We start from the raw sequence: 72,089 nt of genomic DNA, 5'->3' as shown, positions 1-72,089 counted from the left end.
TGATTGCTTTCCTTGACATGCCAAAGATTTTGATCCTCTGCCTGCAAATCTCCTCTTCTAAAATAATTGTTCTGGAAAATGAGGGCAAGCCAATATACATTTTTACCAACATGGGAAAACATATGTTGTTTAGTCTGTTTCCTGCTTTCTTATGGGGGCAGGCTGTGTATGATTGATTAATGCTATTGAGTTTCACATGTTGATGGGTGGATTTCTGACATTTTACTTCCTTATCCCGACTGCAGCAGGTGAGTTGCAGGTGATTGAAGACTTGTTCAAATATTTGTTATATAACTTGAAGCTAAAATTAATGTTGTATTACCTTTTTAATAAATACAAAATGAAATGTAATACAAAATATTTAAAAAAATATTTCATCACTTGTTTTCCAATTTATTTTCTATTTGGTGATAATTTGGTTTCCTGCCTCCATTGAGTTCTATGAGAGTACATTGAAATACAATTAATTGACAACATTTGGTGTATGACTTACTCCAAGGCTTGACTGAAGTAGATTTTAAGCTGTTTTGTCAGTACTATTGCTCTAGATGTAGGTTCAACTTCTGTGACTGGTGATTGCTTTACTCTCTTGTGGGTGTGCTTTAGCGTTGCTTGTCTCTCAGTACACTCCTCTTAAAAGAATTTCTTAACCCCACCCACTTAGTAATAAATAATAATAATCATTTGTAAAGTGCGAACAATCACCCATAAGGGTCTCTAGGCGCTTTGGGCCGTCGGGAAGATTAAGCAAGCTATTGCCCAGAGTCACATGGTGCTGGGCTAATCTGCCTCCGGCGCTGGGGATCGAACCGTGATCCCCAGATTCCAGAGTCAGTCGCCCTGGCCGCGACGTCACAACTCTTCTTAGTAGTAGATAGTCCCCATTTTCCAATCTCTCCACATTGTCGATCCCAAACTAACTACAAAAACTTATATATTTCTGTGTGCAGTTGTCTCTGCACTCATGACATAGATCTCAACAAATAAGAGATAGTGACGAGAGTGGATGGATGTAAGAGAATAGTATTTGAGACTATGTCAATTAGTACTATGGTACGACTACTTCCCATACATAAAGGTTATTGTATGAAGAGGCCCTTTCATGTATTTAGAGATGACAGAGGCAAAGGTTTGTTTTTGTCATTTTCAATTATTTCAGGAAAAAATGACTGTAATTTCCATTCACAGCCTTTATCCAGGGTTACAGAGCATTTCTAACATATTGGTTCATCATGTTGATTTGATTTCTAGTGGAAAGTACATACCTTTGGCAATGATTTGAAAATCAATAAATGTAATATCCAGATTATCTTCACTGGACAATTTGACTTCAGCTAGCACATACAACTCTATATCGTTTTGTAATAGTGGTAGTTGTGTTATAACAAAGGGCCTTCTCCAATGATATATGCAAAGTGACAACTTTACACAGTGTGTACATGCACAAAATAGTTTTGCCTCATTTACAGTTTGCTAGACCATCATTTGTGACTCCATTAATTAGGCATTTCCTTAGTTTCATTGTTCCATGCTAACATATCCTTGCACCCTCTCAGTGCTCTCCCAGACCATTCAACCCAATCAACAGTCAAATAAATGCAATCCAGTCATTCACTTCTTCAATGAGAGGATCACCTTTTATTTAGGCCACCTCCAACGAACTATCTTTAAACCTCTCTGAAGAGATTCACTTATGCTCCTCAACATCATCAACATCACCTCTCATTGTCAAATTATCTGTTACCTCTTGGAACAAGCCTCAATGGAGGAGCAGCATGCTCTCTTGTCTTTGCACCTTTCAAGAGGACAATAGTATGTACTTGATTTTTGTGTAAATTGAGAAGTTCTTCTCAGCATCATTCAGCCAGCTCCAGCAGCTCTTTGATCATGGCCACTCAATTAGGTGTTCAGCTTACAGTCCAATTGCTGGACAGCTGGCAAGGTGCAGTGGTATGAAGGATGTCAAAATGGGATTCTTCTTGCTTACCCTGATATTTCTTGAAAACTACATTCATCTAGAAGAGTAGGTGTGACAAGCCAATATCTATTCCTATTCACAACGGCTTCCCCTGGGGGTTGAGATCAAGCTTCTAAGGAAGCCCCTCATGATGAGGTCAGCTACATGCTGGACATGCAAACCCAGGTGAAGCACTACTGGTGGGAGATTCAGAAAGCCAGGGAGGAGGTTATGAAGCAGTGGCATGGCCAGAAGCCCACTCTGGATGAGTTTCAGCCTAGCCAAAACGTGCAGGTGATGAAGCCTGCGGAGCCCAGGTCCCTTCAAGGCTGATGGTCTAGGCCCTTTGAGTTATGTTATGTGAAAACGAGCCTGCGCACACGTCTTAAAAATGTAGCAGGGTGAGTACTCACTCAATCAGAATCTGACAATACAGTACAAGTATACACTTTTTGAGAAACAATAAAAAGTTCAAAATTTGAATGTGGTCTTTCATTTTTGGAAGATTGCCCAGCTGGGCAGTGAGCAAAGTGTTCTTTTCGGTATGTACCAGTGGAACCAGTGGTTCCCTGCTCTCCATGCCACTGGAGTCAAGCTATCCTAGCTGAGAAGGGGTGAAACCCCTAAATCGGTCCTAGGATGCTTGTTTCCAGTAAAGGGAGGACCTTGCTTGGCAGTTCGGGCTGGACTGTTCCCATGGGGCACAGGGTCAAGACTGATTTGGATATGGCTGGGTTCAAACTCGAATGGCATGGTGAGCAAAAAAAACATGGATTTAGGCACAGATCCCTGTACTGGGGTGAATGTGTGACATTGTTCTGCATTCTGTCTATCAATTGTTCTTTTTGTATTTGCCATACTACTGGTTACAGATGATGGAGGGGAGGATGAGAGTGAACCTCTCACAGATTTCCTTCATTCCATGGATCAGGATGGGTCAGTGGAGTGTGTCAACCTTGTTGAGGCCAAGGACCACCTGAGGGGGCCAGGACTCCACCCTCCAGTCTGCTTTGTGGCTTGCTGCTGCCATCGTCATTCTGCCCACGCCAGGAGGTGCTTTAAAGCCTGCGCAGGGCTCCTGCAGCGTCGAACGCACCCGGGCTAAGCCCGGGCCAAGAGCAGGCCCGTCCTTGCCCGTCATTGCCAGGAAGAGGCAGGGCAGGGCCACCCCTCTTGGTCTCCAGTAACCTTGCTGGTCCAATAATGGAACCTTGCCTGCCAAGACACAAACTGTGACTCCTGAACACTGTCCCTCAACCTCCCTTCCCCCTTCCCTTACTTTGACATTGCACCCGGTGTGCTTGCTCTGTTTTTATATTATCAAGTACTTAGTGCGTTTCGCAAGATTTGCAACTGCTTCTAAAGTTTACTGTATTGAGTTCTAACTTTTTTCTTACCATTTTATTGTTGGCAGAATGGCAAAAAGGAAATCCACTGCTAGTGAGGGGGTCGGGAAGTCTGATGGTCCCCGTTTGAAAGCCAGAAGAACAAAAGTTGCCAGTAGATCAGCAGCTAACAACTGTGTTTTAGATCGCATTATTGATCTATTGGTTGAGTGCCAATGTATATTAGCTCCTGAACCTATCCTAGTCGTCCCAGGTAACTTACACTCTATAGTTGAGACTTCTCCTCCCCACAGTTCAAATCCCAAAACAGCCAAACAAATTCCCTCACTTTTAACAAACGCACTACAAGGAGTGCAAAGAATAATCCCCTCACTCACAGCAGTGCTATGCAACCCGTAGTGGTCTCCAATGATGTAGAACCAGGGATCTCCCACTCCCCCTCGATAGTGCTTGACAATAGCCCAATAGCTGTGGACACTGGTGACACTGATAACATTAACATTAGTAACAACATCCCCCTGGCGCATAGATTCTCTAACTGACAATATTTTGGGGTGGGTGGTAGAAGTAGAGATGCTATCACCTCCACCAAGTCCAGTTATTATCCAGAAGGAGCAAGAACTAACCAACCAAAGGAAAGTGGACTAGTTAGGAGAGTTTACATCAGTAGGGACGGATACGATTGCTATTATTAGTGACCTCAGGGCTGAAGTTATTTCACTTAAAATGTTAATTCTAGACCTTGCAGACCAGGTTAATCATCTCCTGGGCAGGGAGCCATCTAAAACGCTTATCCTAGATCATTCTATGGGTTCTGAAATACATCCTATCTCTCACCAGGGTGGTGTTGCCTCACACAAGCCCATGCACAATATCATTCCTCTGATGTCCATACCTACATGCCTCCCTATAAAATCCTCTCTTCTGAAGACCCAGGTACTAGGGGGTAGTAATGTGGGGAGAAATGAAACATTTGCAGACGGCAACAAATGTTACCCTAGTGATACATGTGAGTTGACCCATTGCCCGGCTAAGAGCATGTTCATGATAAATGTGCCCAAAATCCCATCACACACCAAATATGAAGATCACAACTCCTTAATCAATAAATGGATTCACTGGATCAGGAAGGTTAGGGGGTGTAGATCGGTTATCAGAGAAGACATACTATGGGCAAAAAGGCTAAGCCAGCGCTCCTCTCAAATGGATTCCATTAAGCTGCACTTAAGAGATGAGAACTTGGTGCATAATTTAGTAGCTCTGGAAGCAAGGACATGCACACCTTCAACTATTAGTATACAGATGAAATATATTCCCACCGACACCTCTCTGCCCCAAGCCCGCAAAAAGCATGGCATTCTCTCGGGTTCAGATACAGCTTTAGCTAATGTCGATTGACTGGTATCCCTAGATTCACTCCATCATAGAGATTCGATTGTTTTTCTGGTCCACAATGAAAGGTCACATGCTGATCCCACCCTGACAGCACTCCAGCCCAAGCTTGTCTACAGAATGTTAATTGCAAGCACCTGCGTAAGTTCTAGTCAGAAGGAGAGCTTCACAAGTCTGCAGACGAGAACCATAATTTATGGATGTCACACTCTCAGCTCTGGCTTAAGAGGTTCGAACCTGGAACTTCGTATATATTGTCTTGGAACGTGTCTGGGATAAGATCAAAGGTAGCTCTCCCTCATTGGGTACAATACATCAGGCATTTTGATATCTGTATTTTGAAAGAAACTTGGGTTACTGCACCTGTTTTTATCCCTGGATAAATCACCTTATGTTGCCCAGCAGTCACCAACAGACCAGGCGGCCCGGCGGGGGGGCTGCTGATATGGATTAGAATTGACTTACGATGTTCCACGTAAGAGATTAGGACCAACAGTCCTGTAATTCTCACAACTCACCTCAGGGGTAGAAATGGCATGTCTGTATGGCCGTCTTTAATGTCTACGCACGTGGCATTAAGATGGGTGGGAGTTCTGCACCACTTCAAGCGCTGGAATATTGTCTCGAGAAAATAGAGTCCACTTCACCACTAATTGTAGCAAGAGACTTCAATGTCACCTTCAAACTACTCAATTCCACAGATCTAACCAGCATTGACCAGATGGACGAGTTGCGTTCTGTCCCCCCGCTTGACCTAGCGCTAATCAAAAAATGGGTGTGACCAGCTTTGCATCTCCAAACCAAAACCTTTGAGTACGGGCTAAGGGCAGATAACGGATGCACCAAATCTGACAAATCGGGGGCTAACACTTTCAACAGAACTGCAAATATGAGCCACATTGATTACATACTGATAGATCTAAGTCTCAGGCCCGGTGTGTTGGATCTGGTAGTCGGGATGACTACAGGTAGTGATCACAACCCGCTTGAGCTTACTATTTCATCACCCTGGATCAAATATAACAGCCACCCTGGCAGAAAACTCTCAACTAAGGTGATCTGTCCCACAAATGATAATAGGCGCCTGAAATGGGCACGTGTAGCTATGGACACTACTAAGTGTGATGATATGAAGCACTTACTCTAAGAAAATCTTGGGAAACTGTATAACCTGTTTGAGTGACGGGAGGAGCTTGCAAAGATCACAGATATCCATACAGCTCTCTTTGAACTGCTAGCCTCCTTTTTCATAATGCCAAGCCGGCCGCAACATAAACAGCTAACTGCCAGCATACAATCCTTCTGAATTAATCAAGATTGTAAGAATTCCCGGGCAGCCTTGTTGGCCGCGATCAGATCTAACAATGTGGAAGATATAAGAGGGGTTAGGAAGACCTACAAAACAGCCCAGAAAAAAGCATAAAGGGAATGGTTAGAAAACCGATGGATGCAGATCCGTGATGCCTGCCAAAAGAAAGACTCAGAACAATTCTGGTTGTTGGTCACGAGGGGAGATGCCGACAGACCTAGGCCACCCACCAACAAAATCTCAGGCGCTGCCTGGGCAGACCATTTCTCTGCTGTATACACTGGATCTGCAGAGCCAGATAAAGAAGGGCATACATATGAATACACCGGCACCCGGTCAAGAGAGCTGTTTTCCATAGCTGAAATCAATCTAAGTATAAAACCACAGCTGGGAACAAAGGTCTGGTTCCCAATGGCATACCTGGAGACGTCTTTCTCAACGATATTGACAACTGGACTATCTACATCTGGGAAATTGCAAATGGAATCGCCGCCGGGGCTCCAATACCCCTGTCATGGAAGGGAGCAGAAGTAATCCCGGTCTTCAAACAGGGCGACTGCTCACTGCCCTCCAACTATAGGCTGATTAGTCTAATTAATGGTGTTCAGTAGGTCTTCTCCCGTGCTCTTCTGACTAAGATCACAGAATGGATGGGGGAAAACAACATCCTATCCCCATTCCAACCCGGCTTTAGGAGGAAAGTTAGCACCATCGATCAAGTTTTTAGATTTACCTTGTTGGCCTGGAAAACAGTGACTATCGAACAAACCAGTCTCTATATTGCATTTTTTGATCTAAGGTCGGCCTTCGACCTCATTCCCAAGTCTAAATTATGGCAGGTATTGCAGGATTCGGGGTTTCCACTAGTGCTTCTTGAGTTGGTTGTCTGGTTGCACGAGGACACCTATGCAAGGGTTCACTGGGGGGACCAAGGGCAGTTGACTGATCCCATCAAAGTAGATAGGGGGGTCCGCCAAGGATGTGTCTTGGCCACCACCCCGTTTACACTTTTCATTAATGGGGTGGTGAAATATCTGGTGGATGTCCCCGAAGATGCCCCTTCATTGGGGGGTGCTAAAGTGACAACCCTACTGTTTGCGGAGGACACATTAGTAGTCTCCAAGACCTCTAGTTGTCTTCAACTTCTTCTTAATCGCTTTGTGGTCTTCTGTAATAAGAGAGGCCTGGAGGTTAATACCTCCAAAACCAAGCTTTCGATGATGAACCCCCACAAATCCTTTAAAAGCAAACTGACGTTGGGGGGATTCCTCTGGAGAGAGTGTCCACCTTCGACTATCTGGGTGTGACCCTCTTGGGGTCATTGACATGGAAGTACCACATTACTAAGAGGAATCTACAGCAGAAGAATACCTCTGGGTCACTGATTAGGGAGCATAGGGCCTCCCAATCCAGACCGATAGCAACCCCACTTCAGATTTACGATCAGAAGGTGGTAGGCTCTATCCTGTATGGAGCGGAAATCTGGGGATTCGACAATTTAGAGGTCCTTTTATATACAGAAAACAAGTTCCTAAGAGCTCATTGCTCTCTTCCCCAGAGTACCCCACTCATCCCTCTAAGATTAGACACTGGTAGAATAACTATATTGGACAAAGCAAGACTTTGGCCACGTCTTCTCTGGTTGCGACTTAAACTAACACTAGAGCTCAATCATTATGCTGTAGCCCTTGGAGACGTCTACAAACGTGATCGCATTAAAAAAATAGGGTGGTTCACCAAGGCCCAGTGTATACGAACAGTATTTGGAGATGATTTCGTCCCGGCATGATAGGAAGCTCTACATGCAATTTAGATTTGGCTGCCTTCCTGTGAATTCTTTCACAGCAGCATGGCAGGGATCTTCTGAGGTAGCACAGTATTGCCCAGGCTGCCACATGACAGTGGAGACGATCAAACACATCCTCTTCGCATGTCCTTTGTACTTATCCCCGAGTTCCAAATGGCAAGCCCCTGCATGTAGGCTGATGGGAACTCGGTGCTATCAAGAAGCATTTCATATTTTAAAAACAGATTCCAGGCCCCTGATGGTTTGTGCAGTGGCAAAACTCCTAGGGAAAATGCGGATCATCAGGTGCCATGCACTAAAGAAGCCATAAAGGATCCTCCCTGGAATTGCAATGGTCCTTTTAACTTGTTTCACATCACTTTTTATACTTCTTTATCTCTTGTTTTAATCATTTTTAGCTTCTTTAGGAAGATGGTACATTCTGATGGTCAATGTGCTGTTATGTTCTGAATGATTATTGACATGCTTGTACTATTGCATTCTTGCACTGCTGGATTTGTACTTTCATGTAACCATATTAGTGTTTTTATTTCAACATTACCTAGATGCTTTTACCCCTGTGCCTCTACTTTAACAAGTCAGATACTGTTTTAACAGTCAAAACAAGATTATGTTTCTATAATGATTGCCAATCTTGTTCATACATTGTATTGTTGATACATTGGTACTAATGAATTTCTATAGCATTGCACTTGCACTTTTAAGGTAGTAATGACCGAATAAAGTAATTTTGATGATGAAAAACAAACAAAGCATAAATATGAAGGAAGAGAAAACTGTGATAAATCAAGAAAGCAGAGATGAGAAAGTACCTGCATGAGCAAGACAAAAGGGCCATAGAGTGTCTGGGGGGGGGGGGTGAATTAAAGAGATATGAGCTGGATTTAAGACTCCTCTGCATTAGTATTTGGTGTAAGGACATTTATTTGGACCAGTGGCTAGCTTCCGGGCAGAACCTCTGGCACTGGCACTCATTCTTTTACAAATTAAGGACTAGTTGGTGGGTTCAAATTGGTGTGAATGAGACAAGATCTCTAGCACTCCAGTGGTTTGGGGCACATTTCACAAACTTTGAATGAGAACGTAAGTCTCTTCCTATAGCAAGGAAAGACTATCCTAGGGCAGGAAGGACCTAGAAGATTGCCAGCAACCAAAAAACCAGCACATATGTGAGTACTCACAGAAACATTGCTAACCCTGTTCCACCCCAGAATAATGTCAGATGCTTATTTTTGCGGAAAGGAACACCCTTCAAAGTTGGTAGGAGAGAAGGATAAGAGGCAAAATACTTTGCCAACAGAGAACAAAAGAATAGCAAAGCTGGCAAGTGAATTCGTATTTGCAACGTTTTTCACATGCAAAAATATACACAAAGACATTTTCTTTGCAAAAAAGAAATTCGCAAAACAATGTAAGGTGTACTCTTCGAAACTGTGCTGAAATGTCATCTCAAGAGAAAGTAACAAAAGCACAACTAATAATGAAAACTCTACCAGAGCAGTAAGGCTATTATGTTTTGTGTGTTTGTATCATTGTTTTCCCATCTCACTGGTGTACTGCTGTCTTGTTATTATACCCTAGCTTCTTTCTTTTGAACCTCAGTCACCATCCAGGTCCATGTATTCCTGACAAACATTCTGTAATTCAGCTTCTCTAAGACATTTCGGGACAGATTTCTCAACACTTTGCACCAGTTCAACCCCACCAAAAGTGATGCAAAATGGCTTAAAGTATAGATGTTTTGTTTACATTATAGCGTTGGAAATCTTCCTAAAAGTAACACAAAGTAACGCTTTGCACAACTTTACATTACTTTGCATGAAGAGGGCCACCCATCTGTGGTACATGAGTGCTATGAAACTACCACCCATGTTTTTTTTATGCAAAACCCCCTTCTGCTAAGGGTGGTAGGCTGCACTTTGCAACAGAAATGGCACCTTCTTGAGGCAGATAAGAAAACTATTCTTATTTTGCCAAACTTCACACTTTTACATGTGTGCTCCCATGAATGTACTACACACAAACAAAGTGGGAGCAAATGAAAGTTAGTCCGAGGCCCTCATTAGAAGTTAAATGGAATAGGGTGGTGTATTTGCCACAAATTGTACATGCTATTACTCAAGGGTGAAATTTTTACCAAGTGTGATAACTAACTCGTATTCTGATATTTAAAAATCATATTATGGTGGTGGGTCTCAAGAATACTAAAACATCAAGAGTTTTGGTTAATGACCAGAACCTAAGCAGGATGGACATTTTCCCTACCTGTGGAGTTTACTAGATTCTGGTATGAGTTGGCAACCTTTGTTAAAGATTTTTGTGTTTTCGGAGGGCCATTTCTAGTGTAAATGATTTTCCATGTTGATTAGGACATAAGCCATCTCAGACATTGTTAGATGTATTCAAAGCAAAGTGCATCCCTACAGCCTTAGAGCTATGGTCCTATGGGGATATGCTCCAATGCAGCCCATGGAAAATACGTTTATGAAGGGCCCTCTAATTGTCGGGCTGGATACTCCCTCAGAGATAGTAGACAAAGAGTTAGGCATGGGCTAGATATTGCAGATTTTATTCACCCTGTTTTATTTTGGTGTATAGTTCAGCTCAAAGAGGAGCTAAAACTAAATAGGCTTATTATCCAGGACTGTTCCAGCTTGGATAACATGCTTCAGATACCATGGTTGCTCTATATTATGACTAAATGTAAAGCTTTAGGGAGACCAGAGCTATTGCCTGATTCTGGTGGTATTGTAAAAGAAGATCTTGCTTGATTGAAGCAGGATTTTTCACTCAGGGTGGCAGCAGAGCATGAGGCCTGTGTATTAACTAAGCAGATGATGAACTAGCACATCATGGTAAAGTCAGTGAATGGACTTTACCCATATCTCCTTTTAGAGATGTCTAATCACCATTGATGTTTATTGACTTATTTTAGATTGACCATATTTCATCAGTTGATGTTTTAAGAGGAGTATGGTATAACATGTTTAATTCCCAGGTTTGTGTATGTGATAAGGTTTTAGTCTACCCTACATATTATTCTTATCTAGAATTCATTTTCTCTGTCACAGATTTATAAGGCCCCTCTTGTCCTCCATGAAGTTAAGACAGGTTAGACCTGTGTTTTTATATTTGCAGCTTGTAACTGCGTCCACGATTTATTTTTATGTGCCATGGTTCTTTGCAGGTGTTTTTAGATCAATGTATTAGCTTACTTGTTAGTATGAACTCCCTGTAACAGGGTACGATGCCACTATTTATCTCCCGATTATTTTAAACTAATTTTATGATGGTTCTTATACATTGCTTTATGGACTTTTGTATATGGTGATATATTTTTATGGCTGTTTAAGAATAAATGTGTTTGATGTATACACTGTTATAATTATTCTTAAAAATCTATCAAGGTTATATATCATACCGGCTTTAAGATAAGGGCCTAGCCATGGTGTTTTGTACTGGAAGGGTGTGGTGCAAGGTGTGTAAGTGGCGCAACGCAGCTTGACTGTGCACCAGGGCTTTGGATGAGAGCAGCAGGGTAATTTATTTGTAGATATGGTGCTTTTCTGTTCTCTCCCATTCACGCAGCACAGCAACTTTGGTTGCTGTGTTGCGTTTCTTGAAATATTATTACATTTCCGGTTTTTGTTAAATTGTCATACCTTTGTTGCTAAATAAACAATGTAATTGGTTAGATTTCTGTGACTTGCACAGGTTTCCATGCGTACTAGTTTTTTAGGTCAAGCATTCGAGACCACTTGTATATATTTTAGTATATACTTATTATATACTTATATGTGTATGTACTATGTGGGCTCTGGAGATCAGCCTTAGGACTTGTCTGCTTCCACTTATGGACTTTTTTTCTGTTCAACTGTCTCTATTTAACTGTCTTGGTGGAAAATGACCAGCAGAAGTCAGTAAAATACCAAAATCACTTTAGCATTTTCTAGATTCCAGTCCATAGAAACTGTCTTCCACGAGCACCCGTAGACAATAATATTTTTTTTAAATCTTGCATTTTCATTTACATGACCACTGAAGGCCCTGATTTTATATTAAAAACAGAGCTTTGGACTATATCATTATACCACTATACCATGTTACGCAGTTTGGTGCTTACTTTCCCTCCATGTTAAAGAACAGTAGATGTTTCTGCACCCAGGCACATGTGCTGATTAGCAAAATACATATAAGGTCCCAAAGGCGAGACCGATTGCATTGCAAATGCTTGTTTAACTTATAAACGATCGGAAATCAGCACTAATGTGATGTTGAAAACCAGCTCATGCAGGTTTCCAACTTTTAATAAAAATCTGCCATGGATGACCAGTACAAAATCATATCTTAATCCAGACCGAGAATGGTGTATGTATTATTAGTTTCGACTCTGCACACAATGCCATGAAAAAAGTAAACATTCAAAGACAATCAATATTAAACGAAACTGTTATGAAGATGGGAAAGCGTTAAGAGCATCCATGTTTTTAAAGAAAACAATAATTGCATCTTCTATTCATTTTTTTTTTTTTTTTTTTTTTTATTGAGCATGATCTGTTTCATTCAAACAATTTCTTTTCGAAAAATAAAAGAATAAATTCTTAATACAACAAAAGTACATCAGAAAAAAGAACAAAATCATTACAGCACAATACAAATGCACAGTTGATATAAAATATAGAAGATACAGAGTAGAACTTTACACTGTTTTACATCATCAAATCATGTCGGCCCTTCTCTTATCAGGGGGGTGATCTTACATTGGAGTACCAGTTGGAAATTGGGGCCCAAATCTGGGTACCCGGGCTCTAGCTTTCCTACCTCTTGTGCTATATATAGCTATCTCCTGCTTATATGTGGCAAGAAATCGGCTAAGCCACATCTGAAAGGTAGGTACATTGGGATCTTTCCAACAAGCCACCAAAATGATACGAAAGACGGCAGTACCCAGGAAGACAATCCTCTGTTCCTCCAAACTGTACCCTAAGGATTCGTCATAACCTAGAAGAAATAGGGTAGCGGAGGATCTAAAATTCCGCCCGAATATTTGAGTCCAAAATCCTCTGATCAATGTTTGTAAATTATCTAGTTTCGGACATTCGGCAAACATGTGAATTAAATTTGCCTGTCCCTGTCTACATCTGGGGCAGCAATCATCTACTCGCATTCCCCAGGTAAAGAGTTTAGCCGGGGTAAAATAAAGGTTGTAAATAGTTTTGAAATATTGTGCTTTGAGGTTAGGTGCTAAAAATAATGTTGTGTAAAGAGTTAGGGAGTAGTCAATATCTACATCTGGGTTTCCAAGTTTTTGTGCCCAGGATCTCTCAACACGATCTAAATCGTCTTTAGAGGATTGAGAAAATATATCATATAAAGTACCTATCCTAGTAGCTCGTTTCTCAATAATAGAGAAAAAATATAAACTATCAAAATTAATGTTGAGTTTAGAATTACGGATATTGGTGAAGACTTGGAAATATTTTAAATAATCCGTGGATGGAATATCAAATCTCTGTTGTAATCCCTCAAAAGATGGAATAAAATTCTGTCCAAAAAAATGACCAAGTGTATATATGCCTAGATTCTCCCATCTCCTAGAGACATTATCTATCAGAGATGATGAAAAGATCTTACTATGCCAAAGAGAGGTGTATCTTGTTATTTTAGATATACCTAGTTGTTTTGAGGCAAGTTTCCAGATTTTCCATGCGTCTCCAATCACCTTAAACTTAGTCTTTTTGTAATAGGACGCTTCAAGTTGTTTCAAAAATAGCCCTTGACATTTATCACCTAATCCAAGTTCAAAAATAGAAGGAATATAGGAGTCTATGTTGGGTAGATTGGCCGGTTTAGCTTTAAAGAGAGGGCCCATTTGTTGGAGTAATGTCGCCCAGAGATAAAATGTCAGGTTCGGGATACCAAGGCCACCTCTATGTAAGGGGAGAGTTAATAATGGTAATGCTCTCCTTATTTTACCATAATTCCATATAAATTTAGATATCGTGGAATCAAAGATTTTAATAATACTACCGTCGGCCATCAATGGAATAGCCCGGAACAGATAAAGTATTCTAGGAAATATGCTCATTTTAATATAATTCGCTCTCCCTATTATTGAAAGATGTAGGTTATCTACCCTCTTAAGATCTGTTTTTACTACCTTGATCAAAGGATCATAATTAAGCCGGTTGATCTCTTTTACCTCAGGAGAAATAATTACACCGAGATAGGTTGCGTTTTTGACTTTATAGGGACTTTCATATAAAGTATTATTTGTACATAACACCATGGTTTTGTCTCTATTAAGTGAGTAACCAGAATAAAATCCAAAAACCTGGGTTATTTGTTCTATTTCTGCTACTGCTTCGTCCGGTTTCGTTGTAAGCACGGCAATGTCGTCGGCGTATGCCAATATTTTAGTAGAATATGAACCCACCTTAACTGGTTGTATTTGGGGGGAGTTAAGAAGATTTAAAATTAAAGGGTTAATTACTAGGGCAAATAATATCGGGGAACAAGGACAGCCCTGTCTAGTGCCTCTTTTTACCTCTATAAACTCTGACTCAAAGCCATCAATGGATAGTTTAGCCCTAGGGCTGATATACAGGGCTTTTAGGGCTTTGATGAAGCCTGGGCCGAAATTATTGTATTCCATAATTTCCCATAAGAACCGCCAAGACACTCGATCAAATGCCTTTTCGGCATCGAGTAAGACCATTGACATCTCTCCCCCCGTGGCGCCCATGATGTCAAATAAGGCAATGGCTCTACGGGTATGGTCAGTTGTTCCTCTCCCGGGGATAAAGCCGTGTTGCCATGGGGATACCAGATGTTCGATGATCCCCCTCATTCGGTTTGCAAGTATCTTGGAGTATAGCTTTGAGTCAGAGTTTATAAGTGAGATAGGTCGATATGAAGATGGAAGCTGGGGGGGTTTCCCCTTTTTTGGAAATATTGCTACGTTAGTGTGTTTCCAAGACTCTGGTATAGCTGAGTGATGTTGTATTCCTAGAAACAGGTCTAGTAAATAGGGTAGTATCTGTTTGCCCAACACCTTATATAACTCTAAGGGGATCTTGTCAGGACCAGCCGCCTTCCCATTAGCTAGATCCGACAAAGCAATTTCTAATTCTACCATTGTAATTTCTTTCTCTAATTCTTCTCTACCTCCTCGATCGAGTATTCTAGATAGCTCTGGTTCCGGCAACCACTCACTAAGAAAGGTTTTCATGTCTCTTGTAGATAGATGCTCGTTATCGTTTTGGTATAGTTTTTGGTAGTATTTTCGAAAGACATCTACAATATCTTGAGGGGAGGTGTAATGTTGGCCCTCATATTCTATATTCTTTATTTTATTATATGTCGACTTTGTGCGAGGCAAGATGGCGGCGGCCTGTTAGACCGCTCTGAGGCAGCTCCCAAGCCAGCGCTCTAAAAATAGACTAAAAACAAACTATGGATGAAAGAAAGAGGTCCGGCTGTAATTAGAGAATAATGATGAAAGTAAAAGGATTTACCTCATTCCTCGCTGCTTTTTAAAGTCCCAGGTTGCGATCCTGGTGTGATGTCCGGGAGCAGAGTGGAAGATCAACCTTTGGTGTCTGCTTCAGACCCGAGTCCATTACAGCTGCGTTTCTCGTTCTGTACCTCTCTGATTGGATTGCTTGCGTTGCGATTAATCGCCCGTGTCCAGGCCAGCGGAGTAGCTACTCGCGTGAAGCAAGACGGACCCCCAGAGATAGACCAACCGGCTCTGCCTTTCCGGAGTGTCTCCTGTGTACCTTCTGGCATGGCGCCGAAAAACGCCGCTACGATAGCCGCAGGTGCAGCCAAGACCAGAGCAGCGAAGCAGGCTCTTCGTGACAAAGAGTTTGCGGTGAAGCGAGGCGGCACACGTTTGGAGGGCAGCGGCAGTGTTGCAGATCTCGGCGTGGGAGTTGGAAAATCAGCGGGGGCCCCAAGACAGCAGCTGAATACGCCCGTAGCCGTAGCTGATCCATCCGTGATCGAGCTGCTCCGGAGGACTCCCGCTCCAGTGTCTGCTCCGGCCCAGACCCAGGTTTTCCCATCACAGAAACCAACAGCTTCTCTAACCGCGGATAACTTGAGAGCTATTTCTGGGTCTATAGCGGCACCTAGTGGACAAACTCAGAATGGTATAATTAAGGACAGGGAAATAGCAGGGAATACTAGCGTGAATGCTTCTATAATTATAGGAGTGGACGGCCCTATGCTTTACAAGGAGCCTACAGTTGCATTGGCAGGAATAATAGACCTTAAGGCTGGGACAGACCCTAATGCTGGAACACAAGATATGGAGAATCTTTCCTTGTGTGATACTCCTGTTTTTTCTACTGTCTCATTAGCCTCTTCAACATCATTGATACAGACCACCTCAGCAGGCTTACTCGCGTCAGCACCAGTAACAGTACTGGAAACCATTCCAATGGTCGGTACAACCCCAATTACTGTGGCTATGGCTGTGCAGGAAGGGCAAGTATTGCAACACCAACCTATATACAATATGCCAGAGAATGATCTGGAGACAGCAGATCTTGGCGCCACTTCAAAAAATTTGGGAGATTTGCTGGAGGCTCCTGATGGCAAGGAGAAAGCTGATGGAGATGAGATAACTCCCGATCCAACCGACACTGACAGGGATCCTTCAGACGTCTACTCAATATCAGAAGGGATAGAATACGCGAGATGGTCAGACGACTCTGAACTTGACATTGAAACTAACACTGGCTCAGAGACGGAGAGTGACCACGAGGTGAGAACGGCAGAATCCAGGGAAAATAAAAGAGCTACCATACGGAAGAAAAGGGCCCAGGGATTGACTTGGGATTACTCCCCCCCTACTGCACTGGGGTCTCAAGAACATGCCACCGGCTCTCAATCGACGCAGCGGTGCTCTCCAAATCAACAGGATGCTACGCTCTCCACGGTGATGGATACAGTCCTCCTCGATATCGCCTCCCATCGAGAAGAGACATCAAGGGATGGACGTAAAGCACAACTAGCTCTGCATAAGGTCCAGGGTGTAGTGCGTAAACTGTCAAGATCAGTTAATACCTGTAACACCCGAATGACAGAAATGAAAGACCGTATAGTCACTAATGAGGCAGAGGCTGCAGCCACACAGAAACAAGTTGAATTACATGAAGCAGAATTGAGTGATGTTAGATGGAAGCTCGAGGACATGGAGAATCGCTTACGACGTAACAACCTACGCGTTCTCGGAATACCTGAAAATATTGAAGGTACTGATATTCGAGCCTTCATCATCCAACTTTTTAAAGATACACTTCCTGAGCTTTCTTCATGGAACTGGGAGCTTGAGGTGCAATGGGTGCATAGAACTCCAATCACCATGAAATCCACTTGGAAGCAAGAAAATTATCCACGAGCAGTTCTTGTATTTTTTGGAAATTTTCTTCTTCGACAAGCTATTTCGGATTAGAGCCAGGCCAGAAGCTCGACGGACTAGGGACTCCATTTCCTATTTTGTGAGACCGGATTTTTGCCACACTACGGTGGAAAGGAGGTGGCGCCTGCGACAACTTATCAAACCCTTTATGGAGAAGAAAGCTCTAGTCTATCTTAATAACCCAGCCAAACTGAAAGTTTTATACAACGGCCAGACCAAATTTTTTACTTCGGAAATAAAAGCCAAAGAATTTTTAGATAGTATCACTTAATGGTCTACTAGCGATGTCGAGAAATACTGATAATACAGAATAAAGAATTTGGAAATTGGACTTGATGAAAAGGGAGAGGAGAATAGAGAGCGTATTGGACATTATTTAGATTTTATAAAGACACAAAGATATAAAGATACATTAGATCTACTTGTCTTTATATGCTTCTATATGCCTCTCTATATCTTACTTATTATTTGTTGGCTTTCTTCCCCCCTTTTTTTTTTTTTTTTTCTCTCCTCTTTTTATGTTTTCAATGTTATTTTTTCAGTCTAAACTTGGCTTGGGAGCATCTCTCCATCACTAAAGACTCTTATAGAGTCTAATTGCCTCACATTACGGGTGGGGGAGGGTGGAGGGTGGGGTGCAGGGGTTTGTAGGGAGGGGGAGGGGGAGGGGATATTGGGGGGGAAAAATACAGAAATGAGCTTGACCTGTAGCATAGGAACCTTCAAAGGCTTTTTTGTTATTCTAATTTTCTTAAGTGATTGGAGTTTTATATTAACTATTTTGACTGATCAGAACGGGGGTAGGAATAACAAGGTAAATATCGAATTCAGAGTCGGCTGGTGGTGGTGGTGCAAATTATTTAGCATTGATGGTACTGGTCCAATGGGGAATAGTTTTGAATGGGGAGAGTAAAATTGCGATGTTGGAATGTAGCGGGTCTCAATGATGGGAGAAAGAGGGCCCAATTGTTTCAACTGTTACGTCAGGACCCTGTTGACATCCTTTGTATTCAGGAGACCCACATAGCTGGATGCGATAAAAATTTATTAAAAATTCCTGGATATAATTTGATGGCAGCAACATCTCAAACATCTAAAACACGGGGGTCGCTATTTTGGCAAAACCCGGTTTGGGGAGTCCTAGACGCCGACTTGTTGACAAACATGGTAGGTGGGCTGCGGTTCAATTGGAATTGGATATAACCATCTGTTCACTCTATGGCTCTAATTTGGATGACCCACAACTCTTTATCGAACTTGAATTAGAACTGGCTTCTTGGGCCGGTCCACTTATCCTGTGTGGGGATTTTAACATAAATATAGAAAAATTAGTAAACAACAGACTCCCACAGAACTATAGTGGCCGGAAACCCAAAGTCTATAGGGCAGTATCCTGTCTGATGGATAGTCATGACTTAAGGGATACTTGGGACATTTTGAGGCAGAATGATAACGGCTTCACCTATTATTCCTATCCCCATAATAAGTATGCTCAATTAGATTACATTATGACATTAATACATAGGACAGCCCTAATTGACATAATTAAAGATCCCAAAACCATCTCTGACCACAACGCACTTACATTAATTTTTGAACTGGATCGCTTTAATAGACCCAATATCCAATGGTCATTTGACCGGTAGCTTTTTTCGAACCCAGATTATATTAACTATATTACATCATCTGCTCAATCTTTTTTTGATTGTAATCAATATAGTGCACCCAGATTCAGTGTATGGGACTGTTTTAAGGCAGTAATCAGAGGAGAGACTATAGCGTTTGTAGCTAAATGTAAGAAAACTCAGGATAGTATTAATAAGCAACTTAAGGCGGAACTTATTAACCTGGAAATAGTACATGCCAAACAAATCCAGCAAGGAATATCAACCTCTGATACACTGCAAAAATTATTGATTTTAAAAACAGAAATTAATAGCTTGTTAACGCAAAAAGCAGCGGAAATATATCAAGCCAATAGAAACAGAATTTATGAAGCAGGGGAAAAAGTAGGGAGGCAATTAGCTCTTAAAACTAGACAAAAAGATGCATCTTCTTTTCAATTGCTGTACACTAAATAGCGTATAATGCTTGCTCTGAGAAAGCCTTGTAATTAATTAAATGTGGCGAAAACCTCATTAATGGGTAATGATATGCAAATAGACATTTATATCAAACTTACTTTTTATTTTACTTAACTGTGCTCTTATCTTCTGCAGCTTCAAGGAGACTGGCATATAGCCCTCTATATTGTAAGAATTCAAGGAAGATACTTCTTGAAGATAAACAAACACACAATGGAACTTACTTTAAACCTGAAATTGAAATAAGTAATGTATTTTCTAATGTCTGGTACAGCCTGACTGCCCGTTTAGGTCTTTTCCCCATCTTGTCATTTCATGCTAGATTCTTTTAGTATAACTCAACCTGTGTGAATTGGTTAGCCACTTAAGATTATAAGCGTTTGGATTCCAGGATGAGGTAAAGGATTTTCTGCTCTGTCTGAGACATATCCGGCATTGGAAGGGCACTGTAAGGGGTAAACGTCCTTGCTTATTTGCACACATACTTTTGGGACATAATGATGGTCAGGCTGGAAACTAAGGGGCAGATCTATATTGGAGATGCGCCACTTTTACGCCGCCGTTGTGTCACTTTTGTTATGCAGCGGCGGTTTAAACCCTGCGCCACGTTGCGCCATATTTACATCGTGACGCATCTATGGAGATGCGTCACGATGTAAAGCCCTGCGCCACGTAAAACCTGCGTCAGGTTTCACGTGGGTGTGTCGACAGAGGGGGGGGGCGTTCCGTCGCAGGAAGGCCCCTGAAAAGTGACTCAGTCAAATCTATAAGATTTGACTGAGTCACTTTCCCAACGCTGATGCGCCAAAACCCTGCGCCTGCTTGAAGCAGGCGTAAGGCTTGACGCACCATGTTAGGGATAGGGTAGGTTGGAACAGTGCTGGAGTTGCGTCGCGCTTGCGACGCAACTGAAGCACTGCGCCAACCTTACGCCATCGGATGCGTCACGCATCTGTTTATTCCTGCGCCATGATGCGCCGCATTGTAAATGCGGCGCATCATGTGTGGCGCAAGGGTAAACTTGCGTGACGCCTCATTCCTGGCGCATCCTTGCTGATTTGCAGGGATGCGCCAGGAGACATAAATCTGCCCCTAAAAGCAGCCCTGGCAAAGATGTTCACACCGCCCCTGCTACCTTCGGGTTATCTTATTTCTCTCTCCTTTTCTCCAAACTCTCTTTTTCCTCTCTCTCGTTTGTAGTACCCTTTGTTTTCAAAGTCTCCAGCCACAGGGGAAATGTCCGGTGGCAAAAACCAGCAGTCCAGACATACACAGGGGGCCAACAACCAACACAAGTGCAGTTAATTCCACGCACATTAGTCTAGGGAGCACCGTCTCCCCGTACCTTATGGTGAAACTTCTTTGACACACTGAGATGATTCTTTCCTTCAGGGGGACCACGGGTCCCAGAATTCCAAGGGTCACTCACTTGACAAGCGCAGCACGTCCACGAACATTCATGATGCTTTCAATAATTTTTTTCTATTTCTAAATCACAGGCAGGAGAAACATCACTCTCACCTGGGTGTCCCTTGGCACAGTGCACCACACTACCACGGTAAGCTTTTGCCGCGACCTTAGCACCAGGTGCAGGCTCGGGAGGAGAATTATTTGGGCCTAATCGGGCTCTCTGATACTAGGTGGCATGAGATCTGTACTGCAGAGCTCCGCGCACTACAGATCCCCACACTCACCCACAGGACCACTACGCAGCTGGGGTTAGAGCATCTGTGGGCTCCCCGCCCATATAGATTGGTTTCACCAACACCTTTTGAGCTTCAGAGCACAAGCTCTGACACCATACGCTGCGGTCATTTGACCCCGAAGTATGGTTGGCTCAGATCTCTTCAGTAAGTTTCTTTATGAGACCTCATGCTGAGACCATGCGTGATGGTCTCTTCGCACCAGATCACGGCTGGCCCAGAGTGCCCCACTTAGTTGTAGCCCGCATGATAGCCCTACGGGAGGTACCCAGCCTAGACGTGCAGCAGTTACCCTATGACAGTCATGTTCCAGTCCTGTATCCAGCCCTGTAGGTTCAGCAACATATTAGGAGACCGAATGGGCCGTGTGCCAGTTCACTGCAGGTCTCTGAACCGCGCATGGTTCTCTTTTCAGAACCACATGAGACACGTTGGATTGGACGTTTGTCCTTGGGTTCTGATGTGGACCAGTTTGCGTGGTCGCACAACTGCCATGTGGCATGGTATGGGACTAGAGATGTGTAGGACTCATCAGCCCCCGAGCGTGGGGGCAGATATACAGACATGCAGAATACCATATAAAAAGGATTGCACAGTAGTATGTGGGAAACATGGTCCTACCGGTCTCTTGCAGATCACAACATGAATCATGCTTTTCTAAAGAGAAAGAACAGATTTGGTCTTTTTCCCCAATTTCTATGTGTTGTTATGATTTAATAATGCATTATATTGTATGCATGATAGTAGACACTATGCTCTATGTTCTTTACAGTTGGGCACACCAAGACGTTTCAAGAGCAGGGAGAGTTGCTTTGGTATATCGCATTTTAGGTAAGCGGAACCTATATCAAGGGAAAAGAGCACATTTTGTGTAATAACTTTGCATTGTTTTGATATTTTTTAATGTTGTTTATTTGACTATATAGTATACAAACCCGTTAGAAGAGAATTGGGTCGTTGAAACCCTGACCTCCCTGTTCCTGTGGTGGTCAGTAGATTTATATTCTTTTTTTCATGTATGCAGAGTGACTATCCATCTAGGGTCCTGATGAATGCATCTGGAACTCTTTAGGTGACCAACCAATGACAGGAACATGTTGACATTTCTCTAGGGATAGATTGGTTTAATCCCTAGTCCTCTTATTTTTTAACTGTGTTCCTGCAGCCACCCAATGAAGATTTAGTGCATCCAGAGATACTTTTAATCACTCACTAACCTTTTTGCACTCTGCCCCTCAGTCACCACTATCCATACGCTCATCTTTGAGAAAACACCTCAGCTCCTCCCCTCAGGGAGTTGTAGCCCACACCTCGGTGTGAGGAGGGAACCCATATGATGAAGTATGTCACCAAACGGTGAGTGAGGGTTCTTGTTCTGAAAGAAATTTCTCCTCTTGTTTTTCTTATTCTGACATTACATAACTCCTACTTTCTTTCCTCTCTCTCCCATTCAGCCAGACGTACTCTGTGTGATAATAAGTGTTCTATTGAGGGATTAGTACCCCCTGGCTTTCCTTCGATCCCCACTGATCCTAAGTGTGTTTATGAATGGAAAGGCAGTATCATGAACTTCTCTAGGGATGTATGAGGGAATAATGCATGCTTTACCATGCATGCCTTTACAATGCAGTCTTCTGTAATATGTGGCGATTGCCGGGTTGAAAATTGAAATTTAAAAAAATCTGTTTTAAAAAAAAATACAATGCAGTCTTTACCATTCATACCTTTACAATCCGTCATCCTCTAGCACGCATCATCCCCTCATCCCCTAGCATGCACGCCTTTACCCCATATGTCATTACCATGGACATTCATAGAGGTACATTATAAATACCATTACCAACCATACACCTACCACACATACCACTACCACTCTTAACGTTTACGACACATTTGTATTCTCTATGAGTAAATGTTGTTAGTATATTTAAAATAAATAGTGATGAATGAAAATTAATATAAATAGTAAAAAGTGTGACCTATCTGAATTCACCCTAACAGATTACCACGCAGTATGCCGAAAAACTGTGCAATACAATGCAGTGCCACACAAAAATATTTCCAACATATTTGTGCCACACAACCTTTGCCAAAGTAACGCAACACTGTGCAAATCAGAGCAATACAACACAATGCAAACCAAGGCAATGCAATAGAATTGTTCTTCACATTTTCTTATATAAAAAATGTAAAACACATCTCAACATAGCACAAACAGCTTTTGTAACAGATTAACCCATTCGACATATACACATTTGTCTTTTTTTTATTTCAACGAATGAAATCGCCCAGGTCTGCAACCAAGAAGGCTGTCACATACTGTGAAGAAGGTCAGTAATGCATTTTTTAAAACAAACAAAAGAAATATACATTTAGTCATATTTAATTCATCGAAAAATACACTTTTCAACACACATTTTATTGTAAATTATTGATTAACCTCTAAAAACATAACAAAACATCTGTCCAAAATGTTGTTGTCAGTCCTACATGGCCTTCTGACGTGGCAACACACACCACTGAGACCAGGGGAGAGAACCACAGGCAGTTCCAAACACCGCCATCTGTTATACAAGTAGTATATAACCTTAACCATTAACAATAGTAGCAATAATACAGAAACAAATATGTATTCAAAATTTTTTGTATTTTACATACATTGTGAAAGTTTTCTACAACCATCAATTTCAGTTAATGTTCTAGTTTTACACCAACAGAAGGTAAAAATTCACCTTTATGAAAACAGTTATTTGATAAAAGTAAAACGTCTCACCTACTCAGATTAGGCACTGGGAAGAAACCGGTCCCAGGATGCTTGTATCTGGTTCAAGGAAGACCTGGCTTGGCAGTTCCGGCTGGACTGTTCCATGAGGCACAGGGTCGAACTGATTTGCAAATGGCTGGGTCTGAACTGAGGTGACGAAGTGAGCTAAAGAATGATGATGGATTCAACCCATATCTGTTACTGGGGGTGAGTGTCTGAAATGTTTCAGCACTCTGTCCATCATCTCCTTGTGTTTGCCAAGTGACGGGGGCAACATTACTATTCTAATACCCCCAGGGACTTACCTCAGGGAAGGTGAAGGATTCCAAGCAGGGGGCAATAGGTGCTGGACAGTGACTAACTAAGCCGTGTACTTACCTCAGGGAAGATGCAGGACAGTGATTGGGGGGCAAAATTACTATTCTAATTCCACCGGGTATTTACATCAGAGAAGGTGCTGGACTGTGACTGGGGGCAACATTACTATTCACCCCAAGTAATTACCTCAGGGAAGGTGCTGGACAGTGACCGGAATGAAAATAACTATCCTAACTCCACCGGGTATTTACATCAAACAAGGAGCTGGACTGTGACAGGGGGCAAAATACCAATTCTAACTCTGCAAGGTACTTACCTCAAGGAAGGTGTTGGACAGTGACAGGGGTCAAAATTACTATTCTATCTATGTCAAGTATTTCCCTCAGGGAAGGTGCTGGACAGTGACTGGAGTCAAAATTACTATTCTAACCCCACCGGGTACGTATCTCAAGGAAGGTGATATAGAGTGACTGGGGTCAAAATTACTAGTCTAACTCTGCCGGGTACTTACCTCAGGGAAGGTGCTAGACAACAACTGGGGGGGCAAAATTAGTATTCTAACTCTGCCTGGTACTTACCTCAGGGAACGGGCTGGACAGTGATTGGGGAAAAAATTGTTATTCTAATCTCCGCCCGTTACTTATCTCAGTGAAAGTGCTCGACTGTGCTGGTGGAGGAGGGGATTGCTATTCTAACTCCACCGGATACTTACCTCATGGATGGTGCTGGACAGTGGCGGGTGTACAAATTACCATTCTAACTCTGCCAAGTACTTACCTCAGAGAAGATGCTAGACAGTGACTGTGGGCAAAATTACTATTCTAACTCTGCCTAATACTTACCTCAGGGAAGATGCTTAACAGTGAAGGGGCGAAAGTACTATTTTAACTCTGCTGGGTTCTTACCTTAGGGAAGGTGCTAGACTGTGACTCTAGGCAAAATTACTATTCTAACTCTGCCTAATACTTACCTCAGGGAGGTGCTTAACAGTGAAGGGGGCAATTGTACTATTTTAACTCTGCTGGGTACTTACTTCAGGGAAGGTGCTGGACAGTGACTGGGGGGGGCAAAATGACTATTTTAACACTGCCAAGTACATACTTCAGGGAAAGAGCTGGACATTGAGTGGGGGGAAATATTACTATTCTAATTCCATTGGGTACTTACCTCAGGGAAGATGCTAGACAGTGACAGGGGGTAAACTTACCATTCTAACTTCACTGGGTACTTACATGAGAGCAGGAGCTGAACTGTAACTGGAAGCCAAAATTACTATTCCAACTCTGCCAGGTACTGACCTCAGAGAAGGTGGTGGACAGTGACTGGGGGAGAATAGCTATTCTAACTCCGGGTGCTTACCTCATAGATGGTGCTGGACAGTGACTGGGCACAAAATGAGCATGTTATCTCTGCTGAGTGCTTACCTCTTTTTCTTTCGCACAGGCCTGAAATGAAAAACACATTAAAGGAAAAAAAGACAGGAACATTTCAAAATCAAAGCCCATCCTTAGAAAAAATGCAACGGGGCACAGGTATGTTATCCTTTAAAAAAACACCTACTGCGAAGAAAGCAGTAACAAAACGACAATTATTTCACCAGTTTTTTCTTCTGGATTAAAATAGAAAACCAAGAAAGATGCACTCCCACACACTGGAAAACCAAAACAATTTACAACAGAGTTTACAAGAACACATTGGAACAGAGAAAAACACACCAGGTAATTTAAAAAAAATATATATATATAAACTGCAAAGCTAACAATTTACTTCCCACAGAATAAAAGCAATAGCAGTTAACTTTCTCTCTTCTTCTATAGGAAAACAAACATGTTTTCATCCTTTAACAAACTGTTTTAAATAACCATGCACCTATTTATTCCATAGCGAGCAGATTGTTCACAACTACAATAAATCACAGTTTTAGACCATTGCAGTCACAAGAAATGTTTTTCTTTTTTTCTACAGATCACTGAAACATGGAATACCCTAAGCTAGCTCATTATGGTCAATTGCTGCAAAGAAACATACTGATGAAGTGTGGTGGCTCCTTTATAGAAAAGAGAGCGTTTAACTAAGCACAGGAGTCATTTGGCATGTGTACTGTATTGTTCATCCCAATGCAAAGACAGAGCAGTTACACCGGGTGACATAGAACATAACCACTCTGCCTCTGCAAAGGAGATCGAAGTGAGGGAGAACATCCAGCAATTAAAACTGATAACATCCACCTCCAATGAACCTTGTGACTCAGTTTTGAAGAAGGTAGCCCAAAACATCCCCATGCACTTTGCTAGCAGTATTCTCACAATACCCGATTTAAGAAGAATGGTTCAGAGGCAAAAACAGGTGAGTAACCCTCAAAGAGTAACACCACAATTCTACTCTGACATTTACAACTTCCGCCCTGAACTAACAGTTACTAACAAACCTTTCCTCATGTATGACAATGAAAAAGTTCTCAAATAAATACAAATCTTTAGCAAAATCCATAGCTTAGTGACCTTTGAGAATACTGACTATTGGATGATAGATGGGATTTTTAAGTCAATACCCCATCCATTCTTCCAAATTTATACAATTCATGCTACCAGAAGCAATACAACTGTTCCATTAGTATACAGCTTACTCCCTGACAAGTAATTCTCAAAGTACATTGAATTGTTATCAGTAATACAAAACCAAAACTGTGAATAAATCAATTAGGAACATTATAATTCAGTTTAAATTACAGAGGCTTAATACTGTTATAGAATTTCACCCTGCCACCCAAATTTAAGGATGTTTTTTCACTTTTCTCAGTCATATTAGTGAGAAATTAAAAAAACATCTATAGCTGAGGATTACATGTCAAGCAGTAAACTACAGTATGAGTTGAAAAAACTAACAGCTTTGTGTTTTGTACCTGCTGAATGTGTGGATGAGTTCTACACACATTATTTACATAATCTTAACATTTTACACAAAATGAGGAAAAATTGGCTCCACTCCTAAATTACTTTGAGGACACTTGCATTGGCCATCTAAGAAGGTCGAGCCACACGAGGAAGCCAAGGTTTCCAATTGACTTGTGAAACTGTTACACAACCTGTTTAGCCACAGACGGATGGTACAATTCATTTCACAAATCTATTGGAAGAGCTCACCTTAACCATTATCATTTCTTGGAAAGTTTAAAGAAAGAACAAAGGCACTAATTTGGATGTCGGTGGGACCGCCACCAACAGGCCATCGGTGGTGGTCCCACCGACATCCAGGATAGCGGTCCGACCGCAATATGACAATGCTATTAGTTGGACTGCAGTAGTAGGTGGGACAGACCGATGTCTCAAGGAGACCGTCTCTGGCATCAGTCAGACTGTAATCCCTACAATGCAGGCGGTGCCTGCGCAGGCAGTGCCAAAGGGATTAAGATGTCCATATCCCACAGCCTCTTTATGGTGGTCCAACCACCATTGAAAGGCTATTGGAAAGGGACGTTTGGGGCTTCTAGCAGGGCCCTCAGCCCCCCCTGCTATGCAGCCAGGGGGGCACAGATGGTGCTCCCCCAAACATCCATGCACCTGTGTGCCTGGCACACGGCGCATGGACATTTAAAAACATGCCTTTAAAAACATATTTAAAACATGCCTTTACTACTACGGCTTATGCTGCAGCCCTTTTACGGGCAGCAGCACAAGCCACAATAGTGAAAGGCATGTTTATGACCACCTGCACTGCGGTCACATCATAATATGGCAGGTGGAGCCACTGACTACTTGTCAGCTGGTCTCAATCCCACTACGACAGCTGTAGAATGCACGTCTGACTGCCATTGTAATGCGGTCAAAGATTCCAAGAAATGAAAATGGCACATTCGTTGTCAGGTAGTCGGAACCCTTGTGTACCCAATAAAAGAAAAGAAATGTTTGAGATACTATTGTCAAAAATCCATCAATTTCCATTGATGGGAGATTCAGACTACCTAGACAATATTGCATACATCTTGCACTTCTAACATAAGCTAACAACCTGTAGAAATATTCGCCTGTTTTATCAACTTTTACAAATTCAATTGCCATTTGTGATTTTTTTCAACCAAATTAAACAATAGCTTGTGTTTCTACCTTAACTTGTCTTTCTTCGACTCATACCACCTGGCACCAAGAGGTTTGAGTGATCCAACAATCCAAATGAGTAAAACCAACACTTGATTTTTTTTTTAAATCACCCACATTACATTCATTGGCAATCCACAAACATGTAAAAAAATAAATCTCAAAAAGAAATTCTTGAATGAAAGCCAGTCATTAACAAGTCACAGAATAACATCCAATGTCCAAAACAAAATTTCCCCAAAACATCCATCAGTAATCCGTCCAAGAATCCCGATTTGCTACATTAATGACGTCATCTTTGACTTAAAAAAACGCTAGACAATAAAAAACACGACACCAAAAAATTGAAATGTGGCTTTTATTTCAAACAGGTTTAAAAAACAAGATATAACCATTTTTTTCAACTTTTTTTAAACCTAAGCTAAGAAAAAAACATGAGTCCAGATGTGCTCACATGAACACAACCTACACGGGGATGTAAAAGTGTTTAAAACAAGAACGAAAAACAAATCTTAACTGTGCAACAACTATCTATCTCCCCCATCACTCCTTACAATAGTTGTAAAGTATTCAATTTAACCCTGGGGGCTTTCTTCTCCCAAATGAATTGTCTGAAAAGCGTATCCATTTCCCTAAAAAATACCTGATTAATTTTGATAGGAACATTAGAAAATAGAAAAATCAATAGGGGTAATATAGACATTTTTATTAATGATACTCGCCCTACTATTGATAATGGAAGCAATGACCATTGCTCCAATAATTTACTTATTTTTGTCTTCATCCTTAAATAGTTTAACTCAAATAATTGAGAAAACTGTGAGGAGACATAAATCCCAAGAAATCTTATAGGGTCAGTTCTTAATGCCTGTGATTTTAAAGAACAGGGAAATGCGTCGATATCAGCATTCATGGCGAGAACTTCTGTTTTATTTGCATTAATTTTATAGCCAACTATTCTCTCAAACTGCAAAAATTCTCCCAAGACCTCCTCGAAATTAATCCTATTTGGGGCCAGGTATAGGATAATATCGTCGGCAAATAATTTAAGTTTAGGCATATCAAAGATTGGGGGGTGAATGAATAGCAGCATTGTTCCGAATTCTTAAAACCAAGGGTTGGATAAAAAAAGTAAAAAGTAGGGGAGAGAGTGGACAGCCTTGTCTCGTTCCACGCCTGATTTTTATTGTTCCTGCACAGCTGGCATTTTAGTACAAGCTTTGCTGTAGCGTCCTGATAAATATTATTTAGCATCCCTACAACATTCAATGGAAAACCAAATTGAGCCAGAGTAATAAATAAAGTCTTCCAATTTACAAGGTCAAATGCTTTTTCTGCATCGACCATTACAATGCTTGCTGGGATATGATTTACATTACAATAGATCAGGGGGGGCTCGCACTCCCACATGTAAGATCATATTATGAAGCAGCCCTTCTTGATTTAGTATCCGGGCTGTTAGGATCTAGCTCTTGTAGAGATAGTTTTTTTATCAATAGAATGCTGCTAGAAATTGGTTCATCCACTTCAGTGTTTTTAAAAACTGCTAAGCTTCCTAAGAAAACACGATATAAAACTTTAAAAGACTTTCTTATCAGACTTCAAACCGTTTCTAGGGAAATGAATCTAAAGGGCTTTCAGTACCTCAATATAAGAGAATGTGCCAGCCTCGGTTTTCAGATACAAGTTAGTCACATCAATGTTTGGGAGAATTCTGGATTTACCGAATTGAGACATTTTATAGTTCAGAATAGGCTGATTTCCTGGCAGGAAATATTGGCCAGGATAGGGACTCATCGGAAACCGGCCTTTTTTGAATATCTGCGGTTAGCTTCCTGGTTGAGGAGTACCGGTGGTATAACTGAACCCCCCAATCATTCGACAGTTGCCCTCTACGGGGCTAAACTACGAGGAATAGGCAACTGGTATAAGTTGCTGCATAAAACAAAATATTCTTTGGTGATCCAGAACCATTTGGAAAAAATAAATCGGGAAACTGACTGCAGATTATCCGAAAGGGAGTGGGAGTGGATCAGCTACTCAGGAAGTAGAGCATTGCGTGCTGCTAATTATAAGAGGATGGCCTTTTTTTCAAGGTGGCTGGCCTATTTAACACCTTCTACTCTAAATAAAAGGTTTCCAGACGTGGAAGATAAGTGCTTTCGATGCTCTAAACATGGGGAAGGTGGTTGGCACCATATTTTTTTTGTGTGTCCCGGCCTAAGGTCTTTTTGGGAAGTCGTATTTTCAGACATGGAGCGTGCAATCGGAAATAGAATCCCGATCGAAGCCGAGGTTGTGCTATTTGGCTACTGCAAGGGAGGGTTACAATTGTCTAAACCAGAAAGAGTTTTTATTTTTATTGCTAGTGCGTTAGCACGCTCTTTAATCTTGCAAAATTGGAGATCTACAGAAGCCCCCTCTCATTTGAAATGGATTAATAAAATGAAAAGAGTAAAAAAAACAATTTGAGGAGGTGTAGGAGCTGTAAAAAAGTTTGAGCGAAACTGGAAGTTTTTTTGAAATACTGGAGAAGACTTAATAGAAAATTAAATATTGGAAGGGATATACTTAGAAGTCTTCTCCTAATGTGGTTTTTGTATGGAAGTGAACCTCCTTTTTGATTGTTTTCTGTGAAAAATGCATCAGCACTTTATAGATATTACATTTTAAATACTGGAAGTGGTGAATTGTTTCGAAGCATGTCTTTTTTATTGATGTTTTTATGCTAATGAATTCCCTTTATTATAACATTACTGCAATTACTTATGTCTTGCACTTGCACTTTAGTGGCTTCGAGGATTTGTATTTATGCTGGTTTTGTACATGGCACATTGCACTTTCGATTAGCGTCTTTTTTTTTACACTTTCACACTTTAATATTATATTCTATGATAAGATTGTGGAAGTGAATTTCCTTTTTGATGGTTTTTCGTAAAGAATGCATCAGCACTTCATAGATATTATATTCTAAATACTTAAGTGGGGAATTGATCCCTTTGCACCTGCACTTTAGTAGTTTTTGAGTATTTTTATTTTTGCTGTTTTGCACAAGGCACATTGCACATTCGGTTAGTGCTCTCTTTTCTTCATACCATTTCATTTTAATGCCATATTATCAACAATATAAATGTTACATTTATTCTGTAATGTATTCTCGAACCTCTTGCTCTGAATAAAAAAAATAAAAAAAACTCCTTACAATAAACCAAAATCTCTTAAAAAGTAAAGTAAATTTTTCTTACCTGACCGCATCTCTCCCTTGCAACCGATCTTGACCGCGACACTCCCTACTGTGGAAACAGACACAAAACTGCGTTCGTCAAGCCTGAAAGTAAAAACATAATAAAGGACAATTTTCCTCATTAGAGTCAACAGGAACTTTTTAAAAAAAATATTTTTCAAAAATAAGTAATGTCTTTTACTGTTTATTTATTTTTTTAATCAGATTTTTGTAAACTACTTTAATTCATTTTTTCATTAATTAACCTGGTGTAGTCTCCTATTTTTGACAATATAAATATTAAAATTGCTTTAATATTTATGAAATGTATTTTTTCTTGTTTTATTTTTATATACTTTTTTTACATATTTTACAAGTTAAGTCTCCCTTTTTCTAATTAAGTATGATAACAAATGTGTAGTATAACATTGTTAAAATATTAACATTAGGTCTTAAAATGAATACCTGATTGTTAATATACTTCTCATCCAAACCTCCTGTGTCTCTTACATCCTGTCCCTAAACATTTGTGTTTTAGTCTTAAAAATTATTTTAAGAGAGATTACAATATGAAACCTCATATAAAATAATGTTTTAATTAATATGCATTACATTTATGCCTGAGTATTAAGACATTCCCTATTCAATACCCCTATATCCCTTGCACCCTGTCCCTAAAGGATTGAGTTGCAACCTTAAAAACAATTTACAAAATAATTATTCCATTCCAAAACTTTATTATGGTCTCATGGACCATAAACGTACAAAACCATAAAAATTCATAAAAGGGGATATACCCTGGTAGAACATAAATATTACATAACCATACAGTTAATTCATATACCAGTAAAAGAAACTATACAATTAAGAGCTTTTAGCCATGATAAAGTGCATTTCCAAATCTTCCTAGGCAAAGCCCTGGTCGTATGATATCATAGAGTACAATCACATGTTTAAAAACGTAATTCAACAATAGATGTTAGTCATAAGACAATTAAAATTGGAAGAATAAATACAAGGATAAAAAGAATGGAATCAATGTAGGTTGATATGACTGTGATTGCTACTTTAAAAAGTTCCACCATGCACGCCACATTGAGATTAGGAAACGAGATAGAGCGAAGACAATGGGGGCCTGGGTGTCATATTTTAGAGCTCTAAATGCCTCAGCAAAATGTACGAAGCCTAAATTCTTACAAATTTGAATGAGCCAATGCTGCTGGGGTAATAAGTAGCCGGGGCAGAAAAAAAGAACATGTAACTCTGTCTCTTCCTTATATAGACAGGCAGGACATCCAACAGATTGAGCTTTGAGCTATTTATTTGAAAAGGCACGGAGCGGTAGGATCCCAAGTCTAAAATGTACATACAATTTCCTTGCCACAATTGGTTTTATCTCATCCAGGAAAGTTTCCATGGTATACTCGTCTTTAATTAATAAAAATATGGCTGTCAAACGGCCACAGGACGAGCTTTCCTGAATGTTTGCAAGTTTATAACTCCTAAAGGTTTTTACCAATTCCATCCGTGAGATTAGAGGGCACAATACCTCAGGAGGGCACCATAGACCTGCTTTACCCAGTTTGTTAGAGACATCCTGTATGTATACAAGCCAAGGTATTTTGCTGGTGCCCGGCAGACTCAACAGAACTTTGAGCTCAGATCGATAGGTGGTCAGTTCCGGGGTCACCCATAACCACTGCCAGAAAGGTACTCTTTGCTAATGAGCCTAATGCCCAGATCCAGGCGTAATGTGGTGAGGGTGGTACTTTGGGGGGGAGACCTAGCAACTGCCTCATGAAATTATTCTCTACCTTGGTCAAGCTGGTAGTGGAGCATTGCCCCATAGTTCTGCCCCATAAAGAGCAGCACCCCTTGCTTGTACTTCATAGAATTCAACTATAGGCCCAGCTGGTTTGAATGTAGAAGTTCTATATTGTTTTGCAAGTTGTTCCCCTGTCTGAGCTAGCTTAAGGCTTGCTTTAGTCATTTGCGGCCCCCAATCCAGGTATTCTGTCAAGGTGACACCTAAATAGTCAAAGACCGTCACTCTTTCAAACCTGGTGCAGTTCAGAAGGGGGTTAGCACAAGACTTCTTGGCAGGATTGAAAACCATGAATTTGGTCTTCAATGTATTGATTTCCAATTCCCTAATTTTACTGAAGGCAACAAAGCTCTGTATTCCCATCGGCAACTTAGAGAGTAGAAGGGTGTCATCAGCAAACATCATCGCAAGACGTTAATCTAGGGGCATCATTGTCCTTGACCTTTCTAAGATGGTCAAAGAGTGCATTAATAAATAAACAAAATAAGGTAGGTGCGAAAACGCAACCCTGCCATACCCCTTTGTTGACCAGAAATCGTGGGGTTAATTTACCATGTTTCCCATACCTTACTTGGGCAAAGTTACCTACATGGAGCCTCATAAGAATACTAAGGAGGTTGGGGGGAATCCCCAAATCTCTGAGTGCATTCCATAGTTTGTCCCTTGGTACGAGATCAAAAGCCGACTTCAGATCTACAAATATTAAACAGAGACTGTCACCCTCTATTGTCACCGTTTTCCAGAAAAGAAGTTGGATTCTAAATATCTGGTCCACGGTAAAGGAGTTTTTTCTGAAACCGGCTTGTAGGGGCTCAGAATCTCTTGTTCTCCCATCCATGCCTCAAGGCGATCAAGAAGTACCCGTGCAAAGAGTTTCTGAGAACGTCTATTGAACTAATCGGCCTATAATTGGTAGGTAGAGATGGTGAACCCTTATTAAGGACTGGGACAATTTCTGCTCCAAGCCAGGTATCAGGGGGGTCCATGCCATTCATAATAGCATTGAATAAGGCCCATAGATACGGACCCCAAATGTTTGGTTTCCCAGGAAAAGATCCCCGGTAGTTTATCTAAACCCAGCACTTTATTAAAAGGGAGCTTGTTGATTGCATTGAGGACTTCAGACATAGTAATCCCTGTGACCTCCTCCTGGGCAAGCTCAGAGAATGTTATTAAAGATTCAGCATTAACGGTCACAGCTTCCTTACTAGTATATAGGGCCTGGAAGTGATTTTCCCATGCTTCAAATGCTATGTTTGGCTCAAAGGCTGGCTTCCCTTCATTATCTCCTGAGCTAACCATGGTCCAGAAAGTATTTGAGTCTTTATTAGATAAGACAGATTTAAGGGCCTCCCATCTTTACAATTCCCAGACTTTTTTTGCTTGGTTGATGCTGTCCTTATACAGCACCCCATTGAGTTTGGTTCGATGTTTGTCCTTTGCTTTGATGGCTTCCAGCAGGGCCTGATTGAATTTCCGGCCATTAGCATTATACCAGGAATGTTTAGGCTGATTTTCTGCCCTATGAGGTACCACTGGGTAAAGTATACCTGCCACTTTGGATGTTAGCTCAGTATGTAGTTTTGAAACCCTCTCAAAAATCTGGGGAGTACCCTCTGCAATTTTAGCCTCCCATAACTTTGTGAATATTAGGATTACTGACTGGTAAACTGTAGCCAGTTTATGGGGTGACTGTTAAATTTGCCCCACCTGATTTTCCTTCTATTATTTGAGAGTGTTAATCCACCATTCTGAGGTGTGGAGATGGGCTTGGGATTGGTATAGCCCAGATTCGGCAAATCCTGCTTCAGAAGCAAAGCATTGTGATCACTGGTCAACCGCATTATAACAGCAGAATCACGGAGCCCGTATCATAGTCTGGTCTCCACTAAAATATAATCCAACAGGGCCGATTGACCAACTCTGTTGAATGTTAGCTGCCCTGGGTTATCTGATTTTGTTCACCCATTACACGCTCTTAATGAGTGAGCTAATGTAATTGAATTGATCTGGAGTGCCAACGGGGACCAAGCTTTGACAGATCGGATTTGTGGATCTGGGATTAACCATTTAAGGTCTTCCTCACTAGAGATGGAATTGCTTAGATCGATGAGGGGTTCAAATTTGCAGTTAATATCATCCCCTACAATCAACCATATGGTTGGGTCAACAGTGGGGATCAAGAGGTACAGTTGGTCTAAGGTGGCAGATTCCTGGCTAAGGGCAACAGGTCGAGAGTGGACATTAATAAAAGCAATTTTTGTCTTTGTAGAGAAGATGAGTACAACACACTGGATGTCGCCTGAAGGGGTGGTCAGCTGTTTGGCTCTACAGCCCAGATGTGAGCCTACCCAAATAGTTAAACCCGCTGATGGCCTACTCCTCCCCCCAAGATAGCTGGAATATTAAATGTAGCAATGCCTACCCTCTGGTGGTCTTTCCGAGCCCAGGTTTCCTGGAACATGCGTACGTCCCATTTGTCCACAAAGAGCCCCCAATCTTGGCAGGACAATTTACTTTGAAGACCAGCAAGGTTCCAGGATAAGACCCTCAATATGTTACCTTGAACACTCCTCCCATCAGTGCACACAGGTGTACTAGGATCTAAAGTTTGGGTTTCCCTCGTCTGGTTAGTGGAGAAGTTATCTAATAGCCTTGCAGACAGACCTTCTCTAGAAGTTTTACTGAAGCTCGCAAATGGTGGGGGAAGGAATGCTCCTATCAATTGTGCCTCATCTCCTACTTTTGAGTTGCAACCTTAAAAATAATTTACAAAATAATTATAATATTAATCCTCCTATAAATTAATCTTTAAACATTAAAACTCATGTATTACAATTAATATTTGAGTATTAATGCACTTACCCACCCAATAACCGGGTATCCCTTGTACCCCATCCCTAAAGGTTTTTGTTGAAGTCTTAAAAAATACTCATAACACAAATTATTCTATAATTTAATGGTTCAACATTAATACTTTGGTATTAAAATTAATACCCGAGTATTAATACAACCCCATACCCCTGCATTCCTTGCATCCCATCCCTAAAAATGTTTGTTTCAGTTTTCAAAATGTGTTTAATAAATAAGTATTACATAAAATATCCTAAATGTTAATGGCCCAACATTAATACTAAGGTATTAAAATGAATACCTACTTAGTAATACACTTCCCCACCCAATACCTCTGTATTCCTTGCGTCCCGTCCCTATAGGTTTTTGCTGGAGTCTTAAATAAAAAAAAATGATAATATTAAATAGCCTAAATACCCCTATGTCCAGTGAATACCTTCCCTAAAGGTTTGTGTTTCAGCCTTATAAATATTTGTAATAAATAATTATATTATGAAAAATCATAAATTTGATGTTTACTATTAATACTCAGGTATTGAAATTAATTCCTGAGTGTTAACATACCTCCCCACCCAGTGCCCATATATCCCTTACATCCTATCCCTAAAACTTTTATTTGTAAATTTTAAAATATTATTCTATGAATAAATATAGCATAAAAACAAACCTATATATTTGCCAATACACTTACCTAATAATGCAAAAAACAATAACGTGTGGTAAAGGCATTCATAGTAAAGGTATATGTGTGGTAATGACATGCGTGGTAATGGCATATGCTCTGAAGTGACTGCGTTATGCATGGTAAAGACTGCTTGGTCATAGATGTTTACCCTTCTCTGGCACAGCGCACGGTGTAAAGTGAATACATTTAATTCGATATTTCTCTGACTTAGTGCTGTATTTTTGGACAGTTTGGAAACAGTAAGAGCTGTTCTATCTGAAAATAAGACATTACCATTTCATTTTACGCACTCCAGGTGCATGCCATGAAGCAGGCTCTGCGCTGCGCCAGGTCAGCCCATCATGATACGGCGCATGGTGCCTCAGTTCCGGCGTGACGTCGCAGGACAGGATTTCATGCAGAGGGAGAAGAGAGAACGCAGCCGTGTGGCAGTCTTCCTGTTTCCACGCCTCTGCTTAGGTGACAGCGCCAGATCCCCGCTGACCGGTGTTCGCTCCATGTTCAGCAGGACCTCCGGCGGCAGTGATGGGTGAAGTTAAACTGCACTGCACATGAGCAAATTGGGAGAACTTCGCATTTATTTTCCAAGTGCAAAATTTGACAAATATTTTTGACCATTTGGGTATGATTAAATCATACCCCACACTACTCCCTACTGAGTTGTGTCTCCTGCGCTAAGAGTGCAAATATAGATTAATATAAATACTTTTTGCTTTTCACGCTATTTTTCTGGTGTGACAGTTGCGTAACTCAGTAATTTCCTCATCTTGACACGCTCTCGGAGCAACGAAGCGGCACTGCCGGTGCTAATGACAGCCTTGGCGCGAGGCACCGTTTTTGCACCTGTCGAGCTGATTTCTTTCCGCAGAAACATTTTGGGTGCACTGACTCTCAGTAGCACGACTGAGAGGATTTTTAAATCCAACTTGCAAAGTTTTTAGGCGGGTGTAAGAAAGATAGAAATGGCAGACTGCATATATACAGATGCTATTTTCAAAAGTTAAAGAAAATACATTAATTTAGACCATCAACATTTCTAAAAGAGGGGGAATTAACATTTTATTAATCTGAATGGGTAAATAAATGTACGACACGATTTGGTAATAGGAAAATATGTGTGAATCCCTGGCAATTGTCCCTGTCAGTGATGCGATGTCTCTTTGGTGACTGGTGCCATCACTTGGAAATCACTGGACATACTGTGCTCGAGAGCATCTTTGTGGCTGGTTCTTGTAGCAGAGCAGTTGTGCGTTGTTAATAATGATATCTGAGACTCATTAGACACTCATTAAGACTCATATGAGGTGTGCAGTAATGCCGATCCGGGCCCAAACAAGCTTTTGCATTCATATTGGCATTACAATGCACACACTTCCCACTGACCGGTATGAACTTAGGGGCATATTATCAACGGCCAGCGATAATGATCGCTGGCCGTACATAGCGATAGAAATATTATCGCCGGCTATCGCTAAATATTATCGCCATGATAATGCTATATTTACAATGCATAGTGCTATGGCGTTAATATTTCAGCGATAGCGGTGGTTCCGATGGAACATCGCTGGTTTTCCAGCGATGTTCCATTGAAAACAGCGATAACATTGCTGATACGACCCTGTGGTCCTATCAGCATAATCCATCTCCCATTAAAAGTATGCCTTAGTCAGGAATTTAACAGACGTTAAATTCCTGAGTTAAGGCTGAGGTAGTGCGATTTTTTTATCGCTGCACCTCCTTGTTAATATCGCGAAGCTGCCTTCACGATATTAACATGTGTTCTTTTCACAGCCACGCCTTCTTTGCATCCCATTAGCGATGCGAGGCGAGGCTGTGGAAAAACGAGCTCTACATCAAGGAAACACGCGCTAGCGTGTCCTTGATGATATTGCGATATAATTATCGTCGCTTTTTGCCCAAAAACGGAGGCTAAAGCGGCGATAATTATAATCGCCAGCCCTTGTTAATATGCCCATTAGAATGTGAGCTGAGACAATTGCACGAGTTTACATTTTGCAGATCAGATTAGAACATGGGAAGACATGCAGTACATCCCAGTTTGTGCCCAAATTGGGGGCCGCATTTATGGTCAAGTCACCATGGCCCCACTGGCCGTGGCAGGCATCAGCTGTTTCCCTGGGAGCATGGAAGAGTGTGGGCTGGTTTTGCAGGGTTAGGGGCTGGTCTTGTTACTGGGGGCCGGTTTTTCAGAGGTGCTGCAATATCTGCCCCCATTAATAAAAGCAGCAGTGCTTCACACTTGTACCAAATCTCTCCTGGGGGGCTAGTCTGAAAAAATTGCCAGGGCTGCTTTAGGTTCCCAGTCTGGTCATGCAAGTCACGCAATACAGCACAGCAAGTCACCTAGCTGAGCTGCCTTGCATGACAGGAAAAGGGCAGAAACGTGCCGTATTTAAGTCAATAAGGTGCATTCCTATGTTTTCCTTTGCACTGGCACCCTTTTGGATGCCTAGTGTCAACATAGGCACACTTGCACCATAGTGCAATGGTGCCTGTGTTTTAAGTTTTTTTTTTTTTTGCACAGGTAGAGGCACCTTCCTGAACAAAACTTTCCCCTAAGGCCTTTTCCTATATCCATGGGTGCTGCAGAATGCAGCACACATAGTAAGAGGAAAACAGGAGGAGAAATAAAATCTTTCTCCTCGTTACACCTCACCTCTGGAGGAATAGGTTTTTGGTGCATTCCCGGAAATGCATCAAATCCTTGGATGTTGTGTGGGAACACCCACACAACACCCCTGGAAAAGCCTTCCTGGCTCAGAGTAATGCAATTGAACGATTTGTACTGCGTTGTATTTCTAGAGATTTATGAAGCCACTCAGACCCCTGCAAAGTGGCCTTGCATGGCTTCATAAATCTAGTTTTAAAGTCACGTTGCTCTTGCACCACTTTGCATGGTGCAGGAGCGAGGCAAGGGGGGCTTGTAAACATGCCCCTGGGAGTACAAGACCACGCACAGTTACTGTACTCTGGTAATGTTTTCTCCATGCTCCATGAACAATGAGGAGAACATTTAGAGCTGGGAAAAGTGCTCATAATTCCTAATTGTTGACACCAAACATGGCATTACCGAAAACACCATTTGAAATTGCTAATTCTGTATGTAACTCATGCAAATTTCCCATAGGAAATTCCAGGGAATTTCTTTAACATTTTGTGAAATTACACACAATTTAATGGTGACAGAACAAGTCCAAAAATGGGCACAAATACCCATGTTGTGCTAGAATGTCTGAAGAGAACACATCTTCTTAGTGAAAAGTGCAAGCAGCCTTATTCTAGGGTGTGACAAGTTTTAGTTTAGCCTACTCCTGCATGCCTGTTCTCCTACCCATTCCACTACAGTTTTAGAATATTTCTGTTACTCTATTTATTATCTGTGTCCTCATCCACTGTACTTTTATTTTCCATTGTACAGTGTCTGGTTTTGTTACCCTCCACCCCCCCGAGTCATGATGGACAGTGGCTTCCACACCTGCCACCGCCATGTGGACATGAAATTGCAAAGCATTTTGTCAGAGGAGGAGGTTTCGGCACTCATATTTGACCTGCTGGGCTGCATCCAAGTCATGTTGGTGGTGAGCAGTAAGTCCGGTGAGGGCTACACATTGGCAGCATGCACAACCACTCTGATATTAATTGGTTCTAGCAGGTAGTAATGCTCCCCCGGGTAGATGTCCTTGACCAGGAGCAGGCCCTGGTCAATTTCTTTGGTATTGAGGTGGTGGCAATAGTGATGTTAAAAACGATTTATTTTTCTGTTTATCACTTCACTTGAGTCATTCAATCACAGGTTAGCTTACATGAGTTTAATATATAATATATGTAAGAAATTGGATAAATGGTTGAGGGGGTGAAATAACAACCACAATCCTTGTTAGGGTGGACCACAAAAGACACTATATATACCTGTGCGCACCCCTCTGGCAGTTTAGCACAAAAGCAGTCAGGCTTAACTTAAAGGAACTGTGTAAAGCATTTATGCAGCACACAAAAAGTAATATAATGAAGATAGAACACAAGAAAAACCCCAAACCAATTTAGAAAAATAGAAAATATATCAATAAATAAAATGACACCAGCACAAATTAAATTCAACGAATGGAACCAGAGTATTTTAAAGGTTTTTAGTGAAATCTAGCACCTAATAGATCCAAGCACCAACTGCGGGTATCTGGGTCGTGCGACACAGGGGAAAGTCACAACGTTGACAGTTAAGGCTGACCACGATAGAGAGCAGGTCGAACACAAGAGATTGATTGGACATAGTCTTGGCTTACCTTTGGACTTAGAAATATTTCTGAAGAAAAAAATCCAGGAGAAAGTAGAGTTCAGAGTGGTAAGGCAGCAGTGTGTGTCCAAATGAGGACTCGTCATCAACGGGGAGCTGCTGGACAGCGTTTTGGGGCAGATGTTAACAATGATGAGAAAAAGCTTTAAGTGGGAGAAGCTGGATTCCCAGGCTGAGGAGGCCTTCATCATCAATATGGTGCCGGTCACCTTCAGACTTAGACAACTTTTTGGAAGCCGAAGACCTCCAGCGGGACACAGTTGCAGCCTGTAGCTAAAGAGGGCTCAATGAAACCCGATAACATCACTGAGAGGTCCCACTGAAGGGGATTTGCTGTGGAGAAAAACATAGCAGGAGCTACAGTGAAGTGACCCACTGGTGATGTACCTTGGGCAGATCAGCTGACAGGTAAGTCCCAGTCTTCTGTTGGTTCTACAGGAGGTTTTTGGTGAAAAATGTTCAAAGTCTCACATTTTAAGGTTAGGCATGGGTACCAGAACCCTGTTCAGAGAGCCACAAGACAAGCATGGGTTACTGGTTCCAACTGTGGGATTGGAGGCATTTTACACCTGATGCCCCGGAGGCCGACCTACTATGGATCTTCAACAACTGTGCCAAGTACTGAGGTTCTGTAGCGATCCGAACCTGTGAATTCAGTATCATAGTACTGACACGATTTTGGTACCAATGAACCGCAAACGATCCATTGTATACGTGACAGTGTTTTCGCTGTGCAACTAGCACGAATTCCCTGGAAACTAGGGCATTCTCTCTAAAAGTCACGGCATCCATTTTAGTTACGGCATCCATCTTGTTTCTTGCCCTCACATAGTCAATGAACGGACGATGACCCCGGCAGAGTCACCTTGTTAAGGACACGTAAGCTCGAGCCCCGAGAAAGGCTGACGCTACATGACTAGGCAGAATCAAGCTGCCTCCCTTGCCTGAGGCCAGTCCTGCTATACTGGTTCTCGTGTCCGTTGTCCTGACTGAAAGGCCGAAGACGGTAGCCATGCCCGTTTATGATCCATAAACACCTCTTATCCTACATTTCAATCCTTTGCACCTGGCTCTGCTCCTTTCTTTCTGGGCTTTTACAATGGGGAGGTTACGATTTTTATGATGGGGAGGATCAAGTAGAGAATGAAAAACTGTCGAGAGGACCTGATTGAATACCGAAAACCCACAACTAATCATTGTTTGATATTTATTTATTGTCTGTTTGGGATACCGGGTTAGGCATGAGAAATATTCGTGTAATGTTGCCCCAAGACATTTTTCTTGTATTTAAGAAGCAACCCACTTAATGCAATTTGAACAGCCTCGTAGATTCTGCCTCTGTGTGGTTCCTATGATTTCTGTATCCCTGCAGTAAATAAACCTTGGTCTTTGACGCCGCCATCGAGAACCCCGTGTCTCTGTTTATTTGTGCACCGAGACAGGAGGAACTCAGGGGTCTTCGGGTGTTGTTTCCCTGACACCTCTGGACTCTTAAAAGTCCAGAACCTCAAATTGGCGCCCAGTGTGGGGCGACGTCATCCGGTACCGGTCCAAAGCCTGAAAAGTTCGAGAAGTTTCGTGTGAAGATTCCGGAGGGAGGTACCCCGCTTCATCGATCCCTGCATGTCGTAAAAGTGGCCCGACGATCTCTTCCACGAGGGTTCCCGTTCCCAGACGGCTACAGAGGACCGCTGCCTTGACTGTCGCCCTGTCTTGGACCCGAGGTGCAGACCTTAGTACGGCGAGACGTAGACGGGTTCTCCTTGGTGACGTCTTCCACATTTCAGTTAAGTATTAAGTGGGTTGTGCTCAGTTTGGTTATTTGGATACGTTTGTTTTGGATTTCTAGATTATCATTGGTTGCTCTTGGTAAGATAATCTTTGTATTTGGTATTGGTTCATTTTGGTAGGCCTAAGTTCTCTGCGCATTTTTGGTTGGAATTTGTCCTTGTAGTCATGACTAAGGGTAACAATTGTTTTTTGTCCTGGTTACGTTGCAATGGAGATTCACGGTTGGAGGACTCGTGTTTGGTTCCTCCGATTGGGACTCCTACATATGAGCTCTATTGTAAACATGGTGTGGGTCCTATTACGTATAATGAAGTATGGGTCCGTTATACCAAGAAAGATGGTGTCCTTAGTTGGCCACCGCATGGTAGTTTCGAAACAGAAATTCTAGATAATTTAGAAACGAAGTTGTTTAAGAGAAAAGCCCGGCCGGCAATGTTTGATTCTTTTCGCGTATGGCGCAAAGAAGCCAAACAGAGAGAAATTAGGAAAACGAAGAAAGAACAGAAAGAGAAAGGGTTGACCTTGATGGAGTCTGCTAGGCAGCTGCATGTCAACGAGACCGAGAAAGCAATAGAGATAGAAAATAGAAAACACAATTTGGCAATTGATAAATGTTACCCTGTATTGCCATCTTGTCCTGCTAAGCCGATAGAGGACCATGAAAAGGACCCTCTGTTATCTTATCTGTTGAGTTCACCTCCACCGTATGCACAGGGTATTACAGCACCACAGTTACTACCTGTTGTACAGCCAGCTGCTGGTCAGCATGGGATAGGTGCTCCACTTCCTTTTAATCCAGCTCCTGTCTTTCCCGTGATCAATGATCCTACGGCACCTCCTCTTCCTGGGTCGCCTATTCCGCCTTTGCCTATCGTTTCGCAAACTGCTTTACCTACTACTCCTACCCTTACTACTTCATCTGCTTCAGCTGCCCTGTCCCCAAGCCCTGTCATTCTGACTCCACTTTCCGTTCGTCGGAAGATAACCGACTCTGTAACTAATATCTTAACTCCTCTCTACAGGTCTTTAATTGGGACCCCCGTTTCTGACTCTATAAAGAGACGTAGCCAGCTTCCTGGTCCCGAGGAACGAGACACGTTAGATTCGACAGCTCTTAGGTGGATGTCGAAAGCTGCGAAGTATGATGCACGAAGAGTGTTAGACACATTTATGCAATGGAATGAACCGACTCAACGTTATGTTTTTAACGTGATGTGTTCTCTTGTGCGTGAAGAATGGGAAGATGATGAATTAGATTCCGTCCCCTCGGATTTAATAAATATTCAGCAGAAATTCGCCGCAGGAATGGTGATAGGTTCAGAAGTAGGGAGAGCAATAGAATTGATTTTAGCCTATCGGGATGAGTCCCCTTTTAGGGCGACAAGAGACCCTGATGGTACACCGATAACTAGGAAAAGACGAGGTCAATATCCGATGAGGGAAGTTCCACCGATATGGCGTGATGCAGTTCAAGCTGATGCGGCCCTGGGTATTTTGGCTGCTCCGGCACAATTCCAGAGAGTGGGGATACACATTCCTTGGAAACGGGCTGAAGTATTAGCAGTAAAACAAGCATTACCAGACCCTCGTAAGAATCCTGCTGGTTATTACAAAGAATTAACGCAGACAGTCCAAGCGTGTATCATGAATTTGGCAGACATTGAAATGCTATTTGGTAATGTAGTACCACAGCCTATATGGGCTAAGATTCGACAAGAGAACCACCCAGTCGCCTTAGGAGGTGATTGGGCAGCTATCGTAGCGGCAGACGCACAGCAGGTTGGCGGAGCTAAACCCGAACCTCTGATTGCTGACTTACCTGGCAGAATAATTAACCTGATGAAAACGCTGATGCCAGCGTTACGAGTAAATTGGGATAAACCATCAGCATGCAAGCAAAAGAAGGACGAAAGCGTCTCTGACTTCTTCACTAGATTTGAAGAGACTTTCGTAGACCACAGTGGGCAAGATATGAGTACCGAGGGAGGTCAGAGATTGTTTGTTGACAAGTTCGTGTTTAATTTACTACCTGAGCTTAGTAACAAGTTAAAGGATTCAGAAAGTGCATGGGCAGTGTCGACGACAGCACAGATACTTGCAACTGCACAGTATTATGAGAATAGAGAGAAAGAAGAAAAGGAAAAGTCAGAAAAGAAAACGAAAGATTTAAAAACCAAAGTCCTTTTGCAACAGGCATATCCGCCTCGTTCAAATCAGTCAGATTCACAGCAGCGACCCCAGTTTCAACAGCAGCCACAATTCCAGCAAGGGACTGCCCAGAGATTTAATTATAGTTTTCCCCGACAACAGTTAGCATGGAATCAGTGTGCCTATTGTAAAAAGGAGGGTCATTATAAGAATGAGTGTCCAGTACTACACCCACAAACTAGTGGTGTCCCAGCACAGAGAGGTCATGTTGGGGTTATGCAAGCTCCTAGAGGTAGAGGACGTGGTACGATGACACCACAGGCTGATAGCCAATCGAATTATTTCGACCAGCGAATTGAACAACCTACGCAACCAGGTAGATCTCCGCAGTACCATGTTGAAGATTACTACAACCATAATGAAGAGATTCATAGAAGCGAGCAATAGGACAGCCACAGGCAGAGAGAGGGAGTAGTATCAGTTCCAGTTGATCAGAGTGGACCTTATGTCGCAGTAGCTACCTCAGGCGTGGTCAAACCGTTTCTGTTGGATACTGGTGCGGCAAAAAGCTCAATCATGCATGCGAAACTCCCTGGCGCACCTTTGTCCGGCTTAACGAACACTTCAGTAGGTTTCTCAGGCGCCCCTGTTCACAATCCTGTGTCCAATCCTTTATCTATCTCTGTTGGGCCATGCAAGTTAGAAGCACCCCTTATCCTAACTACTGGTTGTAATGAGAATCTCCTTGGTTTAGACCTGTTGAAACGCCTGCATGCGACACTGTACTGTTCTCCTTCGGGAGTACAGCTCACATTAGGAAAAAGAGTAATCTCTCCGATGTACATGTCGATGGACAAGCTCCCACCGGAGCTACGTTCTCTCCCTGATACTCTTTGGGCAACTGGTCCAAACGATGTAGGCCTCTTGGAAATTCCCCCTTACGTGGTAAGTCTGAAAGCTAATGTTAAATTTCCACGAATCCCACAGTATCGGATTTCAAATGAAGGTGAACAAGCACTCTTGCTGATTGTGAAAGACTTGATACAGAAAGATGAGATTGAGGAAACTAGAGGAAACGTCTGCAATAGTCCTGTCCTGCCGATTTTGAAACGCACTGACCCTTCCAAACCTCCAATCTACAGATTTGTGATTGACCTCAGAGAGGTAAATAAAATTGTGATTCCACAGTTCCCAGTGGTACCAGATATCACCGCATTGTTGACGTTGATTCCTGCATCGGCATCATGGTTTACGGTGATCGACTTGAAAAATGCATTTTTCAGCATTCCCATAGCAGAAGAAAGTAGAGACATTTTTGGTTTCTCCTTAGGAGGACGCAGTTTCAGATTCAAACGCGCTCCACAAGGTTATTGTGAAAGCCCTTCAATTTATAGCCAAGCATTAAAAAGTTAATTAGACGCTCTTGTACTTCCTCATGGTGTTGCTCTGATCCAATACGTAGACGATCTTTTATTAGCCACTGACGACAAGGAAACTTGCAAAGCAGCTACAATTTCTTTATTGCATCACTTGTCAGACTTACATCACAAGGTGTCACCTTCTAAACTGCAATATTGTTGCCAAGAAGTGACCTACTTAGGTCATCTTTTGTCAAAAGAGGGAAGAAGGTTGACCCCAGAGAGAATCAAAGCAATTTCGCAGATGACTGTACCAAGCACACAAAGAGAAGTGCGTGCGTTTTTGGGTATTACGTCATACTGTAGGCAATGGATCCCAAATTTGTCTCTCATGGCGAAACCATTGGTAGCCCTGACTGGAAAAGGTGTTCCAAGCCCTTTGCCATGGTCTGATGAATGTCAACAGAGCTTCTCCGACTTGCGTAATGCGCTGTGTTCAGCTCCTGTGTTGGATAGTCCTGACTACAGTAAGCCGTTTACTCTATATGTCCACGAAAGAGAAGGTTGTGCATTGAGCGTATTAACGCAACAATTTGGCGACAAGCAGCGGCCCTGTGCATATTTTTCATCCACGTTAGATCCGGTAGCCAGAGCATTGCCAAGTTGTTTGAGAGCCACGGCAGCAGCCGCAGTGTCTATTCGACAGTCTGCCGGATTAGTCATGAACAACATGCTAGTAGTCATGGTTCCACATGCTGTGGATACACTCATGAATCGAACGAAAACTCAGCACCTCACCAGTGCTAGATTATCAGGCTACGAGCTGACACTATTGGCAAGTCACATTCAGATCAAGCGATGCAACATATTGAATCCAGCAACACTGTTGCCGACTACTCAGGAGTCGAGTGATTCAGAGCCCCATGATTGTTGTTTCAGAACTGAGGAAGAGACAAAAGGTAGAATTGATTTGAAAGATACTCCGTTATCAGACCCAGACGGCACTTTATATGTCGATGGGTCCTGCTTTAAACTCCAGAATGGTGACGTGACGGCCGCGTATGCAGTTACGACTTTGAGCACGATTGTTGAGGCTGCAAGAGTGAGTCAGAATTCTGCCCAAGCAGCAGAATTAATTGCATTGACGAGAGCGTGTGTTTTAGCTGAGGGAAAGAGAGTGAATGTGTTTACTGACAGCCAGTACGCCTTCGGCGTTGCACATAGTTTTGGGCGTCTCTGGAAAGAAAGAGGTTTTCTCACGTCTCATGGAACTAAGATCCAACATGGACAGCTAGTCAGCAATCTATTGGAATCCCTGACCCTACCGAATGAAGTTGCGATTGTGAAGTGCAGTGCACATCGAAAGATTACGGATGATGTTGGCCGAGGGAATGCATTTGCCGATGAGGTTGCCAAAGAGACGGCCAAGAACATGACGAGCCGAATGTATGTTGCAACGTCTGCAAGATGGATTGCTGAATCAGGAATGTGTGAGAATACGATTGACAGTGTGAAAGCAATCCAAAATGAGGCAACTGAAAATGAGAAGAATGAATGGAAGGAGAAAACGGGTAAAATGGATCCAAGTGGATGTTGGATTGATCTGTCTGAGCAGCAACGTTGGATGTTACCTGACGAATATGTACTTGCGGTAGTCACGATGGCACATGGAGCGGCGCACATCAGTTCGAAAGGGATCTGTAAAATGTTAGCTCCAGTATGGAAGAACGATGGAATTACTAAGTGTGCGGAAAGAGTGGTGAAAAACTGCATGGTATGCCTGATGCATAATCCTGGTAAGGGAACCCCAACCCCAACTGGTCATTTTGCTCCCCCTTCTTGTCCCTTTGAAGTGATTCAATTAGACTATATCCACATGGACAGGTGTAACAATCTTAAGTATGTCCTAGTGATAGTATGTGCCTTTTCAAGATGGATTGAGGCATACCCATTAAAGGATAACACTGCCATGTCCACTGCCAAAATCCTCCTCAAAGAGTACTTCCCTAGGTATGGTATGCCACGGATTGTTTGGTCAGACAACGGAAGTGAGTTTGTAGGGAAAGTTATGAAGAGTGTGTGTGCAGGTCTAGGAATTGTACAAAAATTCCACAGTGCGAATCATCCACAGTCAGCAGGTTTGGTGGAAGGGTACAATGGCACCCTGAAGTTGAAACTTGCGAAAATTCAAGCTTCCACTGGTCTCTCTTGGCCAGACGCACTGCCTCTAGCTTTACTGTCCACCAGAGCGACTGTACACTCTCGAGTAGGGCTTAGCCCATATGAGATTGTGTTCGGTCGTCCTGCTAATGTTTGGGGAGTCCCTAGGCCAAAGGAATTCAAACAGATCGAATACCCAATGTTGATTGATTACCTTTATGACTTGACTGCTAAACTAAGCCTTATTCATCAACAGGTATTCGAATCCTTGCCTAAACTGCCGGAGAGTCCAGGTCATACGTTGAAACCCGGCGACCAGGTTGTGGTGCGGAACTTTGAACGCACCCGAAACCTTCAGCCAAGATTCGTGGGCCCGTTTCAGGTCCTCCTCGTAACCAGAACTGCAGTACGGCTAGCTGGAAGGAAGAATTGGGTGCACGCCAGCCACACAAAGCGTGTCCCTCTTCCACTCCCCTATGACAACTGGGTTAGACGAGGAATTGGTGTGTCCGAAACAGAACCTGTTCCTAGGCACATCCCTTTCAGTGATGCAGAGTACCTAACGGACCATCCACGAACCGAAACGCAGAACTTTGGCACCTTAGCAGAAACCGCTCCTTTGAATCCTGAACCAAATATTGCACATAGTGAACACTTGTCTCCTGTGGAATCGAACATTTTTGCACCTGTGGACCAGCTATTTCAAGACCAAACAAGACCCGGAAAGTACAGATATAATCTACGTTCTCATGTTATGAACTAATGACATTGCATTATTGCCCTTCTGTTTAAAGACTGTAAAACTGTTTTGATCATACTACATTCCAGTCAATCAGGAAGTTTGCTAGACTTTTTATTTTTTTATTTTTGTTTCTTTCACCTTGCCATCTGGGTTACCGTAGGGTCGTAACGTGTGCCTTGTTTTAATTTACAGGGAATCAGACATTCGGTCGGTTTCTTCTGTTTGTCTTGGGAACTCCCAGGATAAACAGAGGTAAGTTTCTAACAGGTACAAACCATCCGTTGCGAACGGTTGTAGAAGATGGAGCTTCCTGAATTACGACGGGTTAAAGTCATAAATGTGCACAAGACAAAATTATATGACATATTGTATAGTAAATGTTTCCTAATGCAATGTGCCCTAACACTTCTGATTGTTTTTATAACTCTAGTAGGCGGAATTATCTTTGGTATTCAATTGATCTTTGCACCTGTTACGTCCACAGTATCTCCCCATATTTCTGTTTCCCCAACTATTGGTACTATTCACTCTTTCCACCCTTTTCCTGCTCACGAGCAAGCTCGACGCTCTGAGTTTATAAATAACACTTTCATTCAGCTCTTGCATCAACATCAACTAGTGGTTAACACAACAAACTGCTGGGTATGTGGCCTGATACCACATACCATGGACAAGGGCATCCCTTATTTGGTTCTGCCTTTCAGTTATAATGGATCATTCTGGGCATTTCAGACCATGTTCGCCTATGCTCTAGAGACCTACCCTCCACGACCTCCGCGTTCCACCCGGTATAACTCTGCTAATAGAGCCTTGGTAAAAGGAATCACTGATATGGTGAGAGATGTCACTAATACTCCGTACATTCCCAAGGATGAGTTGCGAGTTTACATGGGGTGGAACATTACAGAATATGGCATTACTCTGGGTGAGAACAAACGTAAGAGCTCAACTCCGATCTGGGTCGTACCCCACCAAGGTCAGGTCTGTTTGCAAGGGAATGGGAGGAATCCGAAGGCTCGACTGGGGAAGAGTGACTGCATTGAAACATACGTGTTCCCGTCACAATCTTCCCCTGCATTCTTAGCCGCTAAGGGTACCTATTTTGTTTGTCAAGACAGAGCATATACATGGCTGCCCGCTGACTTCTCAGGCTCATGTTATATCGCTCAACTGTTACCTCCGACATACACTGCTGCACCGGATTATCACAAAACGAGAGTTGTGAGAGGTGTATTCAGTAAAGAGGATACTGCTGGCCAAGAAGCAGGAGACTTTTTCAAAGGTTTCCTCCCGTTCTGGGGGCCTATGGTCAACAGTAGAAACCTGCGTCAACTAACACGAGTAGTTGAATCCACCATTATTGAAACTACAGGTGCCCTTAGTAACCTGACAGCTGAGCTTCAAGCGGATCGCCTCATGACGTTACAGAACCGTATGGTTCTTGACGTGTTACTTGCAGATCGAGGTGGGGTATGCAAAATGATCCAATCAAGTTGCTGCGTTTTTATCCCAGATAATGCGCCAACAGTATACAAGGCCATCTCTAAGTTACACAAAATCTCCGACTCCATTCACGTAGAGGAAGGTGACTGGTCACTAATGGGATGGTTCTGGAACCTGTTATCTGCATGGGGGTGGAAGGTTCTAATGGTCATTGGTGTTACGTTAGTATTTTTATTCTCGTGCTGTCTCATTATTCAGTGTGGCCCTGCCTTATGTAGCGTTTGTGTTTCATCATGCGTAAGAAGACCACCTGTTTTCAGAGATACGCCACGGGATAGAGTAATGCTACAACAACATATCAGTGACCTGATGAATATAGAACGGGACTCTGACATAGAGTGAGTTGTTGCCTATGTAAGGGCAAAAGGACGGTCTGAGGTTCTGTAGCGATCCGAACCTGTGAATTCAGTATCATAGTACTGACACGATTTTGGTACCAATGAACCGCAAACGATCCATTGTACACGTGACAGTGTTTTCGCTGTGCAACTAGCACGAATTCACTGGAAACTAGGGCATTCTCTCTAAAAGTCACGGCATCCATTTTAGTTACGGCATCCATCTTGTTTCTTGCCCTCACATAGTCAATGAACGGACGATGACCCCGGCAGAGTCACCTTGTTAAGGACACGTAAGCTCGAGCCCCGAGAAAGGCTGACGCTACATGACTAGGCAGAATCAAGCTGCCTCCCTTGCCTGAGGCCAGTCCTGCTATACTGGTTCTCGTGTCCGTTGTCCTGACTGAAAGGCCGAAGACGGTAGCCATGCCCGTTTATGATCCATAAACACCTCTTATCCTACATTTCAATCCTTTGCACCTGGCTCTGCTCCTTTCTTTCTGGGCTTTTACAATGGGGAGGTTACGATTTTTATGATGGGGAGGATCAAGTAGAGAATGAAAAACTGTAGAGAGGACCTGATTGAATACCGAAAACCCACAACTAATCATTGTTTGATATTTATTTATTGTCTGTTTGGGACACCGGGTTAGGCATGAGAAATATTCGTGTAATGTTGCCCCAAGACATTTTTCTTGTATTTAAGAAGCAACCCACTTAATGCAATTTGAACAGCCTCGTAGATTCTGCCTCTGTGTGGTTCCTATGATTTCTGTATCCCTGCAGTAAATAAACCTTGGTCTTTGACGCCGCCATCGAGAAGCCCGTGTCTCTGTTTATTTGTGCACCGAGACAGGAGGAACTCAGGGGTCTTCGGGTGTTGTTTCCCTGACACCTCTGGACTCTTAAAAGTCCAGAACCTCAGTACCCCTTCAGCACTTGACTCTCAGTGGTAACGCAGGTCAAGCAGTCCAAGGATTCTCGGGGGAGGGGGTGTAGAACCAGGGGTTTAAACACAGGTTGACAACTCAAAATATGTGCAGCAGCAATAAATGATTGTCCAGTCAAATACTTGCTTTTATGACAAAGGAGTATTTATATAGGACCACATAGTAAACTACAACAGTCACAAACAATACACACTGTCCCCTGAGATCAGGGCTCTAGAGTTTCATAGCCCGGACCCTGAGTCCCACTCCACTCAAGCTAGTGGTCATGGTTATTCCCCATTCACTGTAGTTGACATTCAGGATAAGCCCCCGAGCAGTCTGAGTTTCAGAAGCTCCACTTCGGCTCCATATTAAAGTCAAAAGTGTTCCAGCATCAAAGGGCATTCTGGCAAGCAAGTTAACCCGGTGACATGTGGCCCATTTCACTCTTACACGCACCAGCAGGATCTGAGCGACCGGAGTTTCTGAGCATGATCCCCTCCGGGGAGTTGAAGCTGCACTGGCCCAGGCAGTTTTTTTACATGTGGCCCAGGAATGCTGTGGTAGTCTATCCTTGAGTGTCTCACACACAGTCATGCAGCTGCAGGGGTGTTCTCAATGCTCCTCCGAGCCTGAGTAAGTACTCCAAAGCTGGGTACGTTCTCTGGTTCCTTCCTTAGGTGGGGAGGTGTGACCATCCAGGTGGGGGTCCTCAGTCACAGTTCAGGTCTGATAGGGACACCAAAGTGACCTCTCTTCTCCATCAAGAGTCTCAACCAGACCATTCTTCTTGCTTGGTTCCGGGGGCCCCCTTTGGCATACAGGGTCACCGTACCTCACTAGCACACAGGCTCTGGCCCAATCGGCAATGTAGCAATCTTCACAGTAGCCCCAACAGTCATATGGGGTCACCAACCTGATAACACAGAGGACTACGGAAGCACTCTTCACGGTGGCCCAACCTGGCATCCGGGGTTCACCAACTTGATACAGCACACAGGCTATAGTCCAATCAGAACAGCAACAAATTTCACGGCAGCCCTACCTGGCAAAAAGTGTTGCCGACTTGACACTGCACATAGGTCATGACACGTTTGGTGCAAAAAGAAACACAGATCACTTCACAGCAGTCCACCTTTGGCATACAGGATTCACCAACTTTTCTCTGCACATGGGCAAAGATTAGATCAGTGCAACATTTATCTCCTCACACATCACTATGGGGATACACTCACCAGAATTCCCCCACCAGACCTCACTCCTTCCAACACTCTCCTCTTCCTCACAGGGCACACTGGTCTTGGCAAGCAGGCTGGTGTTCCAGGCTAGGTGGTCTTGAATTCTCTGGGTGATGTCCCTTCACCCAGAAAGGAGACTAGCAGGCCTCGGCCGCCCAGTCCTGGTCACAGGAAGAAGTCTTGAAGAGCTTTTCCTCCTCACACAGCTAGATTGACTGCTTGACAGTTGGCAGTTTTGGGGGTCTCAAGCTCCCCTTCTTATAGTCCATTTCCAGACAACAAATGTGATTTTGAGTCTGAGTCTTTGAAGTTTATGCTGGTGGTCTGCTTCGTTTTGAAGTGCCCTCTCCTCTGTTTTCTCTTTTCCTCTCAAAAGATGTCTGTCAAGTCTGATATCCCTACAACACAGACCATGGGAGTGACTATAGGTTCACAATTGGATGTCAGACACAGTGATATGTGAATCAAAAGGTTACCCCGGGGTCTCAGCCCATAATCTTTGAGAGCGAGCACTCTGATTGGCTGTCTGTTGAAATGATAGCAATACAATGGTGGCCATTACTGTTGAAAATTTGGTAGTGTTGTGGAAATGAAGTAAAAAAGCTATATAAGGAGACAGCAGAAGGGCATGCTGTCCCCAAAGATTTAGAGAGAAAGTGTCTAAGGGATAACTACTGTGATGATTACAAATGCATGCTGTTTTTAACTAATTTTTATGATCTTGTTAGACTCTTGCAGCAATAGTAAAAAGGAGTAGATAAGTTCTCAATACACTATTGGTAATAGGAATGCATATTGTGGTCATTTTTTTTAGAAATACTGTGATGAGTAAATCGTTATTTATTTATTTATTTGTTTTAAAGTTACAATCTTGCGAGACTCTTGCATGATCGTGAGAAGCACAAAGGAGCAGGTGATCTTTGAATACACTCTGCTATTCATACTTGTTACTGTAAAAAGGAGATGGTATTTATGGTGTTTAACAAAGTCTACTATTAATGTTCTCTGGCCTGAAAGAGTCGTCAATGGAGTTAAGACCCATCCACACCCTACTATGCACACCCTACATCTGAGATTGAGGTTTGAAGGGAGAGCACAGTCCCTCCTTAAACACAACTACGCCCACCCATCATTACAGAGAGAGGTATCAGCCGAGAGAACAGTCCCTCCACACAAACTACTAAGCATACCTGTCATCTGAGAGAGAGGTCTGAAAGTACAGCCCAGTTCCTCTCCACACCCTACCACACACACCTGTCATCCAAGAGAGAGGTATGTGCCGACAAGCCAGTCCTTCTCCACACCCTACAATGCACACCCTTCACCTGAGAGAGGGGTTTGAAGGTGATGCTCGTCCATCCCCATATCCTACTATGCACACCTGTTATGTTACAATACAAAGCCATTCCCTTACAAAATGATATCTGCACACATGATGTAGTCTTCAGGTATTCTACCAGTCATGTACTAAAGATATCATTAATTTACTTTGAAAAAAACTAGATATTTACTGAAAAAACACAAAGATTAGATTAACATTATAATTATAATTAGGTGTGGTAAAATTATCTGTTTTCTTTAAAAAAAAAACCTTAGAAATTCACAAAGAGAACCAAAGGATAAAGTAACATTCTAGTTAGGTGAATTTGTCAGTGACAACATTAATGTTTTGAACTACAAAAACCACATAAATTCACCCAGTTGTAGTTAGCAGTACTAACTATAGGTTGTGCCCCGTCATGCACTACTTATGACATCACATACATTACACATGAGATGCTTTACGACATCATTTATGCAGGGGCATAAAGGGACATCCCCGCAGTCTTCAGTACACAGCACTTCCAACATTTCAAGTCCACCCCTAATAACACACCCGGTCTGGGAATTGCCACTGCTGGACAAAGCAAATTTGCCAGCAGTTCACCCTGATGGTGAGTCTGTCCATTACAGCTCAGCAGACCCAAAGAGGGAGCAGCTCTGCTAGGCCACAAGCACCATCATCGGAGTGACATACTCCAGCGAGGCCAGAACGGCAACCCCTGTGCCAGGTAAAATACTATCAGCCCTTAAGCTCCTAAGAACCCATGGACAACAGAGGCGAATTGCCCAGTCTGTCCCCAGCTGCACCCCAACCTCAATCCTCAACAACAGGCCCAGATATAGGCCCCAAGATTCCCCGCTCATAGAGCTCATCAGCTGGGATGCAGCAGGCCACTCACCGGTACAGAGCTGAGCAGAGCCGGCTCTCCCAGGAGCTGCACAGAAGCCAATGTGGGGGGCCACACCGCTCGTTCTGTCCAGACCGTTCTGACCTGGGGAAGCTGCTACATCAGACCCTGGCCGCCATCTTGAATGACGGGGCCACTAGCGTGGCACACAGCTGGGCTGGTCACCACCACTGCTGGAATTAGACTTTCTGCCCCTAAAGAGTGGCCCCAGGGATGCTACCACTGAGAATGTGGTAGTAGTGTGGCCAGCATCGACCCCAGGCAACAGATGGCACAGTATGTGGAATCGGCCAGTACAGCACAGCAGGCTCACGTGTCCACCATCTTTGGCTCTGCATCCCCCCCTTTTCAGTGAATATACGTATGTTTATATATATATATATACCTGAAACGCGTCGGCAGTGGTGGAGGAGCTGAGGAGGTGTTTGTGAGAGCTGCCTTTGCTTCAAACAGCGTGTACCCCTCTGTGAGGTGCTGGTCCAATCGAGGGGCAACTCTTTTCTCTTATATTAGTGGCCTGCCCGGCCACGGACTAGCACTGCCGCGTGATCCAAGCGGGTCCGTTGCGGTACATTGTAGCCGCTAATACGGAGCAGCGGGTGCTGGAACGATTTGCAAGGGTGATTTCACGAACTACTGTTTCCTTGGGATGACAACGTTTGGTTAATGCAGTTGACGGCACACAGCCCACTTGGGAAGTATATTTTGGAAGTACTAGCCCCATGATGCAATGCATGTACTCACCTGTGCTTAATTTCAAATTTGAATAAAATGAAGGGGATGAACTGTTGTTCCGTTGTTGGCCGTCATTTGCTGTAATGCTGCCCATGAAGAAGGGTTTTTACCCGAAACGCGTCGGCAGTGGTGGAGGAGCTGAGGAGGTGTTTGTGAGAGCTGCCTTTGCTTCAAACAGCGTGTACCCCTCTGTGTGTGCTGGTCCAATCGAGGGGCAACTCTTTTCTCTTATATATATATATATATATATATATATATATATATATATATATTACCTACTGGCGGTCGCCAGTAGGTAGTTATAGTTAGGACCCTCTTACCATAGGAAATCCGCAACATTCTATTTTGAATAACTTTGGCGCCGGTCGACGAATCTTCGTCAAATTTTCAAAATAGGTGGGGCGCTGCGCTCCGCTCCTACCCTGAAAGTCTCGGGGGGATTCGTCAAGCGGGGGCTGAGATAAAAGGGGGGTCCCAAAACGTGTTTTTCCCATGCATTTTTCCGTAGGACCTTTAGACACAGCTACAGCCCGAACGGCTGAACAGAGTTAAATGAAATTTGGCAGAGAGGTAGTCCTCAGGTCAAGGAAGTATGTTTGGTGTAAATCTGTTCAGTAGATTCTGAGAAAATAGCCTTTAAATCAATATATATATCTGAGCCAGCTTACGGTGCGCTTACGGTGCGCTTACCGTACGCGTACGGTGACGTGCGCGAGCGCGATTCTGATTGGCTGATAGATCTTAGTAAACATTCGAATCGGTGGAAACCAGGAAGCGGCGGGCGCCATTTCGTGTGTTTCAGTCAGAAAAAAAAGGGAGATAACTTGAAAAGGGGGCAAGGAAGAGAGTTACAGACCCCCTAACATTTGAAAGGGGGACAAAGAAGGGCAGAAAAGTACAAAAAAAACATTTATTAATTTTTAAAAAAATCACGGGGTACGCGTACGGTAAGCTAACCGTACGCGTACGGTAAGCTAACCGTACGCGTACGGTAGAAAAAAATAATAAAAAATGAAATGAAATGCAGATTTAAGTGTTTAGATATTAGGGGGCTCTAAAAAGAGCCGTTGTGTTTATGAAGTGATTTTTTAGTGGTACCTACAAGTAAGTACCGATGCAGAGTCTAAGGTTCAAGAGGAAGACTCTGTTCCCTTCATCATTGAAGTGCACACCATCTCCTCTATAAATGTCTTGCATGTCGTAACGCAAGTTGTTGTGGTAAATGGAACCCATACCATAGTCTCGGAGGAAAGCAGAAACAGATTTGTTGACGTGCTTTCTTGCTTTGTCAATCTGTGGACAGAAATGATTGGACCAGTTCCATTTTTGCCTTTGGCATATGTTAGAAAACACAAAGGCAGTTTTAGGGAAAAGTGAAAACAGTTGTGCAAAGGTCTCCTTCATAAGCATTTCCAGACCTACCCTAGTCAAAGTGCCTAGGTCATTGCCAACATAGTGCACTATTATGAGGTCAGGGTGTTGGATTTGCATGAAGGATTTCACCAATGGCATCAATTGGTGCCACTTTAACCCTCTCTGACCAATCCATTTAATGTCTACATTTGGCAAAGCAAGGTCTCTCACCATACCTGTTTTCTCTGCATACTTTTCACTCCAGAAGACATAGCTGTGCCCTACAATCCACACTGTGAACATCTTCAAAGGAGAACTGGATGCACTCAGGAGGTGTAATTCAGTAGAATGGTAAAAAGAAATGAAAGACAGTTTGGAAATGGAGGCATACATATTTTTTTTTTTTTAAATGATTGGCTGTTTCATACCATTCTACAATAAAAACTAGGCTGTATCTGTAAATTTATAGAAGCATGTTTTGTATTGGTACAGAAAAATGTGTTACCAAAGAACAGTACTATGGATTTGCTGTTAGGTTTGAAAAGTCAAGCACTCCTGCTCTTTGGAAATGAAACATTGTTTGGTGAACTTCTGACCTAACTCTGCACAGCAGTGTTTCAAGAGCTGTTGCTATGGTAGCAGGCAGAAGTCAAGTTGGGGGAAGGGTACTAGGCAGATGTCAAGTTGGGGGAAGGGTACTTTTGGAAAAGGGTTGGTTTTCAACCAATAGAAATGTGTGATTACATTTGAAAAAAAGGGGGAAGCACTGAGATTTGAAACTTACATGTATATGTGTGGAAAAAGAGAGGGAAAATTTGCCATTATCTGGTTCTGCTGAGAGGAGAGAGGTGTACAGAACAGAGATCCTGGCTCTGATAATCTGCTGTTTGAGTGCCACATTTCTTTCACAACTAACTAATTTTAAAGGTGAGTTTAGAGTTTGAGAGGGGATGTATATGGTAAATTAAGAAATGAATAATAGAATTGGAATTCCTTTTGTTGAAGTTGTGTTTATCATTTTCTGTTTTGGGAGAAATTTAAATGTGAGGAACATGTAAAATAATATGGACTATGTTTTCACCATAAAATAAGGTGTACTGGTATAAATAAGGAATACTTTAAGGGTTTGAGGTTGCACTCAGTAATGCAAATACATTCAGCATCAGTAAGGCTGGTTGCCCTTGCTGGAGTGTAGTCAGTCACCCAGGCTACACATGTTGTTGGTCTCAGAAAGCTGTTTGGTATTGCTCTGGTGATTTTACATTTGCATTAGATGGAAAGGGGGAGGTATTTTTTTCTGCAGAAGCAGACTCTTAGCACACAGGCAGCTGCATATCATGTGGAATCATGCATAGTATTCACAACCGAGTGGGGTTTGAGGTTTCAGTCAGTAATGCAAATACATTCAGCATCACTAAGGCTGGTTGCCCTTGCTGGAGTGTAGTCAGTCACCCAGGTTACACATTTTGCTGGTCTGAAAATGTTGTTTGGACATGTGCTTTTTTAATAATCAGAAAAGTGGATTCATAATGTGTCAGACTGTAAAAGTACTGATCACTTGCCAAAAAAAAGAGTAGTAAGTGTGCTTTCAAATTGGCAAAGAAATTTCGTTTTGTGACTAATATGAAAACATGACTCTGTGTGCAAATAGGAATTACAGGCAGAGATTTATTGCGTATTGCTCTGGTGCTTTTACAGTTGCATTAGTAGGAAAGGGGCAGCTATTTTTTTGTGCAGAAGCAGACTCTTAGCACACAGCCAGCTGCTTATCCTGTGGAATCATGCACAGTATTCACAACCGAGTGGGGTTTGAGGTTGCAGTCAGTAATGCAAATACATTCAGCATCACTAAGGCTGGTTGCCCTTGCTGGAGTGTACTCAGTCACCCAGGTTACACATGTTGCTGGTCTGAAAATGTTGTTTGGACATGTGCTTTTTTAAGAATCTGAAAAGTGGATTTAAAATGTGTCAGACTGTAAAAGTATTTATCACTTGCCAAAAAAAAGAGTAGTAAGTGTGGTTTCAAATTGGCAAAGAAATTACGTTTTCAGACTAATATGAAAACATGACTCTGTGTGCAAATAGGAATTACAGGCAGAGATTTATTGCGTATTGTTCTGGTGATTTTACATTTGCATTAGATGTAAAGGGGGAGCATTTTTTTATGCAGAAGCAGACTCTTAGCACACACCCAGCTGCTTATCCTGTGGAATCATGCACAGTATTCACAACCGAGTGGGGTTTGAGGTTGCACTTAGTAATGCAAATACATTCAGCATCACTAAGGCTGGTTGCCTTTGCTGGAGTGTAGTCAGTCACCCAGGTTACACATGTTGCTGGTCTGAAAAAGCAGTTTGGACATGTGCTTTTTTAAGAATCTGAAAAGTGGTTTTAAAATGTGTCAGACTGTAAAAGTATTTATCACTTGCCAAAAAAAAGAGTAGTAAGTGTGGTTTCAAATTGGCAAAGAAATTACGTTTTCAGACTAATATGAAAACATGACTCTGTGTGCAAATAGGAATTACAGGCAGAGATTTATTGCGTTATGCTCTGGTGATTTTACATTTGCATTAGATGTAAAGGGGGAGCATTTTTTTTATGCAGAAGCAGACTCTTAGCACACACCCAGCTGCTTATCCTGTGGAATCATGCACAGTATTCACAACCGAGTGGGGTTTGAGGTTGCACTTTGTAATGCAAATACATTCAGCATCACTAAGGCTGGTTGCCCTTGCTGGAGTGTAGTCAGTCATCCAGGTTACACATGTTGCTGGTCTGAAAAAGCAGTTTGGACATGTGCTTTTTTAAGAATCTGAAAAGTGGATTTAAAATGTGTCAGACTGTAAAAGTATTTATCACTTGCCAAAAAAAAGAGTAGTAAGTGTGGTTTCAAATTGGCAAAGAAATTACGTTTTCAGACTAAGATGAAAACATGACTCTGTGTGCAAAGAGGAATTACAGGCAGAGATTTATTGCGTTATGCTCTGGTAATTTTACAGTTGCATTAGATGTAAAGGGGGAGCATTTTTTTTATGCAGAAGCAGACTCTTAGCACACACCCAGCTGCTTATCCTGTGGAATCATGCACAGTATTCACAACCGAGTGGGGTTTGAGGTTGCACTTAGTAATGCAAATACATTCAGCATCACTAATGCTGGTTGCCCTTGCTGGAGTGTAGTCAGTCACCCAGGTTACACATGTTGCTGGTCTCAGAAAGCTGTTTGGTATTGCTCTGGTGATTTTACATTTGCATTAGATGGAAAGGGGGTGTTATTTTTTTATGCAGAAGCAGACTCTTAGCACACAACCAGCTGCTTATCCTATGGAATCATGCACAGTATTCACAACCGAGTGGGGTTTGAGGTTGCAGTCAGTAATGCAAATACATTCAGCTTCACTAAGGCTGGTTGCCCTTGCTGGAGTGTAGTCAGTCACCCAGGTTACACATGTTGCTGGTCTGAAAATGTTGTTTGGACATGTGCTTTTTTAAAAATCTAAAAAGTGGATTCATAATGTGTCAGACTGTAAAAGTACTTATCATTTGCCAAAAAAAAGAGTAGTAAGTGTGCTTTCAAATTGGCAAAGAAATGTTGTTTTCAGACTAATATGAAAACATGACTCTGTGTGCAAAGAGGAATTACAGGCAGAGATTTATTGTGTATTACTCTGGTAATTTTACAGTTGTATTAGATGTAAAGGGGGAGCTATTTTTTGTGCAGAAGCAGACTCTTAGCACACAGCCAGCTGCTTATCCTGTGGAATCATGCACAGTATTCACAACCGAGTGGGGTTTGAGATTGCAGTCAGTAATGCAAAGACATTCAGCATCACTAAGGCTGGTTGCCCTTGCTGGAGTGTAGTCAGTCACCCAGGTTACACATGAACTGAATTGAAAGAAATGTGGGAAGAGATTTCTCACGAGAAGACTGTCAGTAAGAAGCTGTACAGTTTCAGTTTAAAGATTTTATCGCATCGAGAAATTGGATCCTACGAATGTTCAGATAGGTTATCTTCTCCAAGTCTCTACTCGAAATCAAGAAGAATAATTTGGGCAAGTTTAGGCCTTGCAGCAATGAGAAATCGGGTACTGAAATCTGTTGGAGAAATTGAATATTTGGCCGAGAATGACCCAGAAAGTACAGATATTTTGAAATCAAACATGTTGGACACATATTATCCAAAAAGAAGTCATCATCTGGAGAACATGTGTCTCTATGAAGTGCTGCAGAACTACATTTATTCACGGAAAGCCGCAGAAGACATCAACAATGGAAAATATAAAGTCATTGGTGAGGAAGGATGTTTGGTGAAGCAAACAAAAGGAAGTTTGATAAATCACAGGAAGCTGAGTTGCGACACTACTGACAAAAAGGAATTTTACTACTTGGCTCTTTTACAGCTGTTTAAACCATGACGTACAGAGGATGAACTACTGGGAGAATTTCAAAGCTATGAAGATTCTTTTAATGCTTGCAAAGACAGCATACAATGCAGTACATTCTCAACTTATCTGCAAATGTTAAATGCAGAAATTGAACAGGAAACTACAATTGCAGCTGAAGTAGCTAGAGACAGTTCTCAAGACAGCCAAAGTTCAGGAACACTCAGTCAAGATCCCCTAGGACAACCAATCATTGAAAATGAAGCATCAATAGCCATGAATGAAGTGGAAACGGCTATGAATCAAGCTCAAGAAGAATTTATAGACTTACAAAATTTGGAAAGACAACTGAATGAAGAGCAGCAACAAATTTATGAAGAGATCAGAAGCAAAATTGATCACGGATTTCTACATGAAAAAAAAAGAGTGCTCATGCACATCATTTCATCCAATCAGGATGTATGTAAGCGGACAAGCTGGAACTGGAAAAAGTTTCTTAATAAAAGTCATCAGAAGCTACCTACATCAAAAAACGGATTCTACTTTGTCTTGTGTGGTTACTGCTCCAACTGGGTTAGCAGCATATAACAGAAAAGGAATCACCTTACATCGTTTGCTAATGTTACCAGTGGAGCATGAGAACAAAATACAATACAACAAGCTAACTGGAGAAGCATGCTTGGAAGTTTCAAGAGTATTGAAGAAGATGCAAGTTCTCATTATTGATGAGGTGAGCATGGTATCAAACTTAATGCTTGCCTTTGTGCATTTAAGAATGCAGCAAATTCTAAGGACAGACTATGAAGTGTTATTTGGTGGAAAACATGTCATAGTTTTTGGGGATCTTCTACAACTTACTCCAGTTAAAGGACAACCAGTGTTTAATACTATGACACATGAAGACACAAAGAAGTCATTGGGAAGCATCGGTAATGCAAATATTTGGTCCTTCTTTGAGTACAAGGAACTTACTACTAATATGAGGCAAGCAAACGATGAAGAATATGGAAGTATTCTGAAAGATATCAGAATTGGACTACTCACAGAAGTTGGCAAAAAAGCATTACAGAGTCGGCTGCTACATAATTTATTTCCAAAGGAAGAAATAGTTGCAGAGAAGATATACAAGAACATTGCAGAAAAGAAAAGTGTCATCTGCTTAATGCCAACTCTACGTGAATGCTCAATATTCAATGAGGAGCTTTTAAAATTGGAAAAGGAAGATATCAGGAAATTGGAAGCAGTGGACAAAATTGAGGATGGAAGAATTACTATCACATTAACAGGCACACTGAAAAATAAATTGGATTCACTAGAGAAGAACATTTCCAAAACAGCTGGATTAGAAAAAAATCTATATGTTTGCATGAACTGTAGAGTATTTTTAAGGAGAAATTTGGATGTTGAAAAAGGTTTAGTTAATGGAGCTATGGGAAGAGTTGTGGGTTTTATTAATTATCAGAAAAAAGATGGAATTGAATGTTTAAAAATAAAATTTGATCAGATAGAAGAAGTTAAAGACATTTGTCGTTGTTCAGTTCGTTTCATGCTTGTGAAAGACTTATATGTACGTAGGAAGCAGTTTCCGTTTTCTCTAGCATATGCTGTAACTATTCACAAGTCTAGGCCTGGGCGGTAAATTCCGTTCCGTTCGCGGAATTTGCGGAATTTGGGTAATTTCGCGTTCCGCGTAGAACGCGAAATTGCCCAAAAATCTGCGTTCCGCAACTTCGCGAAATTTTTTGCTTGTTCGCGTTCTCAATATGCGTGTTCGTGAGATATTTCACCCCGAGCACGCAAACAGCGATCGCGAACAGGAAAAAAGTATCGCAAACAAGCAATTCCGCGTGTTCGCGGAATTTCTGCGTGTTCGCGGAGATTTTTTACCGTTTCGCGGAGATTTGCGTAACGCGATTATGCAAATTCCGCCCACCCTTACACAAGTCTCAAGGATTGACTGTAGATTGTGCTTTTGTGAACATTGGTTCAACTCTGTTCAAAGAAGGTATGGCTTATGTAGCTTTGTCACTAGTGAAAACATTATCTGGTTTATTCATGATAGACTTTGATGACTCAAAAGTTAGTGCTGATACAAATTGTGTAAAGGAGTATAATAGATTAAGAAGAACCTATGCTCCTCATTTTGGTCAGTATCCTGTGTTTGAGAAACGTGTAGTTTCTCGTAGAAGGAGAAATTAGAATATCTGTAATGAGGATGCAGAGAGGAGGAAAAAAAAGAGGAGTGATGTAATTGCAAGCAAAAAGAAAAAGGAAAATGAAGTAGAGGTTGTAGGATGTCATTTTGAAAATAGCTCTGGTGTCAACTGCTACGCTAATGTAGTGCTGAATGTTGCATTTTATCTGGAAAGTGTGCAAGAGCAGATAATAGTAAATCAGAGAAAAAGATTCTGTTCTGAGTTGAGTCTCCTTTTTCAAAAGCTGAGTAATGATAAAACTCAAATAGAAAGTGCTACTGAAATTAGAAAACTTTTAGATGTATGTTCAGGACGAACACAGTTTTCTCAAAATGTACAGCAAGACGCACAGGAATTCTTGATGTTTTTTCTTCAGGTACTGGAAGAAGAAGGGGTTCCCATTGAAAATATGTTTGGTGTCTCTTTAAATGGGAACATAGTTGTGAAAACTGTTACAATACATGTGGCTCTAATGTTGATTCTGAAAGGTTTATTTATTTAACATTGCCAGAAAGTAAAACAGTCACTTTTGCTAAATTAGTTAAAGATGCTAATCATAGCATGGAATGCAGTGAGTGTCAATCTGAAATGTTTTCTACGTTAATTTTAAAGGAATACAGACAATATGTAATTTTAATGATGCAACGATGTAAAGCTGATGGTTCAAAATTAGATACTTTAATAAAGAAGTTTACAGGACAGCAATTATCAATTTCAGGAAAAACTTTTGTAACAGTTGCAATAATTTTCCATGAAGGACCTACTGTTACTTCTGGACATTACACAGTTTATCTTAAATGTGAAAAAGGCTGGACACTGTGTAATGATTCCCAATTGATTTTCAAGCAACGTTTGCCTTTTGATTTAGCAAATTCCTATCTAATCTTCCTGAAACCTAAATTTTAGAGAGACTTGGCAAGATCTGTACAAAACAATTTTACCATTTTATTGGATTACCATTGGAATTTTCAAAAAAAATGATTTTTCAAATTACCATTTGGCCTAATGGAAAGGTAACCAATTGTAATGTGGACTTTTTAAATTTTTAATGAAACTTTGGAAAACCAAAAATTTAGACAAAATCGGTAACATCTGCACAATTTAAATTTTGGAATGTTATTGGATTGCCATTGGAAATTTATTCAAAAAAGATTTTTAAAATTACTATTTGGCCATGAGGAAAGGTAAACAATTGTATTGTGGACTTATTTAATTATTAATTAATCTTTCGGAAACCAAAATGTTACAGAGAATCGGTGAGATCTGTACAATTTAAACTTTAGAATTTTATTGGATTAACATTGGAAATTTAATCAAAAAAGAATTTTAAAATTACTATTTGGCCTAAAGGAAATGGAACCAGATGTATTGTGGAGTTATTTGAGATATATTTTTGTGATTATACTTCTGAAACAAAAATGTCAGACGGTATTTTAAAGAAATAAGTATTGATATTAGATGATATTTTTTTAGAATATTATGCATTTCTATAATGTTATGTTTAAGTAAAAAGAGATTCTGGGCTTTTTTAAAACAATCTTTGAGATTGGTATTTTTTTTTTGCCCGCTGTTAAATGATGAATGCAATTGCTTTCACAATTTATAGTGAAATGCAATATATTCTGAAAACAGCAAAAAAAAGGCAAACATTTTTTGGGGAAAATATGTAAATATGTGTACTGTATTATAAAATGTTTTATTAAATATTAATACTTTTTTCTTTTTTTTCAGATTGAGATAGAAAATTTTCGAAAACTTGAACCATTTTTAAAGCAATTAAAATTGAATTTTAATTAATAAATAATTTTTTGAGTGGGTATGGTAAGTCAAAAATTTCATGGTCCCTTTTTTCCACTTCTCCACAATCACATTTTCAGTTTTTCATTGTAGTCTCTCAAGGACCTTGTAATGTGATAATTGATTTTTAGTGTTTTTTAAAAAAAAATAAAAAAAATTACGCGTACCGTACGCGTACGGTAAAAAAAAAATACAAAAAAGTTAAAAAAAATATATAAAAAAAAGATGAAAGGTAAGGTTGGCTCTTAAAAGAGCCGTTGTGTTCATGCAGGGACAGAGGAAAGAAAGAATGGAAATATTAGTCGGTACGACAAATGTGCTGATCTATTAAATTGTTCACTAGGGCAACACTGGTCTCCCTATGACAAATTACATCATGACAAGTGGCGCACCGAATTAAAACCCTCGCAAACCGATGGTTGGTTTCCAGAGGACCAGAAAAAGGAGATGCTCCCCCCACAGATGAAGGGCTCAGCTGACCTGCCGAAGATGGACTCGGCCCTGCAGATGATGGACCAGGCTGAGCTGCTGTGGATGTGCTTGGTTGACTTACTGAAGGGTTACCTTCAGTTTGTCGAGCATATGTCCTACCGTGTACATCATGAAGGTGTCTCAACATGGTGTGATTCCCGACGGAATACTTCTTGTTGGGATTCCCTCTTGAAAGTACACGGTCACAAAGCTTACAAGTCACTAAGGGTGCATTTACCTTTTTCTTGCCCTCTGGAAAAGAAAAATACTCCCATATGAAAGAGCTCTTTTGTTTCCTCCTTCTCTGCCTCAAGGTAGTGCTGCTAGCCTCACTCTCAGAAGAGGTCTGCTGTTCTGCCATCGTATCACAAAGACAACTCAGCTCCTTCTCCTAAGGGATCACAAGCAGAAATGAGGGGAATGGGTGTGGTGTAGGAGAGTTCTAGATCTGAAAGTACTTTAAACCAATCAAAAGTTTTGTTTCTTGATCACATGACCTACCGTGCGCGTACGTTACGCTTACGGTGCGCTTACGGAGCGCTTACAGCAAAAGTACGCATGCGCGTAAAAAAGACACACGCACGCGTGCATGCGCAAAACAGGCACGCCCCTTTACTTCCGCGTAACATGCGCGTGCAGCGTACGCGTTACGCGCTGCGCACGCGTGACGTACGTCTACGCAAATTGCGTAAATGAACGCAAACAGCATAGAAATCTAACGTTATAAACGCAAGACGTGCGCTTACCGTACGCGCACGTTAAAAAAATACTAAAAAAAAAAAAAAAGGGGGGAAAAAAAACAATATGTTATATTAATAAATCTTACCTGTTTAGTTTAAAAAAATGGTAAAAATAAAAAATATATTGTAGAATTTTTAAAATTTAACCATAGTCTTTAAAAAAGGATAGAAAATTAAAATAAAAATATGTAAAAAAAATTGAAAAAAAAAAAAAAAGAAAAGGTAAATATAAGAATTAGCATTTAAAAAACCATGCAAATTCACTGAAAAAACCATGGGTTTCACACACGTTATAGTTAGGAATTAGCATTTAAAAAACCTTAGAAATTCAATGAAAAAACCAAAGGTTTCACACATGTTATAGTTAGCTGGACATTTCACTCGTAAAAAACCAATGAAATTCCCCCGTTATAGTTAGTTCACTGATGACGTCACATATTACATCACTCATGACATGGTCACTGACATCACTCATGACATCACTGATGACATCTCAAATGACATCACTGATGACATCACTGATGATATCATCCTTGTGATAGAGTGGCAGACCTCCTCTTCCTCTAATATAACCTTTGATACACACATTCAAAAATAGAGACTAAAATTTTCAAAACAATGGACATACCAATACCAGTTACAACAACCTCTTCAGTAATTCTAAGAACCACATACACATCCACTCATTCACCAACAGTCATATACAGTCACTCATACATGTACTCACTCATCATATGTACTCATACACCTATACATCCTGTTACACAATGCCACTCATCCATAGAGTTACTCACACATACTCACTCATGCTAATTAAGAAACAAACATACATTTATTTGCATATACAGTTATACACACACCACCACACTTACTTCTACGGAAACTTACACATACTTAGTCTTATAAACAGTCACTTATAGAAACACATACTTATTCATACAGGAACTCTTTCAATCTCTCACTCTCACATATACTCACTTATATACACCAATAGTCACATATATTAGTTTAATAGATATGTAGTTACTCATAAAGACACTATTGAGACAGTCATTCACTCACTAACACACCCATACACACACTCATCCTCCCATACAGTCCTGCACACATGCTGTCTTCAACACATACAAAGAGTGAATCACTCATTTATGCACCTATGCACTACGTAATACCCCCCACCGAACCATGCAGACACTCAGACTGATACTCAAAAAACCAACTAATAACCTATATAGACACCCATGTAGCTACTCACCAACCCATGCAGCCACTTATACACAAAGTGAGAGACTGATACAGATATTTTCATATTTAAACATTACTCAGTAAGCCATGTATTCACTATGATACACTTAATCAGTCAGTTACACAATACATTTTTCAAAAACAAAGCATCCATTTAGACACTTATATACCCATTTATTCTTCCATTGACCTTGAGATATACATATTTAAAACATATTTAATTTTCAGAAAAACACACATTCACTGGATGATGTCATCAGTGATGTCATCAGTGATGTCATTTGAGATGTCATCAGTGATGTCATGAGTAATGTCAGTGACCATGTCATGAGTGATGTAATATGTGACGTCATCAGTAGTGCATTGCGGGCGCGCGAGTTATAGTTAGCTGAACTAACTATAACGGGGGAATTTCATTGGTTTTTTACGAGTGAAATGTCCAGCTAACTATAACATGTGTGAAACCTTTGGTTTTTTCATTGAATTTCTATATATATATATTTATATATATAATTCACTGAAAAAAACAAAGGTTTCAGGTGCGTTATAGTTAGGAATTGGCATTTAAAAAACCTTAGAAATTCACTACAAAAACCATAGGTTTCAGGAGCGTTATAGTTTGCTGGACATTTCCCTCGTACAAAACCCGCTAACTAACTAACTGCTGATGACGTCACATATTACATCACTCGTGACATGGTCAGTGACATCACTGATGACATCACTGATGACATCTCAAATGACATCACTGATGATGTCATCCAGTCAGTCTGTGTTTCTGTAAAGTTTTAATATGTTTAATATATATAGGGAAAGGCCTGTTGAAGAATGAGTGGGTGTACAAGTGTGTGAATGGATCATTTTCTAGGTGCGTAACTGACTCTATAAGTGAGTCATTAAATGTATCTTACTGCAGACTAGTGACTAAACTGTGTGAATGTCTGTATGTGTCTGTGTGTTGGTGTATAAGTGGCTGCATGGTTTTGTGAATAGCTATTTGAGTGTCTATATGTGTTATTGATTGGTTGTCTGAGTATCTGTATGGGTGCCTGAGTGTTTGTGTGGGAAGGGTGTGTGTGACTCTGTGCATAGATGAGTGAGTGGGTGTTTAACCTATTTTTTCATTTAAATATTTAAAAAAATTAAAAAATATGATTTGTTTTTATTGTGTTTTTCAAACATATTTTTCTATATTTTAAAAAATATTTTTTAACTATATGTTCAAAACTTAATTTTATATATTTTTTTCCATGTTTTTGGGATCCGCGCACCCTATGCGCACCGTTCTCGATCCCTACGCGATAGCATCCGCGCATGGTATGCGTTGGGTACGTTTTTAGTGCGCGATCGCAATGCGACCGGTACGCAACTCCCAGCCTTTACGCGACACGTTCGATGTAAGTAAAGCGACGTTTATGCGCTTCCGCGATGCGTCATCTGCGTCTATGTAGGTAGGTGTGCGGATGCCGCGAAATATTTAACATTAAAAAAACATATATATGTATTACATGTGAATATTAATTGAATACAAACTCTAAACTAGTCTTAAAAGTAATATATTTTTACATCTAATCCTATATTTCTTTTTAATTCAATTTTGCGGATGCGCGCTGGGTGCGTGATGCGTAAGCGCAGGGTGCGTGGATCCCATGTGACCTGCAAAAAAAGAGATTTGATTGGTTCATTACACTTCCTGTTCTAACTATTGAAAGACCCCAACCATTTCAATCATTCTTCTTTGACCTTCTTTGGAGGAGCATCTCTTTGCAGAGAAGAAGATTTTTTTAGACTAAGTTTACACTTAGCTCTAACTTTTTTCAACCAAAAATGGCTTCAGGGCAGCAGGCATCACCTGCATCTCCTCATACATCTGAGGATGAATTTTTGGAGGAGACACCACGCACACCACGTTTTTCATCTGTGGTCTGGACATTATTTACTTTTCCCGAGGGGCAAACGAAGAACAATGCCACCTTGGTCACGTGCAAGATTTGCAAAAGAGTGCTGTCTCGAGGGGATCCTAACAAGAAATACTCTTGCGGGACGGCTACTATGATGAAGCACCTGAGGACCCTTCATCCTAACAATCTTGCACAAGAACAATGCAGACGGATGAGAGACACTCCTGCGCCTTCCACCTCATCGCAGCCGAGCACTTCAAGAGTGCATCCATCAGTCCAAAATTTGGACATCCGTCCTCAATTTCAATTTTTAAAAGAAAAAAGTTCTTCTAAGAACTAACTTTCCTGGTTTAAAAAAAGAGCTAAATTTCTTTGTTAGTGTATGAAAGTTTAGATGAATGTATGTGTAGTACGTAATTGACTGAATTAATGCATTAGTAGCGTATGGTGAATGTATAAGTGCAGAACTATGAGGAAATGCTGCAGCATCACACAGTAACCTCTTTAACTTCAGTGTGCTGTAGTACTTCCAAAGCACAGGGATGCAACATATGTACATAAATATGTTGCAAATCTATGCTTCTCTGTGCACGGCTGCTTAAACTGCAGCCATGAGAAAACACATTTTTCTCCTTCAATGTATGCTGAACATTTTAGCATGCATTGAAGATGTAAAAATGTGGAGAAATGAAAATAATTCTCCTTGTTGTGCTTTCCTACACCAATTTTAGAATGGTGCAGTATTCACACACATATCGAGATTTATGATTTCTGATAAATCTAGAGATGTGTCTTGTTCTATGAGTATTCAGTGCAATCATGCACAACAACACTTATAGAAAACCCTTTCAACGCAAAGTGGTGTGTATGATGACGTTGTATTTACATGGAGTAGAAAATGTGCACAGAGTGCCTTTTCCTCTCTTTGTAAATATGAGACTGTCTTGCGCAATAACTATGTTACAAAAAGTGACATATTTCTGTTTTTAAAATTGCTTGCAAATGATAGAAGGTAAGCACAGAGTTTTGTCAATAGGTACAATGGGAAATATTATGAACCCCTCAAATCTCTTTTTTTGCAGGTCACATGATATCTGATTATGGTCAGATTTTAAAACTACATAGGTATAAACAGAGTGTTTTTAGAAACGTGTTTCAACTTTGTAGCTTCTTGCAGACCTCCTCAGTCTGCATATTGAGACTTAGTTAAACTTACCTTCGCAGTAATGGGAATAAAAAATGGTATACATTTTTTCCAGATTTTCATTGCAATCTAAATTGATATAAATTGCTTATTTTAAAATTTGGATCTGTGAAAGAAAAGAAAAAAAAATTATAACATGCAATAATACATTTTTTACAACACAGCTTAATTTCCACAAAGTAATTTATTTGCCTTTTTTGCTGTTCTCAGAATATATTGAATTTCACTAGAAATAGTGATTTCAATCGTACTCATCACTTAACAGCGGGCAAAAAAAAAACAATCCGAAAGATTGTTGAAAAAACCCCAACATGCTATTCTCAGTAAAATACCAGAAAATACAAATCACACATATATGAAATGCTTACGGCTTACAACATGTTATAAGTTTAACTTATAAAAACTGTAAATATTGGTGCTTTAAAATATTCACCGAATCAATGACCACTAAAAAGTCCATAATTCAAAAATATACCTTTCCTTGAGGCCAAATGGTATTTTTGCACTCCTTCTTTATGTAAATTGT

The sequence above is a fragment of the Triturus cristatus genome, chromosome 12 (genome assembly GCF_964204655.1).
Source record: "Triturus cristatus chromosome 12, aTriCri1.1, whole genome shotgun sequence".
Classification (NCBI taxonomy): domain Eukaryota; kingdom Metazoa; phylum Chordata; class Amphibia; order Caudata; family Salamandridae; genus Triturus; species Triturus cristatus.
Note: the sequence above shows the minus strand (reverse complement) of the source record.